Source organism: Sphaeramia orbicularis, chromosome 15 (genome assembly GCF_902148855.1).
Source record: "Sphaeramia orbicularis chromosome 15, fSphaOr1.1, whole genome shotgun sequence".
Lineage (NCBI taxonomy): Eukaryota > Metazoa > Chordata > Actinopteri > Kurtiformes > Apogonidae > Sphaeramia > Sphaeramia orbicularis.
The window spans coordinates 45,854,361-45,926,449 of NC_043971.1; the positions used below are offsets into that span (position 1 = coordinate 45,854,361).

At 37.9% G+C, this 72,089-nt stretch overlaps 3 protein-coding genes and 1 long non-coding RNA gene across 6 annotated transcripts in view; 1 reads left to right on the forward strand and 3 right to left on the reverse strand.

Moving 5' to 3' along the window:
* Positions 1-15,297: 15,297 nt before the first annotated feature.
* LOC115433770 (mas-related G-protein coupled receptor member X4-like) lies at positions 15,298-17,820 on the reverse strand. The gene is made up of 3 exons (XM_030155262.1): positions 17,683-17,820; positions 16,108-16,289; positions 15,298-16,015 (listed from the first exon to the last, which is right to left on the reverse strand). Exons 1-3 carry the CDS (start codon positions 17,809-17,811, stop codon positions 15,508-15,510), a joined length of 819 nt encoding a protein of 272 aa, XP_030011122.1. The 5' UTR covers positions 17,812-17,820; the 3' UTR covers positions 15,298-15,507.
* A 1,863-nt stretch (positions 17,821-19,683) lies between these two features.
* On the reverse strand, positions 19,684-32,643 carry LOC115433769 (high-affinity choline transporter 1-like). 2 transcript variants are annotated; one of them, XM_030155261.1, is made up of 8 exons: positions 32,427-32,643; positions 30,750-30,863; positions 29,057-29,212; positions 28,260-28,348; positions 27,892-28,035; positions 27,362-27,515; positions 26,965-27,182; positions 19,684-21,323 (listed from the first exon to the last, which is right to left on the reverse strand). In XM_030155261.1, the coding sequence occupies exons 1-8, from the start codon at positions 32,608-32,610 to the stop codon at positions 20,760-20,762; spliced, it is 1,623 nt and encodes a 540-aa protein (XP_030011121.1). In that variant the 5' UTR covers positions 32,611-32,643; the 3' UTR covers positions 19,684-20,759. The 2 variants fall into 2 exon arrangements, with proteins under 2 accessions (XP_030011121.1, XP_030011120.1); XM_030155260.1 differs by having other exon boundaries at positions 28,260-28,408.
* LOC115433771 (uncharacterized) lies at positions 21,120-39,727 on the forward strand. Its single transcript, XR_003937419.1, has 3 exons — positions 21,120-21,249; positions 32,479-32,758; positions 39,668-39,727. It is a non-coding gene; the product is annotated as an uncharacterized LOC115433771 (long non-coding RNA).
* A 17,479-nt stretch (positions 39,728-57,206) lies between these two features.
* arfgef3 (ARFGEF family member 3) overlaps positions 57,207-72,089 on the reverse strand; it is an 86,715-nt gene continuing 71,832 nt past the window's right edge. The window contains exons 34-42 of one of the 2 annotated variants that reach the window (XM_030155311.1): positions 69,692-69,823; positions 69,472-69,602; positions 67,984-67,992; positions 65,381-65,599; positions 65,090-65,261; positions 64,726-64,827; positions 63,960-64,339; positions 61,329-61,809; positions 57,207-60,122 (exon numbers count right to left, since the gene is read on the reverse strand). In XM_030155311.1, the coding sequence (XP_030011171.1) occupies positions 59,931-60,122; positions 61,329-61,809; positions 63,960-64,339; positions 64,726-64,827; positions 65,090-65,261; positions 65,381-65,599; positions 67,984-67,992; positions 69,472-69,602; positions 69,692-69,823 (1,818 nt within the window). In that variant the 3' untranslated portion in view covers positions 57,207-59,930. The remainder of the gene's footprint in view (positions 60,123-61,328; positions 61,810-63,959; positions 64,340-64,725; positions 64,828-65,089; positions 65,262-65,380; positions 65,600-67,983; positions 67,993-69,471; positions 69,603-69,691; positions 69,824-72,089) is intronic. The other variant, XM_030155312.1, reaches the window with a different exon arrangement.

Below are 72,089 nucleotides of genomic sequence, written 5' to 3' on the forward strand. Positions count from 1 at the left end.
TAAAGACCCAGTGTTACTTCTGTGGCAGTTCCCAAATTAATTTTCTCTCTGTTTGACCATTTAAATGGTGTTTTGTAACCATTTATTGAAATATTATCCTCTGTATTTCCATCAGCTCCTGTTTGATTTTACAATTGGTTTTAGGGTTAAACTCTTCACTTATAAAGTGCATCTAGGTCAGAAGCGATTTCTCAAAGACTGCAAGGGAAGCTCCGCTTCCCCTAAAATTACAAAAATTAAATGGTCATATATGTACGGTTGTGTTGATATTTCATTGACTTCAAATGTGTTAGAACACGTTCATCTCAAAGACAAGTTCATTCAGAATCAGCTTTACCACAAATCAATGGACTCGATGTTGTTCACTTCTCATACATTCCCAATGTGCTGTCTACGATCATACGATCTATCGTCAATGCATTTGCCCGTAGACGCTCAGCGTCCATGCACTTCAATGGGACTTCATGGAACAGTTTTTTTCATTGCCTTAAAACTGGACGGTAATTGGATAAATGCCACGATGTTGTCCTGCCCCCGGACGCTTAGTGTCTCTGGGGGTGAATGAAGCTGTGGGTGGACCTCGGCCAGGCTGGATGCTGAGATTCCATGTGCCGATTGGAGGATCAGTTGAAAGGTTGAATCCCATTTGATTGACAGCTATTTTGAGATATACTCCTTCACTTGACAGAGTTCAGTTTAATACCGTCGCACATTCTGCTTGTGAAATCGAGAGAGAAACCACTATGAAATTACTTTATTCATTTCTTGTACTGTAAATAAAACACACTCATTGTACTTCCTTTTTTCAATTTAACATAATTTCAATGTTTTTTTGTTTCAGTTACATAATTTAATCATTTCTTGTTTTGAGTTTAATATTGTTTTGTAGATAGTTAAATCAATCATACTGTTGGCTAGCAGTGGCGGCACCAGGATTTTAAAAATGGGGGGGGCAGACAAAAAGATTTAGCACATGATGTGAAATTAATGCTTTGTGCTTTAGCGGCTGCAATACATATATATATATATATATATATATATATATGTATACACACACACATACATACACATATATATATGTATATATATATATATATATATATATATATATATATATATATATATATATATACAGAGCTTGTATAGAAAACACTGGATTTCTGCTGGGTGAGGAGAGTAAAACTGTTACAGCCACGGTGCTGCTATAGCAGCTTCTTATAACTTCTTGGAGGTTACCTCTGTGAAACAAGTCCTGAGCTGGTGTATGAAGACACAGTGTAAGCCTGGTAATTGTAAGCTGTCACCACACAACTGATAAGCGGCACCCACAAGCAGACAGCAGTGGGGCTTTGGACAGTGACCAGCTGGCCTTTGAGAGAACCCTCTATAGATGCGTGTATTGGGGGGTGGGGGGGGTGGGGGGGACTGTCTGCCTGGTTGTATTATAAGTGTATCAAAATGTGTTATGTACGCATTCATTGACGGATTTTTCATATTTCTTCATTGCCCAAATTTTCCCAAAGATTTGCCCAAATCTGTGTGGGGGAGGGGCAACTAGGGGGGCAAAGGTTGTGACTGTGACATTTGCCCCCCCATGTCCCCCCTTGGTGCCGCCCCTGTTGGCTAGGTCAGAGTGAACTAGCTATCAAGTCCTGTATTCGAATGAGGACTTACAAGGTAACAGGGGAAAACTATGATTTCTTGATTTTTCTAAAAGATATGGAACTGGACAGTGCAATGCCTCAGCTGTACAAACTGTTGTCACTAGTGGCAACAATTGGAGCTGCATCGGCAGGTGTGGAAAGGAGCTTCACTTGTTTAAAAAGGCTCAAGTCCTACACCCACAACACAATGGGCCAAAGCTGTCTAAGCAGCCTAGCTCTGCTGCCCATTGAGAGGACACTGGTCAAGTCCCTGGAAAAGACGCCTACTTGGTGCAATAAGATCACTGACCATTTTCTTAAAAAGGAATGGAAGGCCGAATTTATGTTTAAATAATTTGACAATTTTTTTGATGTAAGCCGACAATGACCTTCCCCTCTGTTATGGAAATGTTCAACTGATAACCCACACACAAAGAGGCGGAGAGAAAGTTAGAGTTAAAATAAATAAATGCATTTATTGAGAAGTCAGTCACAGAGAAACTCTGTAAGTGAAGTCTGATTAAACAAGAGAAAACTAAAGATTATATAGAACCAAATCCAACCCCCTCAAACTATGATGTCATTCCTTACGTACATCGTACCACCCCATACTACTCCTTCTCTGCTCCGTGAAGAGGTCATGATGACCTCTCCACTCTAACCTTGCTTGGATCCAATCTGGAGTGCAGGCGCCATCCTCTATCTACACATTCAGACATTTAGGTGTTTGGGTTTTAACTCAAGGCAAGAACTCCGTTCCTGGGTTGGGGGTGTTACAGAGTGGTAAACATCACACATAATGAATAATGACTCAGCATTAAAAGAAGATGTACTAACAGTATAAAATATAAAGAGTATAAAACATAAAAAGTAAATTTTTCCACCACACCCTCTCTGAAAGACGAGCAGCCGCCACTGTAGGTCAAGCTCTGGGCAGTAAGGCAGAGTTATTCACTTCTTGTGAGCTAGCGCTTATTTGATCCCCAGGCTGTCTTAATAATTTACCTACCAGAGGGGGGCATTTCTGGTCTATTTTTACAACAGCTAACCTTTTGCCCTTTTCCTATTTTCATGCAAACTTCCCTCATCTGGTTGTCTAACCACAGGCTATACATCTGATGAGTCACTTCTAACTAAGTATTTAAATATGTTGTACTACTTGCTCTCTGTGTCAGTCAGCCGCAGTATTTCCTGTGGTCTTATTTTGCATTTCCGCCACAATAAATATGTTAACATATCAGTACACCAGCTAACGACACTATCATTTGCCCTTTTCCCTTCACCTTAGATTAGATTAGATAGAACTTTACTGATCCCTTGGGCAGAACCCTCTGCAAATTAAGGTTCCAGTAGCACCACAACACAGAATGTATACATATTATTACATTATTATTCATATTATAACATAATATTACAATACAAAAAGGAAAGAAATTTGTAAAATAGTAATATTAACAACAATAAAAACAATAGTAATGATAAACAGGCAATTACACATTTGGAAAGTGCTAGTGTAAATAAATATTTTCACTCTACAATAAACATTTCCAATGTTTCCTGTGTTCTTACGATCTTCTTGCAAATGTTTAGGTCGAAGATCCAGGGAAAGAGGTAAAATCAGACTTGTCTGTCCTCTTTCATATGGAGGACAAGAACCATGTGAGGTAAGGTTCCTGTCTGGAGAAATGAACAGGACCAGGGTTATGATTCTGATGATGTAAAAATGCATCAAAACAAATAATCAGTCAAACCTACCACTGATCAAAAATGACAGTCAGATACGACTGTATTTTCCAGTTTTGGATTTGGATTGAGCAGCAGATGCAGACACTCCTCTGATGAGAACAGGGTAACAGGGGAATTCCAAATATGAAACTTGAAGTAAAGATCCCCTACACCAGTGACTCCCAACCTTTTTTGGCTCATGACCCCATTTTAACATCACAAATTTCTGGTGACCCCAGACCCCCTTTTTTTTGCTAAAATTAATTTGTTTTTGATCATGTAATACTATGTTGCAAATAAACATTAATTTTAGACAACATTTAATGTATATTATTATGGACAGAGGTAGAAAAGCCAGGTTGAGATTACTGCACAAAGTGAGAATTTTATTTTCCTTGGTCAGGATATGTACAGTCATTCGAGTTTGTATTTACAAGGCTGCAAAATAATACTGAACAAAAATAACTCAATCTATGAATTATGAAAGAGCTGCAGCATCTTAAACCGGCCACAATGAACATTTGAAAGATAAACAGTACCACAGCGCTCCAGTTTCAGCTTCAGAGTTTGTCATGTCCTTTATGTATTGTGATTGTCTCTGTCAACTCACCATATATTTTTTTCCTCTTTTAACAGTTTTTTATTAAAGTTTTCAATGCACACATACAGTCACAAACAATGTTTCTGTAGAAAATAAGATACATACATTGTTTAAGTGAGGACAACTATAAGGAGAATATGCCCTTTCCCCACCCACCCAACCACCCCTTCTTACCCTCCCAATTATCCCCCTATTACTACCAAGTTCGAATCTACAAGGAGGACTTAATTCTCTTAATTATGGAAAGATTACAAAAGAGGTGCCCAAAATATGACATAATAATCACAGATAAGAAAATAGAAGGGCAACCATAATAAGCAAGGAGGGAAAAAAAAGAAAGAAAAAAAGGGAAGACATAAAGGTTTCAAAAACAAACAACCCCCCCCCCCAAAAAAAAAAAAAAAAAAAAACGGGGGGGGGGGGGGGGGGGGGCTCGCCATTCACTTATTCATCCTTATTCAGTGGTTCTTGTAAACTCTCATGATATTCTAAGAAGGGAGTCCAGGTCTTTCTAAATTTTTGCAAGGAACCTTTAAGAGTAAATCTTATTTTCTCAAGTTTAAGGAAGTACATAGAGTCTCTAATCCATCTAGTAAAGTTTGGAGATGCTTGTTTCTTCCAGGAGAGGAGAATGAGACGTCTTGCAATTAAGGATGAAAATGCTATGATCACAGCAGCTTCACTCTCAAGAGGGCAGGTTTCAGGTCTGAGTCTGAATAAAGCAGTCATGGGATTAGGCAACATGTTTTTTTTTAAACACTGTTGAATAAGCACCAAAAATGTTGGCCCAAAAAGTACTGAGTTTAGGACAGGACCAGAACATATGTAAATAATCAGCTGGTTGGCCTTTACAGCGAGGGGAAGATGGGTCTACATTTGAGAAATTTTTTGCCAGCCTTGCCTTAGTCAAGTGTACCCTTAAGACAATTTTAAGTTGTATCAAGCTGTGCCTGGCACAAAGGGAAGAGGTGTTAATTAAATTAAGAGTTGCCTCCCACTGGTCATCTGTCATCTCCACACCTAGATCATTCTCCCAGAGTCTCCTAACTTCTTGGGGTGTGTGAGGGGCAATATCACATATTGTGTTATAGAGAGTAGAAATTAAACCTCTGCAATATGGAGAAAGTGAGGGAATATGGTCAAGTTCATTGTGTGCTGGAAATTTAGGGAAGGCGGGAATATTTTTCTGTACAAAATGCCTGACTTGGAGATATGGAAAAAATTGAGTTTTCGGTAAATCAAATATCTGGGAAAGCTGAGCAAAGGACCCAAATCTTCCATCTACATAAAGGTTAGAAACAGAGCAAATGCCCTTTGAAAACCAAATTCCAAAGATAGAGTCAGAAAGAGAGGGTGGAAAATTATAATTGTTGTTAATGGGGGAGTGCTCTGATGTTTTTTGTAACTTGAAGTGTCTCCTAAATTGCGACCAGATTCTAATAGAATGATTGACCACTGGATTGGAACAAAATTGTGCTTGAGGGGGGGGCGGATGAGGCTCCAAGTACAGAGCCCAAATTATATGGACTACAAGAGCGTTCCATTTGCACCCAGCTCTCACATTTACCCGGTAAGTCTTTCTCAATCCAATGAAGCATTGCTTTAATATTAAAAGCCCAATAATAATAGATAAAATTGGGGAGGGCAAGTCCAGCAAGTTTTTTGGGTCTTTGAAGTGCTCTTTTTTGAATTCTGTGTGGACTACCATTCCAGATAAATGATAAAATGCTCCTCTCCAGTGAGTTGAAAAAAGTTTTCTTTATCAGAATAGGAATATTTTGAAAGAGATACAAAAATTTTGGTAACACAATCACTTTAATTAGATTAATTCGGCCAGCTATGGATAGTGGGAGATTTGACCATCTATCCATGTCTTTTTTACATTTCTCAAATAAAATACTGAAGTTCTTGGTAAAAAGGCTTGAAAAAGTTGATGTAATCTCAACCCCAAGGTATTTGAATCCTTTTTTGACAACCCTGAACGGGAAATTTGACAGAGGTATTAAAGAGGCTGATTGGTTAAGAGGGAGCATTTCACTTTTATCAAAGTTGATTTTATAGCCGGAGAGCTTTCCAAATTGAGTTAGGATGTTGAGAATGGTGGGAACAGATTTTAATGGCTCAGAGATATATAAAAGAATGTCATCTGCATATAAGGATATTTTATGTGTGAGGCCACCTCAATCTATGCCTTGAAAGTCCTCAGATTGTCTAAGAGCGATGGCTAAAGGTTCAACAGCAACTGCAAAGAGTAAAGGGGAAAGATTACAGCCTTGGCATGTGCCTCTGCCGAGAAGGAAATATTCAGATTGTATCCCGTTAGTAATTACAGTGGAAAGCGGTTGAAAATACAGGAGTTTTATCCTGGAGGTAAAAGAATCTTCAAATCCAAATCTTTTTAATGTCATAAATAAATATTGCCACTCCACTCCACAATCAAATGCTTTTTCAGCGTCAAGAGCAATTACCATTTCTGGTAAGTGTGATGGAGAGGAATAAATAATGTTAAACAGTCTTCTAAGATTTGAACTTGACTGCCTATTCTGGATAAAGCCTGTTTGATCTGCTGAAATTATTTGTGGGATAACCTTCTCTAGTCTTGCAGCAAGAACCTTGGATAAAATTTTGTAGTCCACATTCAGTAGAGAGATAGGGCAATAGGAAGTGCACTGGTGAGGATCTTTCTCACCTTTTAGCAAAAGTGTTATTGCAGCTTGACTCAAAGTCTGTGGGAGAAATCCAGATGACAAGGATTCATTGAACATGTTTTGGAGCAAGGGGAACAGCATGAGACCAAATTTTTAAATAAAATTCAGATATATAGCCATCTGGGCCAGGTGTTTTGTTACATTTTAGAGATCTGATTGCTTCCAAAATCTCTGCGTCTCGGATTTCACCGTTCAATGAAGAGTTTTGCACTGCAGTGACTGAAGGAAGGGTAAGGTTATCAAAAAAGTTGTTGAGATGCGTGAGGTTATAGTCACATTCTGAGCTGTATAAGTTACTGTAATACAGTTTGAAAGTGTTATTTATTTCTTTATGGTCCGTAATTGTTTCACCTGCTTTACTGTTAATTTTAGTGATAAGGCGAGAGGATTGAGCTTGACGACCTAGTAGCTTACTGGCCTTGTCACCTGAGTCATAAATATTGGATTGGGTTTTTAGAAGTAAATATGTGGCTTTATCTGTGGAAAGTAAGTCATGTTCTGTTTGCCTTTCTTTAAATAGTGTTGGGCATGGCGAAGATGAGTACTGGCTGTCAATTTCATCAATTAATTTTGAAATCACATCAAGTTTGGAGTTCCTCGCTTTTTTGGCTCTGGAGGCATATTCAATTATTTGTCCATGAAGATAGGCTTTAAGGGTCTCCCATAGTGTTGCATGAGAAATTTCTGGGGAGGTGTTGGTTTCAAGAAAGAAAGAAATTTGAGAGGAGAGATGGTTAACAAAATCTTTATCAGCAATGAGAAATGGGTTAAATCTCCAGTTACGAGACGGCCTGTAGCAGTTTGGCACCTGTATACAAAATGAAACAGCTCCATGATCTGATATGGAGATGCTGTGATATGTGCAAGAGTTAACATTCCCAAGTAATCTGTTGTCTAGAAGAAAATAGTCAATTCGCGTGTATGTGTGATGGACATTAGAGAAGAATGAAAATGCTTTTTTACTGCTGAATTTAAATCTCCAAACATCTGAAACACGATTCTGAAGAATTAAATCATTGATGACTTTCGCAGATTTAGTGAGAGATTGGGCTCTGGTTGATGACCTGTCCAGCACCGTGTGGAGAGCACAGTTAAAATCACCTCCAATTATCAAGTTGTGATTATTTTTATCGGGTATTGTGGAGAATAGTTTGGTAAAAAAAATTACAGTCGTCATAGTTTGGGGTGTAAACACTGACTAAAGTAACAAGACTGGCAAATAACTGGCCCAAAACAATGACAAATCTACCATGTACATCTGAAATGACCTCTTTAACTTGAAATGGAATATTTTTACGTATGAGAATAGCTGTTCCCCTGGCTTTGGCATTGAACTGTGAGTGGAATACTTGAGCCACCCAGCTTTTTTTTAAGGTAGTTAACATGGTTGTTTTTGAGGTGTGTTTCCTGTAGGAAAACTATGTCTGAATTTAACTGCTGAAGGTAGGACCATATTTTTTTGTCTTTTCAGCCAGGTATTCATACCTTTAACATTTAAAGAGACAAAATTTACAGTGCAATTAGAGTTATGGTTTGATGCAATCGCCATGTCCTAGCAGTTATGGGGGTGAGTTATGCAGATGACGGAGGCCATTGGGGGCGGAGGGGTGGAAGAAGAAAGAAAAAAGGAAGGGAGGAAGAAGAAGAAAAACAAAAAAAAATAAATAAATAAAAAAGGAACGTAAGTTAAAACTAATGGTGATAAGCTGAGAAAGAACTTGGTAAGTACTGGGGGATCGAAAAGTGCCCTTAACTAACAGTTTAAGAGCAGCTAACTTTCATTAGAACTCTGTTATTACGTAAATATAAAAATAAAGTGCTGTATTTAGCACAGGACTCTGTGCAAGAATACTGTACAGCCATACTAATAACTAGGGTAACAATAAGGTGAATGCATTAACTTCAGTAATTGAATATATACAACCAGTTTAAAGAAGTCATAACAAAGCATACAAGCTTCAACATCTCACAGGAATAGCTTTGAAGTCTCTGAAGTGACTTTAACATCTCACAGGAGCAGCTTCAACTTCTCGCATGAACATTTCAAGCTAAACTGAACGTCTTGTGAGGGTAGCTTGCAAAGCCGTCAGTAAATACCTTAAAGTCTAGCTGTCCTGGAAAAGTTTTCAGTCAGTAATTCCTGAAGAGGATTGAGCAGGAGATGCGTTGGGCTGGTTGTTTTGAAGAAAGGTAGAAATCTCTATGGGAGATGCAAAGGAGTGTTTCTGGCTGTTCTTGTCAGTAATCTGGAGTTTAGCAGGGAAAAGCATCCTGTACACCAGGGGTGTCAAACTCATTTTAGTTCAGGGGCCACATTCACCCCAATATGATCTCAAGTGGGCCGGACCAGTAAAATAATACCAGTGAAATAAGTAAAACTACATTGTTTCCTTAAAAATCTGAATAACAAGAATTTGAAATGTCTTAAGAAAAACAAGTGCAGTTTAACAATATTCTGCATCAGTTTATCATTTACACATGCACATTACAACTTACATTACAATTACAAATACACAAAACATTTAGCAACAGGTATAATATTGATGAAATTGCATTTACTTTTCTCAAGACATTTCATATTGTTCATATTTCTTCAGGTTATTCACATTTTTTGTAAAAGGATAGTTTGTAAATGTAAACATGTTCATGTAATTTTACTTTTTTACACTAAAACAAAGATAACATCTGCAGTTGTCATTATTTATAGGTTATTATGACAGTATTTTTCTGGTCTGACCCATTTGAGATCTAATTGGTTTATACGTGTATGTATGGAACCTGAAATAACATGATTTTTACACTATTGATTAATATCTTCAGTGTAATTTTTGCATTTTACAAATTCACCCTACGGGCCAGATTGGACCCTTTGGCGGGCCAATCTGGCCCGCAAATTTGACACCTGCGCTGTACACGAATCCGGCATTTCTCAGCTGTAATTTGACCGCAGAATACGCCGATCTTCTCTTGGACACCTCGGCACTGTAATCCGGGTAGATGTGTATTTCAGACCCACGGAAGGAAAGCGATCCAGCCTCCCTGGCCAACTTCAGGATACGTTCCTTGGTTTGATAGTGGTGGATCCGCGTGATGAGGGACTGGGGAGGACCGTCCTGTTTCACACGGCCGTTGGAAACTCTGTGCGCCCTGCCAACTGTCGTCGGAGTTGAAAAAGCTCCCGCACCGAAAGTTTCTTTCAGGAATATCTCACTGAAGGCAGATGGCTGCGAGCCCTCAACTTTTTCAGGTAAGCCGGTTATGCGGATGTTATTGCGACTGGACCTGTTTTCAAGATCATCCGTCTTGAGTTTGAGAGCGGTGTTTTCATTAGACAGTGTTAAGCAGGTCGATTCAAGAGTTGCTAGCCTGGTCTCCATGTCATTTAAGGCTCTTTCCATGTGTTGAATTGTCTGGTCATGTCGGTCGATAGTAGCTCGGTCAGCAGAGTTGGTCAGACAGCTTGGCAATGATGTGGGCCTCCATTGATGTGAGAAGTCTCTCCATATCTGCCAAGGTTAGCGGCGTGTTGTTAGCCGCATTAGCATGTTACTCGGCTTGGCTAGCTTGAGACCAGTCGTTTTGGCTGTTCTCTGCAGATTGTTCGACTGTAGGTTGGTTTGGTTTTATGGATGGGTTCCCCATGTTTGCAAGAGTTATGGACCTTTCGAAATTAGTTATTTCTGGTAATAAAGCACTTTTAACTCAAAAGTTAGTCAGAATTTCAACAGAGCTCTCCCGGCGTGTGACCTACTCCGACATTGGCCTAACCCGGAAGTCTTTCCACAGTCATCATATATTTTTTTATTAGCAAGTTTTTTTTTTTTTTTTTTTAATCAATTACTTGAAATTTCAGGCAACCCCATTTGAATTCCAGGCGACCCCACATGGGGTTCTGACCCCAAGGTTGAAAAACACTGCCCTATACTCTTATAGGGTGAACATGCAAAATATTAAAAATGAATAGGAAAAGTAGAAGTGCACGTGCATTATGCATGAATTATGAGAACCTTTGTCAAGATTTTTTCTTGAGTGTTTTTATTCCTCCTTAGGCATGAAAAAAAAATTGCGATTGAGGTTTTTTTTTTTTTTTTTTTTTTCAGTTACAAAAGTGTAGGTACAAAAATGTCCATGCATTTAATTTTTGAATTGAAGAAACGTGTTTAAAACCCAGTATCAGAAAGTGAGATAAAAACAATGAAATTCAAACATTTTAATCCTGCTAATTCAGTGTTTTTCAAGCTTGGGATCGGGACCCCACGGGGGGTCGCCTGGAATTCAAATGGGGTCGCCTGAAGTTTCTACTAATTGATTAAAAAAAAAAAAAATTAGAAAAAATATGTTGGAATGATTCAATATATGTGTCATTATAATTAAAACACCACACACTTTTCCTTATAAAAATTTAAAAAGGTGCAATAAATATATTATATAGCCTAAATGTAGTCTAAAATTAATGTTTATTTGTGACATAGTATAACAAACTATTACATGATTGAAAACAAATTTTAGCAAAAAAATGTCTCCATTTTGAATGTCTGGGGTCGCCATTAATATGTGATGTTAAAATGGGGTCACAAGCCAAAAAATGTTGGGAACCACTGTGCTAATCTGATGTTTTCTCACATTTTAACATATTCTAATGCTAGTTGTTACTCACTTCATGTAGATGATATGAAAAACAAAAAACTTTTTGTCTTACAAATAACAATTGATTTACACTCAAACATGTTAGTGCAGATCAAGTTTATCAAGAACAGCAAAGTTACAGTAATAATATGATTGTCATTATATGGGATGGTGCATAGGCATCCACTGTGTTGGCTGATATGGAACTAAAACAACAAAACCCATGAATATACAAGAGAACAGCTGTAGAATAGCTGTCCACTGTAGTGACCACTGTGCATGAAAGGGTTAAAATACAAATTAATGTGAAAGTTACACCTATAAAACAAATCTAGTCAGCACTCAGACATTTTCATTCAACAGTTTATATTTATATCTTTTTTACAGATGATTTGAACAAAATTAATTACAGCAACTTTAAATTATATTTGCATTGCAATGAAAGTACCTGCAAAATACAGCATGTACAGTAACACATCTAACATGTGCCATACATTTATAATATATCATTACTGACCACCCCAAGACAGCAATTTTAAAAAGCTTTGGATACCAAGGTTATAATAGTTTTAGATTTTTCATTATAGTTTAGTTTTATTTAGTTTTGATTTTTTTCTCTAATTCAGGTAGTTTTAATTAGTTTTCATTATTTTCTAAATGCTTAGTTTTAGTTTAGTTTTAGTTTCTTTATATCTTTTATCTTCTTCACTGTTGAATTCAAATAAATCCGAGACAGGACTCTGCTGTTTTCTCCCTATTTTAGTCTCCATGTTTCCAGGTAGAGTGGGGAGGGGGAGACGCCTAAATGACAAGTGACAAGAAGTGAAGGACCGTTAAATATCATATAGTGCCAGCAGGTAAAATTGCTTGAGGGAAATAAATCGGTTTTATATCAATCTGACATTGACAAAGATGAAACGAAGGGAATTTTATCCAGAATTTTAATACGTTTAGTTAGTTTTGTAAGCACACAATACAGTTTCAATTAGTTATCATTTTTTCTTTTAATTATAGTTTTTATTTATTTCAGTTAACAGAAATGTTTTTACAATTCTAGTTTTCGTCATTTCATTAGTTTTTGTTAACGATAATAACCTTGTGGGATACACATACTGTACACTTTAATATTACACAAAAATCAATATAGAAAGATTAGAGTTATAGACTTATGTCCTGCATTTCTACCTCTAATTTTGTCTCTCGGTTCCATTGTGCCCTATGGCACTGATCTGTAGAAAACAAAAGGAAAGGCAGCCAATGGGGAAAAACAATGCCTTAATACCATCTGAATTGTGTATCAACTACATATATCACACGTGATACAAGCCATTAACAGCTGCCAACTATAAAATAGATGTTCCCGAAAAATTTTAATAAAGAGGCAAAAATCACTACAGTCTGGTCATGTTGAAGCTGCGGAGAAATCTTCAACTCTTAGATTTGACAGTTTTACAACACCACAGTTGTATTACAGTCAGTGGAGAGAGACAAGTCATATTTTGATACTGTTTGAATCATTTACACATATATCATATCATCACCATATCACCAGGTTTACGGGTTTGCCCTGTAGCTCCTCAGCTGGCGTGCTCAGAAAGTCAGTCATACCCTACTGATAGCATTGTTTCAAGAATGCAATCTTGTGTCTTGAAAAGATGTACTGAGAGCTTACTTTTGACCAGAGATGAGGAGATTGATGACATAGGTCTGAATGTGTTTATCTTATATGTGCATGTTCAGTTGACTTTCATCACATGGCCCAAGTCCTTTACTGCATGTCATCTCCTTGCTCTGTCCCCATTTTTCCTGTCTGTTTCCTCTGGACTTTCTTGTTTGGGCCAAAAAATATTTTGGGAGGGAGGGAGGGAGGGAGGGAGGGAGGAAGGAAGGAAGGAAGGAAGGAAGGAAGGAAGGAAGGAAGACAGACAGACAGACAGACAGACAGACAGACAGACAGACAGACAGACAGACAGAAAGAAAGAAAGAAAATGGAAACATGCTGTGGACATTTAGTTACATGTGTGGACAGACAGACCTGATTATAACATCTTTGCAGGGATAAGTGTAATATGTAAATGCAGGTCATAATGTACTGGTTTTTTGAATTGGCATTAATTGCACAGTTGATGAACTTTGTGATTCTAACTAGTGTTACATTTATTACATTTTCTATTGATCTGCTGTTGTCAAGAATTCCTCGAGATGAATCTGATGTGGTCTTTCATTTTTAGGATGTCTTCTGATAACAGTAATGCAGGTTTGTGTGTTCACATGGGTAGCAAGTCTTCAAGTCTACAAGCATTGTAGAGATGGAAAAGAGGCAGAAGACCAGCATAGGCAACAGTGCACTGTGTACAAAAGAAGCACTCCTTGGAAGTGTCTGCAGTGCAGTGGTGGCCTTTGTTTACAGCTGGGAGGGACTGCTTAATGGAGTTCAACCAGGTTTTAAAAAAAACCGCTGGACTGATTTAGAGACCCAAAACAAAAAACTAATGGGCCAAAATTCAAGTACTTGTTGAACATGCTAAATCTTTTATTGATGGAACATTCTCAGTGCCTTATTCAATAAAAACCTGTAAAAATTCAGTTCCATTTTGTCTGTTTATTGGAAGTCAAAATATAGCAGGGATTAAAGTTCTCTGTCACCACGACGGATTTCCATCAAATGGAAAAACTGAGGGGGGTAAAAAGTCATATTGAAGTAACTTCACCACGTGTTTTGCGGAGTCCAGTCGGCACCGCGATCCTGTCCTGGGTCTGCAGGTGTTTAACACAGGTAAAGGCACAGGGGGCTGACAGGTTTAACAGTGATGATAATAAGATGACTTCTTTATTTTTATGTCGGGAGGAGAGATTGATGACTATTTATGTTTGGAAGGAAACGCTGCTCATTCTGAGCCTCAGAAACACATGGACAAGTTCAGCTTTACGGAAGTTCAGCCTCCAGACGCTAACTTTAATTTAGTGCTAACAAGTAGCTTTCATTATGAAAGAACCACAGCGAAAAGGGAAGAAGACAGAACTGATCTACATGGACCTTCATGTTTGGGTTAATAGCTTATCTCCTCTTGCTGGTATATGACTAGTGTGTGTGTTTGTGTGTATGTGCCCTTCCCGTCCGTGCGGCTGTGCGTGCCGTGGCCTTACGCGGTTACGCGCCCGACTGCATAAGTGCTTTATTTTGACCCGTTTAGCATCTTATTTCTATCTGTGTGGTACAGTACAAAGATAAAATTGAATGAATGAGTATGGTATTTGCAAAGCCACTGTATTTTAAATACCCTCAGAGAGTATCTGTAACGGAATATAATTTCTGTTTCAGTTGACGTAATTTCTTCCAATCAAAAGAGAACACGATATTGGCGGGAGGGGGTTGTGGACGCAGGTTTGACGACATACAGATTATTTTGGCTGGCATATACGACATCATGGACACGTTTGTAGAGGAAGGTGCTGAAGTGGTAACTATTGAGAGATGCGTGAAAAATAGATGGAGGTGGGCATGGCTTGATGAGAAGGGAGACGATGGAACTCCAATTAGATCATGGTGCAAAAAAATGAAGCAGCCTGGTGCGTGCATGTGCGTTGTTTGCCACAAGAAAATTCTGTATGGTTCCAATGGTAAAAAAAAAAGTCCTGATCCTCCATCAATCTGAGAAGCTGAAGATTAGTTGGTTAGGGTTACATTTACACAGACATTTTCCCCAAAATTCATGTGCTGTTGGAGTTATATTTTAGGAGTTCCTAAATTGTTAAATAAAAAGTTTTTCACTCATTTTTTGCAGTAAGGTTTTCTTCTAGTTATTTTCACTTGCTTCAAAAGTTTTTATACCCTGTAAAATTAACCAGAGAGCACCAAAATTGGCCTGAAGCTTTAAAAATTTTCTGGGGGAGGACCCCCCACCAATACCACTCATGACATTTTCTCTATCCATGTTACTAATCTTCTACACCTGTACACTCTCCCATTCAGTGTGTTTTACAGTATTGCCAAATTTGACTATATAAACTTGTATGCTATAGTAGTATTGTATTGCATCATTTTTAAAAGTGGCCAATGATTTTGACCAGAAGAAAATTTTCAGTCAGACGAAAAATTTGTGCTTTAATCCCTGAAATATAGTCACCCTACTGTTACACATAAAATAACATTGAAAAATTAGAGGACAGCTGTTTTTTGTCCTACACTTCTCCCTCTAATTTTCTACAATGCCGTCTCACTTGTGTTATTCTCATTCTCATCCATTTTACAACAGAGAGAGACCAACAGTTTGTCCAGAAACCCTCTCCTGATGAAAACATACAGAATAACATTTGCAAGAGGACTCAAAGAAATACATATGAAAATGATAATTGTTATCTTCATGCTAATTATTTCCTCTACAAAATGCCTAATAATAAAAGGAGTGAATAGCATTGAGTAAGTAAGAATGGGTAACACCAATGTTCCAATGATTCGTCGTTTTTCAACAGAGTTGAGGTGAATGGCTGCAGATAGGGCTCGAACTGCCCCAACCAAGAAGAAGATGAAACAGGGAAAGGGAAGGAGGTGGAAGGTGGCACTCATTATTACAGCGATCCCCTCTTCATAAAGAAAAAACATTGGAACAGCTAAGACAACAGAAAGGAGCCAGACCACAACACAAACCACTGCATTAATCTTGACGGATCGGCTGAAACGGTACCACAATGGATGGGCGATGGCTAAATATCTGTAACACAACCCAAACATATGTAATATTAACATATATAATAATGGTTAACACACATGGAAGTATCTACACACAGACTGACAGATACCTACCGTTCAAAGGCAACACAAACCATGAAGTTGATACTGGTCATTTCAGCATACCAGTAAATCATCAGACAGACAAGGACTATCTCTTGTTTTGGATCTGCAGTTACAATGACCAGGCAGCAGAGCTGAATGACATCAGAGATGAAGAGATTGATGACATAGGTCTGAATGTTTTTATCTTGCACCTACAAGATAACAAGTGTATGCTTAATCAGTTTACTTTCCCACCCATGTTTCTGTCATCAATTGTTTTGGATCAATTGTACTGGACCAGCAAAGCAATCCTGCTGAAATATAATACAATGCATGGGTTTTTTTTTTCTTCAGAGCAACTTTTGTTCTTTTGAGAAAATGGAAAAATCTTCATCATCTTTCATGTTTGTTTCTATTGTACTACCTCTTTTAGGTAAAAAAATGCATATCTATCTATATATATATATACATACATATACACACATGTGTGTGTATGTATGTATGTGTGTATATATATATATATATATATATATATATATATATATATATATATACACACACACATATATACATATACACACACACACACACACACATATATATATATATATATACACACACACGTGTGTGTATGTATATGTATATATATGTATATACACACATATTAGGGATGCACCGATACCACTTTTTTCCCAGACCGAGTACGAGTACTTACATTTGAGTACTTGCCGATATCGAATACCGATACGAGTACTTAATAATCCCATTCCAGTTCTTAGTTCCTTTTGTAAATGTGCTTTATTGTCGTTGTCATTAGTCTGACTGGAAAAAAGTGCTGCAACTGACATTTAATGTGTTGGAATGATAGTTTCTCAATTAATCCACCAGGGGGCGCTGCTCTTAATTAGCCATACTGAACAAATACTACGAAGAAGAGTAAAGTTTTTGAGAAGAAGAAGAAAGTCAGAAATAATAAACATGGAGACGACAAAGGATGTGATTAATGTGATACTGGTATTGCAGCGTTTTCACTGTTACGGTTCAACAGCTTAGCTTCAGCAGGTAGAGAAAAGACAAATGAGTAATAAGTTTCGTTTTCACTTCTGCTGGCGGCACCGCTCTGTACACCCGCTGGTATTCTCATTCTGTTTACGCATCTGCGAGCACCTGGTAAACAGATGGAATGTACGCAGAGGACGGACAGAACGCTGCATCCGTATCTGTCTGTGCCTTTAACGTTACTGTCACAGTCAGCGTTACTTTTATCACCGTCATTTATTTTGTAAAATCTCCACACTCTTCACACTCCACACACATTATTCCACCTGCTGCACTGAACTGTGAATGTCAAACGGCCATAAGTGGTATCGGTAAGCATTTGTATCGGATGTCTTTTACGAGTACCAGTACACACACTGAGTATCAGAGCCGATGCCGATACTCGTATTGGTATCAGTGCATCCCTAATATCTGTATATATGGAAATGGAAACATACTGTAGACATTTAGTTACAAGGTGTGGACAGACAGACAGACCTGATTATATATATATATATACTTGCATTGGTAAGTGTAATATCTAAATATAGGTCATAATGTACTCACCAGAAAGTACAAGGCCATGACAGTTAGAGGAAGACTGATGCTGATGATGATCCATATCACTATATTCTGGATGTAATAATAATTGATTTCATCTTCATAGTATCTTGAAATTTTGTGATCGGTGCTCATATTTTCTACGGTGTCACTGATGTTTCGATCTTCCATTCTTCAGCGAAAGACCTGGGCACAAGAGTTCATGCGGTTTAGCCTACATTTAGCTAAAGTGACTTCCATCTATTGTTGACTGTTTCTAGTTTTTACATTAAATTTACATTTACACTAATTCATAATTATAATTATAATTATATATTACACCTATTTATAATTATATTTACATTGATTATATTGATATCAAGCTTTTAGTTTTGATATCTAATTAAAGATGAAATCAGCAGCTTTTTGCCTGCAGGTGACAGCAGATCACATGTCTGTGTGGCCTGTCCATCCCAAGGGGCAGCAGGCCAAAAGTAAGCCCTTTGTTGAAAACTGCACTCCTTGGTAGAGGAGGGGCAGGACCTGGCTTCACCTTTCAGGCAACACCTAACACAGCTGAAAATAAAGAAATTTATCAAATTTAATCCCTGGCCACTTCATACTTGACCATGTACTAATGCAGAGGCTGCAACGATCTCAAACTCAACCAGCCTGTTACGTAATCCTACAGTTTTTACACCCTCAGTACATCTTTTCAAGGCACAAGATTGCATTCTTGAAAGGATGTTAATGAGCATCTGGCTTCTGAGCACAAAAGCTGAAGAGCTACAGAGCAAAATCACCTTCCAGCAGTCATTGAAACTACCTCCCTCTGGCATTGGGGGCAACTGATTCATAGTAGGTGAAAATCCTGAAAAGAAACTTGACAAATGTATACCCAGATGTACATGGTAAGACTTCTCAGTATACTGTTTGAGTAAATAATACACTGCATCCCTTAAAGTCATCCTTTTCTTCTTCTGCTGTCTAGCTGTTTGGTTGGAGTTTGTATAATCAATGCATTAGCACCAGCTTCTCTGCTGGAGTTTGGGTCTGAGTTCACTATTTGCACATTGATCTTTCAGGACATGCAGAAAATACATAACTTTTTACATTATTCATTCTTCTTGCTTTTTTTTTTCTTTTTTTGGGTCATTTTCAGTTTGTCTACTTGTCTGTCTTGCATGGTTAAATTGAAAAAAACAAACAAAATATTTATATACAGTATACGTTTACCAACAGTACTTTACACTCAGTGTATGCATATTCATTTTACAGGCGCAGTTTTAAATGAACACCTACCTTTGAATGCACCTTCTGCTGATGTTTTGTCTCCTGCAACTGACCAGTCGACTGTCAATATGAAGCATGCAAAGATCCCAGAATATATGTGTCTGTTGAAAAGATAAGTAAGGACAAAAATAAATGCCATGGGAAAGGTTCTGTGGGGTGACTATACTGACTTGTAGCATTTCATACATCCTGGGAGGGTTGACTATACCCTATTTGGTCATCTGTATATGCTGTGTTTTTTATTGAAACATTATAAATCCCCTGCTGGAATTCTGGCCCTTATTATAATTCTGTCCCAAAAGACCTCTCTCATCATGTCTCCACTTCAAAGTTTGATATTCTTGAAAAAAAAAAAAAAAAAGAAGTTGTTTAAGCACATAGCCATGGCCAAAAAAAGTGATTTTGTTTTCCAAGTGTTGCTGATTCTGTGTAATTGTGTCTGACGGACACAAAATAGAAATGTTAAGCATTTTAGACATTTCAAAGACTTTTATTGGAAAATCACATTTATGCAGGCTGTCAGTTTATGCCATGACTGGTTGACTGACCTACATTATCTTCACTGTAATTCTTTCAAAGAATTTGTGTTGGGCGCATGCGCACGCAATGACCAGCAGTGAGAGCTTGGCGTTTTGTGGTTGTCATTTTTCGATGTATGTTTGTTGTAACGCCAAAAGCAATCACTATGTCTGCAAAACAAAATTTACCCACGGGTATAAATAAAGTAGCCTTGAACTTTGAAACATATCTATCAGCTAATACTGTATATCTACCGTCAATGTACCAGAAAGTACACATCCACAATAATGCTGTGTAACTTCTAAGTGACAATATTGTTACAGGGCTACTGTATTATGACAGTAAAAAACATATTCTTCACTTCAATGCCAACTACTGTTAGTAATAATGCCCCTTGTTAATAAGATATATTGCATTTATTCCCACAATTGTTCTTTTTATTCTATTATACTAATGCTTTTTTGCTCTCAGCCAATGTCATCTTTTATGGTTCAATTCCCATTTGTTTTATTGCTTTTTAAAATCCATCCATGTCAGTGAGTGTTGTAGAGTTAACATACTGAATGCTGTGTGGTTTCCAACCGGACACTGCTGTTACAGATAAGGTCTTTGTGGACAAAGTTGATAAATGTTATTATAGAACGCTTTGCTGATAACTCGTCCAGCCAGCCACAGTCTCCTCCCAAAAATTATGTCAGAAGGAAATTTTACATTGATCACTCTTAAAACGTAAAATTATCCAATACAAACACACCAAGTGCGATTAACCAAATTTTATTTTAAATGACCAAAATCAAAAATAATAGTGTAAATCAACAAAAGGTGTGAGGTGTTATCATCAGTATGAATGTGAGGTGTTGCATGAGTGTAGCTGTAAGTGTGGGATGTATGTGAAAGGAAGAGAGTCAAAGCTAATCACCATGTGAGAAACACATAGAAAGAACAAAGGAAAAATAGTTTTGGACTGTGTGGCAACATAGCCAAAATAAACAGGTAGAGAGAGAAATCAAAAGCCCACCATTATAGATACATCCAAGGTAATTGCTAGAGACACCGTACCTTCAGATCCTAGAGCTACAGTAACTAGATGGACAACATGAAAATGAAAAAGGCTGGGCCATGAAAAGATGCATAAATTGCTCCTTTAGTACTTAATTCCATTGCATCTTTTCATCATAAGATTGATACAATCTAATCATGTATTGTGTTTGGTATCATTACATAATGTCTTGTTAAAATAAACTTAAAATTGATGCAATGTTGCAATGATATATTCGTGTAGATGACTGTTTTTAACCTGTTGACTCCAGCATTGGATCTGTGACTCCTCCATTCTCACACACAGTAAGTTGCAGTGAATGTGAGTTGTAGTTTTCTATGCAGTTGCTGCCACCTGCTGGTACTTGTGTTTGGAGCACACGTTTTACTTTAAACACATCCCACTTCTCTGATATCACTCCCTTTTCAAAGAGCACAGAACTCAGGTAGGACACCAACAATATGGTGGCAAAGGAGACCAGCATGCAAATAGTCCTGAAAGGAGAATACTGAATGTAAACTCCATCTTCAAGGGTGCATCCTGGAAAATGGATGGCAGGTGTAAGACTTAACAAAGGCTCTCCACATAATAGTCTTAAAACTAACCCCACTAGAAAACCTACTGTGGAACCATATCCATTACATATACTGAAGAAGAGCACGCAGACCAGCTGTGGGAACATCAGGATGTAGGCCACTTCTCCTCCCAGGACCCAGAAAGCCATGACTCCGGTGTGCAGGAAGGTGAGTGAAGTTCCGGCAAGTCCAAACATAACCACAGAAATGCGAATCACCCAGCGGATCTCATTCTCTGACGCCTACAACAAAGATACATGCTGTGAATGAATGAAGTCAGTACTGCCAGGCGGTTTGTATTTCACAGTTACTCAGATCAATTCAAATTCTACGGAAGCATATTGCATTCACACAAAAAATTAAATTCGGCTCTTTTACAGAATGAATGAGATAATTATCTCGTAATTAGGAGAAAAAAATAAGTTTAAAAAAAATCGGCGCTGTTTTTCTGAATTAATGAGATACTGTTTTCTGAAAAACATTAAATTTGGCTCTGTTTTTCTGAATTTACGAGATACTGTTTTCTGAAAAAAAAATTTTTGCTCTGTTTTTATGAGTGTATGAGATACTGTTTCCTGGAAAAAAAAAAAAAATTTGCTGTTTTTCTGAGTTTATGAGATACTGTTTCCTGGAAAAAAATAAATTTGCTCTGTTTTTCTGAATTTATTTGTCAGACCTGATGGAAAGCATTACTCAGAACTAGATCCGTGGAGGAGCAGCTTGGTGTACTGGTCCCCCCCCCCCCCAGCTTTCCATCAGGTCCAGGTGGAAAGCTATCGGGGTGGGGTGGTGGTGGTGGTGGGGGTGGACGGACCGGTACACCCAGCCGCTTCTCCACGGATCTAGTTGTGAGTAATGCTTTCTATCAGGTCTGACAAATAAATTAAAACACATTTGCACTCTTCTGCTGTTTATATTTTCTTTAATGCTGGCGAATGTGATTTTATTTGACTTCATTAATGCCAACTCCCATTACCGCGTTGTGTCCTGTCAGGAAGCCGGGCTACAGGCTCCGAGCGCCAGCTCCTGGCCGGCTTGCACACCGGTGAGCTTGGAGGGCTTGATACATGTGCGAAGCGGGGCTTGGAGGTCAGAGCACAGCTTGGTTCTGAGTTCTGTAAACGAAACTAGTTCCATGATCTGTAAACGGAACCGGTTACGAGAACAGAAAAAACTTCACGCTCCCCTGAAGGCTTTTCTTCAGCAGATCAGGTAGAAGGAGCTCCTGCCTGGATCAGGGACCACTGTCTCACTGACACAGATAAACAGAGCTATTTTAATTTTTTTCAGGAAACAGTATCTCATAAACTCAGAAAAACAGCCAATTTTTTTTTTTTTTTTTTTTTCAGAAAGCAGTATCTCGTAAATTCAGAAAAACAGAGCAAATTTTTTTTTTCAAAAAGCAGTATCTCATAAACTCAGAAAAACAGAGCAAATTATTATTATTATTTTTTTTTTTTTTTTCAGAAAACAGTATCTCGTAAATTCAGAAAAACAGAGCGGAATTTAATGTTTTTCAGAAAACAGTATCTCATTAATTCAGAAAAACAGCGCCAATTTTTTTTTTCTTATTTTTTCTTGAAATTACAAGATAATTATCTCATTAATTCAGAAAAAAAGAGCCAAATTTAATTTTTTGTGTGAATGCAATACGCTTCCATAAAATTCTGCATGAACTTTGACATTTTGTTCCATCTCCACAAATTTTCTGCAAATTTGACCAATCAGTGTAGGTTCCCTCAGACCTCACCTGATTTCATAAATCACAGTCTATCAGGGCCTATTGATTTAATAAAGTGGTTGCTACATATACTCATCAACAATTCATAAAATAAATACCAGTAAAAAAAAGAATACTGCAGATGACAAAAACTTTCTTCTCCGCAGCAACATTGTTGCATCCTACGGAAGCGTATTGCATTCACAAAAAAAAAAATATTTCGGCTCTGTTTTTCTGAATTAATGAGATAATTATCTCATAATTACGAGAAAAAATAAGTTAGAAAAAAAAATCAGCGCTGTTTTTCTGAGTTTATGAGATACTGTTTCCTGAAAAAAAAAAAAAAAAAAAAGCTCTGTTTTTCTGAGTTTATGAGATACTGTTTCCTGAAAAAAACAAAAAGCTCTGTTTTTCTGAGTTTACGAGATACTGTTTTCCAGAAGAAAAAAAAAAAAGCTCTGTTTTTCTGAGTTTACGAGATACTGTTTTCCGGAAAAAAAAAAAAAAAAGCTCTGTTTTTCTGAGTTTACGAGATACTGTTTTCCGGAAAAAAAAAAAAAAAAAAAGCTCTGTTTTTCTGAGTTTACGAGATACTGTTTTCTGAAAAAAATAAAATGTGGCTCTGTTTCTCTGTCAGTGGGACAGTGGTCCCTGGTCCAGGCAGGAGCTCCTTCTATCTGTGCTGCTGAAAGCCTCTCGGGGGAGCGTGAAGTTGTTTCCGTTCTCGTAACCGGTTCCGATTACGGCTCATGGAACTAGTTTCATTCACAGAAATCAGAACCAAGCCCCGCTTCGTGCACGGATCAAGCCCTTCAACCACACCGACGCTCGGAGCCTGTAACCCTGCTTCCTGACAGGGCACGACCGCGGTGATGGGAGTTGGCATTAATGAAGTCAAATAAAATGACATTCACCAGCATTAAAGAAAATATACACAGCAGAAGAGTGCAAATGTGGATTCATTTATTTGTCAGACCTGATGGAAAGCATTAGTCAGAACTAGATCCATGGAGGAGCGGCTTGGTGAACCGGTTCGTCCCCCCCCAATAACTTTCCATCAGGTCCAGGCGGACAGCTATCCGCTCCCCGGTGTGTAAGCCGGACTGGAGCGGGTGGACGGAGCAGCTAAACTCGACAGAACAGCGGCGCTCGGAGCCTGTAGCCCGGCACCACGACGCGGTGATGGGAGTTGGCATGAATGAAGTCAAATAAAATGACATTCACCATGATTAAAGAAAATATGCATCTTGGTGTCCCGGTTCACCCCCCCACCCCCGGACAGCTTTCCATCAGGTCCAGGTGGAAAGCTATGGGGGTGGGGGGTGAACCGGGACACCAAGACGCTCCTCCACAGATCTAGTTCTGACTAATGCGTTCCATCAGGTCCGACAGATAAATGAATCCACATTTGCACTCTTCTGTTGTTTCTATTTTCTTTAATGCTGGTGAATGTCATTTTATTTGACTTCATTAATGCCAGGACCTGGAGTACGCTGCTGACGCCATCCTGCTCAGCACATCCTACAGTCAGCTGACAGATGCTCTGGGCAGATACAGTGAAAAGGCACAGAAGCTTGGCCTCCAAGTGAACTGGACAAAAACCAAGCTCATGCATGTCGGTGATGGGCCGGATCCACCTCCCCTGCAGCTTGGTAATGACATTGTAGAACTTGTCAAGAGCTTTGTGTATCTGGGGTGGTGACAGACAACGGGGACCTAAAACCAGAGATTACCCGCAGAAGGGCCCTGGCAGCATCAGCTCTGCAGTCTCTCTGGAAACCACTGCGGCGGCACCAGACCATCTCACGCAGGACGAAGCTCCGGATCTACAACTCTGCCGTCCTCTCCATCCTGCTCTATGGCTCGGAAACACGGCCCTTAAACCAGACTCTGGCTGCCAGAATAGATGGCTTTGATAGCAGGGCTCTCAGAACCAGAAAACATCAGGTGGACCCTGCGGGTTTCCAATCAGGTGCTTGGAGCCCGCACACGCCAACCCAAAGCATCCAGCCTGGCCGCGCAACGTCGCATCCGCTGGTTCGGTCATGTCCTCCGCCTCCCTCCTGACCATCCAACAAGAGCCATCCTTCAGTTTGACCCAAAGGCCGCAGACTGGAAACGACTACAAGGCAAGTCCCGCACCCAATGGCTCGACGTCATTGCAGGTGACCTCCAACAACATGGAGTTACCATGGAGGACGCAGAGCAGCTGGAGCAAGACCACCAGCAATGGACAACACTGGTTCACCTGGTCGGCCCAATGCACCGGGACGGGACACCCACCCCATGGCAGGAGTCCTAGTAGTGGTAGTAGTCATTAATGCCAACTCCCATCACCGCGTCGTGGTGCCGGGCTACAGGCTCCGAGCGCCGCTGTTCTGTCGAGCTGAGCTGCTCCGTCCACCCGCTCCAGTCCGGCTTACACACCGGGGAGCGGATAGCTGTCCGCCTGGACCTGATGGAAAGTTATTGGGGGGGAACGAACCGGTTCACCAAGCCGCTCCTCTATGGATCTAGTTCTGACTAATGCTTTCCATCAGGTCTGACAAATAAATGAATCCACATGTGCACTCTTCTGCTGTGTATATTTTCTTTAATGCTGGTGAATGTCATTTTATTTGACTTCATTAATGCCAACTCCCATCACCGCGGTCGTGCCCTGTCAGGAAGCAGGGCTACAGGCTCTGAGCGCCGGTGTGGTTGAAGGGCTTGATCCGTGCACAAAGCGGGGCATGGTTCTGATTTCTGTGAATGAAACTAGTTCCATGATCCGTAATCGGAACCGGTTACGAGAACGGAAACAACTTCACGCTCCCCCGAGAGGCTTTCAGCAGCACAGATAGAAGGAGCTCCTGCCTGGACCAGGGACCACTGTCCCACTGACAGAGAAACACAGACACATTTTATTTTTTTCAGAAAACAGTATCTCGTAAACTCAGAAAAACAGAGCTTTTTTTTTTTTTTTTTTCCGGAAAACAGTATCTCGTAAACTCAGAAAAACCTAGCTTTTTTTTTTTTTTTTGGAAAACAGTATCTCGTAAACTCAGAAAAACAGAGCTTTTTTTTTCGGAAAACAGTATCTCGTAAACTCAGAAAAACAGAGCTTTTTTTTTTTTTCTTTCAGGAAACAGTATCTCATAAACTCAGAAAAACAGAGCTTTTTTTTTTTTTCAGGAAACAGTATCTCATAAACTCAGAAAAACAGCGCCGATTTTTTTTTTTAACTTATTTTTTCTCGTAATTATGAGATAATTATCTCATTAATTCAGAAAAACAGAGCCGAAATATTTTTTTTTTTGTGAATGCAATACGCTTCCGTAGCATCCTTTCCACAGATACAATGGAAAGGACACTTAAAGATTTGTCTGTTAATTCACATTTATTTGGATATTGATGTTAACAGTACAGTTGTTGAAGACATGTTCAGTTATATTGTATTGGCACTCCTCTTTCCTGGTAAACTGCTGTTGTAATCTCAGGAATCTTCTGTCATTGCATTTTGGACAACAACAACATTACACAGATAATTCACATTTCTACCTATAATGCCAGTCACCTGATTTATATTACCTACAGTCAGTGTTTGTTCAGTTCTCAGCACAAAAAATCTGAAAACTGCAAATGGACCACACAGAGCATCTTTGTTCCACTCGGAGTTTCTTCCTTATTAGGCCCTTTCCCACTTCGGGAACTTTTGCAGGAACTTTTGTATTACCCTGAACTTTCAAAGTTCCTGGTGCGTTTCCACAAATTTCCCAACTTTCCCCCGGCCCCGAATTTACCCCGAAGAAGTTCCTCGTAGGGAGGTAGTACTTTCCAGATTACCAGGAACTTTAAGGGGCGGGGCTGTGTGCTGCAGAACACTGAGTGGTGTACTAGACTAGCAGCGTTTCTGCATTCTGTTCACTGCAAATATTTACATTTCAGTGTACCTGCTTCCTCTTCTATCTTCCTCCTTTTTCCTGTCCATCTCATTCTACCATTTGTCTGCACTTTGCTCACCCAGTGAATCAAAACTCACAAAAACAATATCTGACACTGTTGTTATGCAGTCACAGGTGAGCATTTTTTTTACCGTGACTTTGAATGTGGATCAACAAATCAGTTTGAAGACATGGACATTCCATGGGTGATGCTAGAGTATACCCTTGCCTTCACTATACCTGTGTCCTCAGGATCTTCTTGTAGATGTTTGATGAGAAGATGGAAGCAGCAGACAAAAGGGCAGAGTCAGTTGATGACATCACAGCAGCAGCCACAGCTCCGATGCCAAAGACAGAGATATATGATGGGGTTAAGTGTTGCAGGGAGAGCGGTAAAATCAGACCCGTCTGTCCTCGTTCATATGGAGGAGGAGAACCATATGAGGTCAGGTTCCAGTCTGGAGAAATGAACAGGAACAGGGTTGTGATTCTGATGATGTAATGGTGCATAAAAAAAAGAAAGTGTCAGACTAATCACTGATAAAAAACTGTACATGGTGTACAAATGTATTATCCACTTATGGATAGAAATAAAGTTTTACAAATAAGTTCAAATGCATTTAACTTGACTTCATACCAGTTGATGCAGCTACTGCCCCAATGAGAACAGGAGGAATTCCAAATGTGGGAATGAGAAATGCTGCAGCATAACATCGAAGTTTGGCCGTGGTTGAGGAAGAAGCTGATAGTGTCCTTTGGTGGAAGTCCTGGAAACCCAGATCCCCTACACTCTGATAGGGTGAACACAGAAAATACTGAAAAATTAATATGAAAAGTAAAAGTGTAGGTGTATTTTTTTGAAATACAAACGTTCAGGCAGCTCCATAAGTATTTGCACAGTCATTTCTAATCCACTGTGGTGGCGTAAAGAAAACTGCAAAAAAATTATACAATGTGCGTTACTGTCCAAATACTTATGGACCTGACTGAAGTTTTATCCAACAGGTCAGCTCTTTGGTGAGATTTTATAAAATACTCCCATATAAAGGAGTCCTCTGAGGTTCCTCAGTTCTTTTAATATGTTCACTTTGCAGTTGGATTCATAGAATTTATAGCCAAAGTATAGATTTATAGTATAAAGATGCCAACAATGTTTCATGACCATACCAGTAGTAAGAAAATATCGATCCACTTCCAGATATTGTCTGCAGTCAGACTACCAACCCATGGAGCCTGAAAGGTGTGGTTAAAAGAGGTGGTGGTGATGTCAACGGAAGTTGGACTCATGAGGAGGAAAGGGACACACACCCACTAAGGGAAGACAGGGAGAAGATCAGGTGGTTATGTTTAAGTACTCTATTCTACTACTACTCCTCTAACTATTCTAGTGGAGAAATAATTAAGATAAACAGAGTGCATCACCGTTCGTCCGAGATAATCCTACTGGCATTTTGTTACAAAAATGTCCTTGTTTTAACTTGTGTAAACCCAAACCTGAAGGTCTAGTGTGGCTCATGTGTGGCTGGCAGACATACCGAGGTGATAAAAATAAGGACAAGTTGGATGATGTCTGTGTAGGCCACTGAGTAGAGACCTCCCAGCAGGGTGTAGATGATGGCCACAGCTGCAGAGATCCAGATGCACACAGCATAGGATAAATCCAAAATCACACTCATTGTTACACCTGCGAAACACACAACGCAATACTGTATTTATACGAAGGAAACTGTATGAATTTACACTAAATACATGAATATAACTTCAATGAAATGCTATTTGTAATTCTTTTTGTCAATCAGTTTTACTTTTAAAATTTACAAAGGACATTCTCCATGGTCTATTACAGCGGCAAAAAACTGATAAATGCCTTAAAGCTACTGTGTCTCATGATGCAGTACGAACTATGTAAAGACCCCAGAACCAAGTTTTCTAAGCTAGTGGGGAAAAAAAGACAAAAGTTGCTATGGGCAATAAGGCATGAGCAGAAAAATGGGAAACTTAATGATAAGATCTTGATAAACTGGTTGCAATGTGTGTAGCAAGCACATTGTTGTGTGCTGTTTTGCTGCAGTACCACATCCCTGGAGGCATTGGTGATGTTTCCATTTCTCTTTATGGTTTCAAAACTTAATGTCCATTGTTTACCGTCAACTTTTTCAGATTATGATGCATTAAGATCTGTTTCTATGTATGGGCAAGATATGTTCCTTCTTAATTTGACAATTTGTAAAATATTATAAGATGTTAATATGAACAATGGCAGTTGGAGCATATTAATCTTGCACTTTACAAGGAAAAACTCACATTATCATGCTAATTCATAACCACTTACCTAAACTTATTAGTGTTGATGTCACCCAAATGATTTCTGACATCAATGGTGCTATAGACAGAAGTCCACTCAGTCCATTTCCATACTTAATCTGAAAAGGGTCCATCATGGTCACATACTTTCTGTCTCTCATTGGCTCTGCAAAGAAAAGTCCACCTTGGATGGATAGACACACAATTGATATCACTGAATCACCACAGTTTAAATGTGATACATTTGGATGTATTGACTATTATTATGATTATGTAGTATGTGTATCTATGTATATGTAGTATTGTATTGACATCTATCAACAACAGCAGGAAGTCTTCTATCAGAATGCAACCACAGCTACCAAAACCACCAAAAGAAATGTATGCTGTGTTCCTACAGTCTGTATCACTCACTGAACAAGAAAAGCACTCAGAGAGCGCAGACCTCCACCAAGACAGATCTGTGTCCCCCCCGATCACCACCAAAATTTAATCATTTTTTCCTTGTGCCAGTGCCAACATTTCCTGAAAATTTCATGAAAATCCGTCCATAACTTTTTGAGTTATCTTGCTAACAAACAAACAAACACGCAAACATACAAAGCAAAGTGATCACAATACCTCCTGGTGGAGGTAATAAAGCTTGATGCTCACTGTTTTCACATATCTGTATTATGGTATCATCAGGTTTTCTCCTTCATGCACAATCTCAGACATTTGATCAAAGTAAAATATTACATGTTCACACGCATAAGCAAATAATTTATATCATAGCTCTGTTAGCCCTGTTTGTTAAATGGAAAAAACTGAAATCTTTGAAATAACACCAGAGCTCATCTTTTTCTAAACACTCTTTACCTTTAAGGTCATTTTTTTAATATCGTAAAGTTGAAATATAATATGTAGCTCCTTTACAGGGGTAGACATGAGTCCTGCTGTTACCGTTTATGTTAGTTGCACAATTAATGGGAAACCATATTAGACCAACTGTGACTCAGAGAAAAGAAACTCAATATTTATCAGGTTTCATAATTTGATAAAAGTTCACAACTGGTCTCTTTTTTTGCATACTGTTAAGCTAAATATGGCACTGAGGAAAGAACTACAAAAGACAAAATGTAGTGTCCAATCAGCATTAAGGTGAACGTTAAGGTGGTAGATTTTGATGCTTGGGTTAAGTTTTGAAATTAGCACAGAGTATGTAACTTTTCCACATTAAAATGTCTAAAGTTGACAAGGCCTACTTTCTACACTTTGTTGGGCTGTGTGTTCACATTTTTCTGGCACACAGGAGGTACTCTGCTGGTATATACCTGCCATTGGGTGAATTTTCAGCCAGGATTCATCATTAGTTGTTTTCAAATTTCAGCTGGACTGGTTTTGTTATTGAAATCCCAAAAATGTCATCACTTTTATTTGCTGGAGGGGGCAGACTTATACTGTAGAGGGAGTGGTCTATGTAGGATGTTAACATATGTTAATAGCCCTAAGTGTCAGGGTCTGTTTGTCCTCAAACTGCCTAGGGAGAGGCACAGTAACATTGTGTGTGCTCTTCAGTGCAGAAAGGAGTGCACCGATCCAAGGCTTAAAAAGCAAATAGTCACTATGGCCCTGATACCTGATGACTTGTAACAGCCTATTAATAAAGTGTTTAAAACCAATTAAGTAATATACTAATAAATAATTTGTAAATCTGTACAAAATAGATACACATATCTTACCAAGAACGAAGGCCACTGTTGCTGCTACTGGCATCACAGCCCAGAAGAGTCCTAAATCTGGGTTGTACACCGTCTCAGCTGTGCCAATGATGAAGGTCCCACCCACCCAGGTTGCTGCATGGTGGACACACTGCTTTAGTGTCACATTTTCAAACTTATGAACTTTATGAAGTCCATAAAATAGTTAAAAAGCCACTGGTCAAACAAGAAGACAGCAGGGTGTAAACATCCATGCAAATGTATTTTGAGTAAATAATTTTTGAATTCATAATTCTGCTGCATCACTTGCAACTGTTCCAAGCTGGGAGTTTTTTTTACCAGGACTTTGCATTTAATACACATATTAAATGTGTGACAGTGTGATGCATCAACCACCTCTCCTCCTCCTGTCTCTCCATGTTCACTTGCTTTGTGTCTTCCCTTTCCTACATTTTTGGCTGTTTCCTCTCTGTCCTCTCTCTTCCTATTCCTTTCTCCAGGTATATCTGGATCTAGAGCTGTTTGTTCCAAGTATGTGGTTCTGGACTCCAACCTGACCAGTGTCTGACTGTGTAGTCCAGCATCTGTGTTGTTTTTGGGTCTTCCTCTATGCTTTCTTTTGTTCTTCCTCTCTTCAGTCACCCTAATCAGTCCATTCAGATGGCTGACCACTGGTTCTGTTGGATGTTTTTCCTTCCCACTGTCACCCTGGGCTTCCTCTGTTTCCTCAATGTATTTCAAAGCCTTGACCTGACTTAATGAAGTGCCTTGAAATAATCATGCGTAATGATTAGCTAATACTGTACTATTTCTTTTTCTTTTTTTTTTACCTGCTCTCCAATTCTCCAATCCTTTTGCCTGTTCTGAATAACTATTTGGTCATTGTTTGCTGCCTGACTACTTTAAATAAAGCCACTTAACTACCTTTCCCTTTTAAGAAACCACATGTAATCATGAGCCAGGCCTATCTTAAAACTCCCATTTTGATAGTGTTAAAAAAGAAAAAAGGAATGCACCTGCTGCAAATTACTATATGCAATATAATTTGAGGAACAGCAAAGAGTCCATTCCCATACCATACTTCAGGGTTACAGCCAGAAAAAAAAATAAATTAAAAAATGAACATAAGTGGTCATATGTCTCCCAAATTAAATAAAATGAAAATTGTACACATTTTCAAAAGATATGATTGTGATTGCTTTAATTTTTATGATGATTATTATTAGTAGTAGTGCATAGAACTTTTTACATGTTACAAAGTCCTTCATAGGACAAAAAACAGTGACAGAATCATACTAGTTGATTGTCCTGTGAAGAACTGATGAAGATATAGTTGGCCCTAGGGCTCCGTAAATGGGACCTCACTGCTCCTAATGTGTGCTATGTTAATGCTAATGCTAATGCTAGGTACTGTACAAATGGGTAAAATACAGAAACTGAGTTTCCCTAAATAATAAAGCAAGTTAATATTTTGAGTTGTTTTTAGCATCAGTGTTATAAATAATATTATTACACTTAATGTAGCTCTCCTCAGTAGGCATTATGTCTCACAATACCATATCGTAAAAAAAAAAAAAAAAAAAAATGTATGAAAGCCGTCCGGTGAACATGGAATAGTTCAAATGCTATTCTGGCAGACGGTCCTGTGGGTGTAATCAAAGCGGTATCCTCTGCAGCACTGCAGTCAAATGCACTCACCGGTTGTTGTGAAGATGCCGACTACTAAACTGATCCTCCTGTCTCCCAGCAGGGCCATGTCGGCATGATGTGCCTGCGTCCTGTTTTCATCCCGTTTGGATTTGATGGAGGCCCAGATGCCGATGCCGAGTACCAAGAGGTAGAAAATAATTGTAGCTATGAGTCCCGGGACGTTCAGAGCCATGGCCTGTGAGACTGGTGCAGAATACAGACGAACGACAGCTGCAGGCGCACTGTGCAACACGTTCGACTTGAATAACTTGACGGAGTGGAGGGAGTGGCTGACATTAATAAGGGCTAAGGTTACACCTTCATACATCCTAAAACCATAGGTGAGGAATGCAGCTGAAGAAATGAAAGACAATTATCACCATGTCTTCAGTATTACTTATGGCATAATGACAGTAACAAGTATTGAAACAGAAAAAAAGAATGATAATGTAAACCAGGGGTTTCCAACCTTTTTTGGCTCATGACCCCATTTTAACATCACTATTTTCTGGCGACTCCAGACATTCAAAACGAAGATTTTTTTTTTTTTTTTTTTTTCTCAAATTAATTTGTTTTTGATCGTGTTTACTGTTGCAAATAAAGCCAGGTGTAGATTACTGCACAAAGTGAGAATTTTATTTTCCTTGGTCAGAATATATGTACACTCATTCGAGTTTGTATTTAAAAGGCTGCAAATTAATACTGAATGAGCAATAACTCAAACTATGAATTACGAAAGAGCTGCAGCTTCTTAAACCAGCCACAATGAACATTTGAAAGATAAACAGCTCCACTGTGCTTCAGTTTCAGCTTCAGAGTTTGTCATGTCTTTTATATGTTGTGATTGTCTCTCTCAACTCACCATATGTTTTTATTTGTATTTTATTTTATTTTTTATTAATTACTTGAAATTTCAGGCAACCCCATTTGGTTGAGACTCCAAGATTGAAAAACACTGCCGTAAACAAAACAAAAAAGGAATATACTGAACATTATCTTAGATCTGCCTGTCAGGACCAAAAATAGGTCACAGAGGTGTTTTTATGTGAATTTCATGGGAAATAAAGATGGGAGGTGACAAGATAACATGATGCAAGTGGCATAAAAGACACAACTAAATAAAAATGACATACACTGGACAAAAATAATGTAAAAGATGCAAGAAGATTAAAAACTATGTGAACAATGAAACAACATGTCACCAACGTTGCACTTAACTGTAGGAGAAAATGTGATTCAACAAGTAAATGAAGCTAATTTATTGGGTGTAATTGTGGATGGCACATTGTCATGGAATGGTCAAATAAATAATATACAGCAAAAAATGGGTCGGAGTATAGGAATAATTAGACACTGTAAGAAATTTATTCCTCAATGGTTGACCAAGCTATTAGTTCAGTCATTAGTATTATCTCATATGGATTATGCCTTGTTTGGTCAAATACTAATGAAAATAATTTACACAAATTGCAAGTTGCACAGGATAAAGCGGCACAAATTGTTTTGGGTTGCCCTTACAGAACTAATAGAACCACAATGCACAATAGTTTGACATGGTTAACTGTAAAATCTAGATTGAAAAATTCTTTATTATCATTTATTCATAACATTATCGCAACACAAACTCCACAAATTATTCACAGAAAACTGTCATTTTTTGCTGATCAACATAATTATCATACAAGACAAACCACTGAAACACGGTGTGCTCTGCCTTTAGGCAGATCAAATCAGTTACAGAGAACTGTTTTTTATCAGGCCATGGTTGCATGGAATAGATTGCCAGGGTTTTTGTTGTTGGAAAATAATAGAAAATGTTTTCAAAAGAAATATAATAAATAAAACTTTTTTTGTTGACACAACAGGCATGAAATGGAATGAGCATTGCTAATATTGAAAGATGTTTCATGATTTGTATCAGAAAGCTATTGTTTAGTGTAGGAGTACAAATGTATAGCATTTACTTTGTTTGTCTCATTTGTATCAGACAGCTATTATTTGGTGAAGGAGTACAAATGTATAGTACTTATTTTGTTTGTTTATTTATTTTAATTGCATTGGGCTGTTGTATATGTCCTGTTTTTGTGTGTGTGTGTGTGTGTGTGTGTGTGTGTGTGTGTGTGTGTGTGTGTGTGTGTGTGTGTGTGTGCGTGAATGGTGTAAGATTAATGTGAAAATTTAAAATTGTAATGTAATGTAGAGGAGACCCCAGGAAGAATAGCAACTGAATCATCAGTTGCTAATGGGGATCTTAATAAATGAAATGAAATGAAATGAAATATGAACATTAAATAAAAGATGCAGCGAGAAGGAAATGACATAAAAGACACAGTAGAAAAGTGAACAAGATGAAAATGAGGTAAAAACAGGCAACTACAAAAATAAGAAATATAAGAAATAACAGAAATAAAAGACATAACATAACAACATTACATTGAATGACTCAACAATACAATAATGTGCATTTAGTTTAAAATCTGGGTCTCAAGCTGAAAAAATTGTGGAGCAGCTTACACACACACACACGCACACACATCTATAAAGATATATGTGTTTGTGTGTAAGCTGCTCCACAACTTTTTCAGCTCTATCTATCTATCTATCTATCTATCTATCTATCTATCTATCTATCTATCTATCTATCTATCTATCTATCTATCTATCTATCTATCTATCTATCTCTCTCTCTCTCTCTCTCTCTCTCTATATATATATATATATATATATATATATATATATATATATATACATTTTAACATCTACTACTGCTTTCAACCTTTTGACTACTCCCTTAGGGGTTCACCACAGCAAATCATCTGACACTTTGACAAGAAAAATGTTAGAAATGTTAGCAGCATTCAGTTCACAAGTCACAGCTTTAGCCAGGGTATTGTATAGTTGAGTAAAACAAGGAAAACATCATTTTAATAGGCTTCAGTGAATTCCAGAGTTTGGAAACATCTGGTTTACTTTGAAGGATAAGTTGACTTTAAAATTAGGGAGGCTCCATCTAAATCATGGAGGCAGTCTGTTGGAGAAGGTGCACCACTGTCTGTCCAATGTGTGGTGGAAAGGGTGCTCATCATTGTCCATGATGGATATCGGTTTCCTTAGTGTCCTCCTCTCCACCACCGTCTCAAAAACAGTCCAGTCTCAGACCTATTGCCGAGCTGGCCTCCTTGATAATTTTATCAAGTCTGTTGGTGTCGCTGGCTCTGATACTGCTGCCCCAACAAATAGCCGCAAAGAATATGGTGCTGACCACAACAAACTAGTAGAATATCTCCAACATCTTGTTGCATACGTCAAAGGATCTTGGCTTCCTCAAAAAGTAGAGTCTGCCCATCCCCTTCTTGTATGCAGCCTTGGTGTTGGATTTCTAGTCCCATCTGTTGCTGATCACCAACCCCAGGTATTTGTCCTCCTCCAAGGATCTAGAAATGTTTTCACCTGTAGCCTCAGCTGGGCTAAAACCAGTCACTCCAGGACCTTCATGGCATGAGAGGTGAGAGCTACTGGTCTGTAGTCAGCCATGTGAGATGAAGTTGATTTCTTGGAGACAGGAACCAGGCAGGACATCTTCTACAGCATGGGTGCTCTCTCCAGACTCAGGCTCAGGTTGTACAGTTGTTTCAGTACAGAAGACCGTGGCTGGCACAGGTCCTCAAGATCCTAGGGGAGATGCCATCAGGACCTGCAGCCTTCTCCTGGTGAAGTCTCTCCAGCTGTCTCCTAACCTGGTCGGTAGTCACTATTATGTGGGGGAGAGTGCTGTTATCTTCAGTGGAGGAGGGGGAGAGGTGCTGCTTATAAGATTGAAGGGGGAGGGGTTGAAGCATTAGAGACAGTGTGGGTGTGTAGGAGTCAGGGGGTGTTGGGGGTGTGACAGAAGGTGACAGAAGTAAGAAGATAATTTAGTCGGAGTTGTTTTTGTGTTTTCCATTTTTATTCTGCCTGGATGCTTTGTTTTGATATAAAACAAGTACATATAATAAAAATTGGATTATTTTAATAGATACATCAGAAGATAGTCAAACCTATAAAATTAACTGAAAATTTTCATTCCAACATTGAACATTATAATGACCTCTTTTACCAGGGCTGGTTGTAGCCTGTCATATTAGGGTGGGCTGGCTGAAATAACAGGTGGGCAACTTGGCTGGTACGTACAGATGATAGTGAAGCTGAATAGTGGCCTGAAGGCTGAGAATTTGACTTGCAGTCCTGACATCACTGAAAAGAAGTGGTTTGGGGGTTTATTTAAATGTGCAGTGTGTAGGAATTATGTTCTAAGTAATTGTAAACTGGCCTTGACTGTCACCAGACATTAAGGAATCATGTTCATTTCAAATACTAATATCACTGACAGTAGTAGTCCAGCCAGAATATTTGCATTTGAAAAGCTCAGTGTCAGCTCTGAAATGACGTTTATGTTGACACTGTGTGTTTTGGTCTGAGGCTCCGCCCATCACCTGTCTGCCAATCACGGAGTCAGTCACCTATGTTCATCCAGGTTGCCAGTTCCCACTGAGCTGCAGCTGGAACATCTCTGATCATAAATGTCTGACGTTAATAAACCTAAAAGGCCTCTTATTATTCCCAAATACGTCGTGACAAAGTGAGGAACAAAACAAAGATATGTATAGAAGATGATTTTGAAACATGGAGACGACTGAAAGAGGAGAAGGATTTGAAGATCGACGCCGGCTCTGCCTTAGTCTGACCACCGGTAAGAGCCACTGAGAGCCAGGGTCGCGGCCTCTTCACCCGGTCCTTTCTCCCGGGGCCGGGCATCACTCTCTTCTCCTGGCCCTGGTGAAGAGACTACTGGTCTGGGACTGGTGAACAGACCGGGTGTAGGACTTGTCTCTTACCATGGTAGCCCCTTGTAGTTCAGTGTTTTCTGTGGAAGTGACCTCTTCATGTAGTGGTGTGTAATCTGAAAGGGGGGGGGGTTCGGTAGTTTGACGTCTGTGGTTTGGGTCGGGGGGGGTTCGGTAGTTCGGCGTCCGTGGTTCAGTGGAGGGGTAAAGCGATCGTGCGGCTTGTAGTAAAAGTGAAACCTAATGCTCATTTACCTTTTCCCTATCTCCTGAATCTTCGCAAACTTTCATTAGAGTGTGCAGGAGATTTGTCCTGGCCTATTATATATTAGACTTATGTAGAATAAGTCTGGTGATGATTTTTTTGTATGAAATTTATGCTGTGGTGGCAAGGATTAGTGGAAATGCTAGTAGTAGACGCTCATGCTGGATCTGGCAACCCCTAGCCTGGGGGGAGGCGGAGAGGATACCACGCTCTCCAGTATTTTGGATGTGATTGCAGTACCAGTTTTGGCCACAATCCTACATACAGCAGCTTTAAGTATAAGAATCACTTTATTGATCCCCAAAGACAAATTCAGTTGTCAGGCAGCTCATCTGTGTTCATTTACTTTTTAATATAAAATAAAAATGATTTTAAAAGTCATTCATTCATATTTCTTTCCATTGGATGAGCTTGAAAAATAAAAGAATGAATACTAAATACCAATAAGATAAATTATTCTCACTGTGGCCAGAATTTATACAAAAACAAGGCAGTCTACTCTTGTTCAAGCTCAGTCTGAGAAGTGGCACAATAGAACAACTGCACAAACAACTTAAACTTGACCAAAAGTAAAAATAAAATAACACAATTATATTTTTTTATAATTCATGAACCATGAGTCTCATTCAAATTCAATCTGAAAAGTGACAAATGACAAAGAAAAACAATAAATCTTTCTTTTTCCATCTAAAACCCTGAACTTTGGACTCAAATGTCAGTGGAATGAACCACCATGACAAAATTATCATAATAATTAATATAATTCATTGACAGAGATAATTTACCCCTCACTCAGTTTTTGTCCCCTCCTTGGGTGACAATTGAGAGACCGTGTGTGTGTGTGTTTTACTGGCATTGTGTTGTCCAATGTGTGTGTGTTTTTTTGTTTTACTGGTGGTGTATTGCCCGATGCGTGTGTTTTATTGGCGTTGCTTTCGTCAGTGTGTGCGTACATAAGGTGATGAGATGGCTGCTGCCCCGGGCCGGCTGCTGTGCAGGAGCCCAGAGATGGTGCTCAACCCAAAAGCATGTCAAAAGGTCACAGATACAGTGAAATTCCGATCCAAATTGCGGTATTAAACAGAAACCCCGACAGGTGCAGCAGAGACATCAATACCTGCAGCAGAGACCAAGGAGGGTCGTTTATTTCCCCGCAGCTCAGAAACACATGACAGTGAGCTGCCGTTTGAGCAAATGAAGTGCTTAGGGAATGCAAAACAACGACAACCAATCACTGATGGAATAGGGCGGGCTGTTGGCTGCCCACCCAATTGCAAATAAGACCCAATAGTAATGCAGTCTGTTATATTTTTTTTATTGGATTAAGGTTTTCCCTTAACTTTCAATTGGATGGGCAAGACGGACATTTGGGTGGGCTGAGCCCACCCCGGCCAATGCAGACGGCCAGTGTCCTGTCGAGCCACCCTACCGGTCGAGTTGAGCTACCTAGCGCTACTGAGCATGCGCACACATGCACATGACTCCCAAGCATTTTCACTGTTTAAATGCCTATCGATATAAGCTACCCCATCCAGAAGTGGAATTGACTTCGACGCTGGCGCTGTTAGTGAGTAGTATTTTGAAAGTACATTACTTTTATAGTGCCGTTTCACAAGTAACCATGTATGCAATTAATAACGTGCACGAAAGATTGACGTACAATATTGACGTTACATGATAATAGCGTAAGGAAGTTGATATTAGCACATATTAGCGTTAAGTACGTTGGGTCACCTGGGTATTAATGGCATTTAGATTATTAAATGGTGGCCTACCATTTGAGTGGCAAAATCTATGTTAACTATTCCTGTGACTACCCACACTTGTGTGAATTAAGTTATGATTCCATACATGCAACGAGTGAGCTAGGTTTGGAAAACAAAAGAAATTCCTTACTGGAGAAATTCCTACGTACCTTGTTCCCTTGTCAGATGAAATTTCCAGTGGAAGATAGGTGGATTTGTCCTGTCAGTGTAGACGCTCACTGGATTTTAGTGGTCAGTGGCTTTCTTAAATTTTCTTCAAACCTATTTCTGGCATGTATTGTGTATATATGCATTTCGGTTGACCTGATGCAACAGAAGTCTATTTTCATAAAAGGATTTGCTACATACATATGTCATAGTGTGATGGAATAACATGAATCCACTAAACATTTATAGATTGTCAACATGTCAGAGAGGACACTTCTACTGGTCAATCCACTGGGTAACGAAGACAAGTATGAACACAAAATCCTACAAAACTGGAGGTAATGGCTTTTGAAAGTTTGAACTTTAATAACATAGGTCAAATGTTTAGATGAAAGTGCAAAGTTTGAAGCTCTTGTTTTGATTTTTTTTTTATTTATTATGTATTGGAGACAGACATTCAGCATATAATAATAAGACTTACATTGTACATACACAAAAGACAACAAACTGAAAGTGTCACATCAGAGCTCTTGGTCTTTCTTATGTGATGAGAATGTGTCTCATGTATTGCATATGTTTGTTATGCTATTTAAACAATAATTAGGAACTTCTTGAGGATGGCAGGGTGTGAGGTCCATCGACATAAATGGAGTGTAAAAACTGTTAACCACAACCACCAGCAAGACAGCAGTAGCTGTGGGATTTTGGTGTTAAAGGTAAATATTTTAATCAAGAGTGTTTGTAGTTAAGTTTTTGCTCTTTGTTAGCCAGTCATGTGTAACTGAATGCCTAAAATGCCATTTTGCAGTTTGCAGAGGACTTTCTTAGCCGTGGAGACATCGAGACCACCCAGACCCATCCTGCTGACGTTTCAAAGGCTCGATGGGATGTAGCATGTGCCCTCCTAGAGGTTGGAGGTCTATAACAAAGAAATCAACCATCATGAAGCCATCCTCTCTCTCTCTGTCTCTCTAAAAAAATTTATTTATCAAATAAAGCTGTGTTTATGTCCTCCTCTCTGTTTCTGTAAATTGGCTTGAGAGTTTGGTTTAAACCAGTGGGAGCTTTATTTAATAGCTGTTATAAGCCTGTATAAATAAGTTACCTGTAGTGGGAGCTTTATTTGATATAAGTTATAAGCCTGTCGAAATGAGTTTCCTTTACCTACATTCATATAAATAAGTAAATAATGGTGTTTTTAGGAGCTGTATTTAATAGATGTCATAAAAGCCTGTCAAAATGAGCATCCTTTACCCATATTCATACGAATAAGTAAATAATGGTGTTTTTCTACAGTAGAAACAATTTTTCATTTTCAAATAGACGTGTTGAAACGTAAGGTAGCATGTTTCGACGGGGTAGCGTCAATCGATAGACGTCGCTGTCGAAGTAAGCTACCGGTAGCTTACTTCGACGGAGCAGCTCAACTCGACAGAACACCGGCCTCACTTTTGACAATGAGGGGTTCCCTAGACCTATCTCCTTGCTGCTTCTTGCTCTCCTACTGGTAGCAATGTCCTCTCACCTCATCTGTGTCTCTCTGATCTGCCCCCAAGACCATGCACTGACCCTGAAAGACCTGAAAAATGTAGGTCAACATTAATATCCAAATTTGACAGCTCAACACCAATTTGACCTTGAAAATGAAGGACAAGATCAACATCCAAATAATTTGCCCAAGAGGTTCCCAAGTCGCACCTAAATACCAAAGATGAAGGAGGTCTAACAATTTGGTGGAGGATAATCAGTAATTGACATCGATGGACAAACAGACAGATAGACACACAGATGGACGCCACAGAGTATGACAATATCCCTGCAGCCAGTGGTTGGCTGAGGAGTAGAAAGTGACAGCAATACTTAGGTATCTAAAGAAGAATAAAAGTCTAAAATACTTCAGTACTTTTTATGTGCAAATTGCCCTCACACTTAGATCATTAAGATTCTTATGGCAATGAGGATAAAGGAGTAATGATAAGTGTTTTTCTTGGCTAGGGGCACTTTATAGCAGCAGCCTGATGGTATCGGCTGGAAAGATTTGTGTACTTGTGTACTGGAATCTGCTGATAATAGATTGGGCCTCACCATTTCCCTGAGTGGCATTGGCTTTATGGTAGAATAGACATATGTGAAACACTGTGGATATTTTCTTTTTGACTGCCATCAGACTTTCAGCAAATAAGGTGACATTGGAGGACAATGGCTGATGTTTACCTTGTACATCAACAAGCTCCCTATTTGATTACTCAAAGATGATTTCTTGGTAGTCTGGTCCAGGCAAGGCCAGGCAAGAGTCCCTCAACACCCCCAAAGGGACAGACTAGTGTGTGCAGCACCACATTGTCATTAATAGGTGGAAATGAAAACAAGCTGTAGCGTGTAAGTACATTCACTGCCTTGGTGTTTGACTTACACCTTATACATAAATCAATGTGCCGTTTAGACACATTGTTTATTTACAGTGTATTTAAATGCATTCTGCACTGATGAATAGCTTGGCTTTTTTTCATGTTGTGTCATTTCTAATTGACTCATGGATATGATTTTAGGTGCTTACAGAGTACAGAGGATCTGCAAAAGTGTCAGATGGTGACAGCATTACTCATCAGTAGTTCATTTAATTCAGGTTCACTGAGTTTAACTTAAGTTTAGCCTGGTAATGGTCACCTCACCACCAGTTAGCCACAAAAGCACCTTAAGATAAAGTAAGTAAACAACAAATAGAGTTTGATGAAAAACAGGAAGAAAACTCCAAGGCACTCACTTTAAGCATTAAAATGCCTTTATTCTCATTGTATGGTCATGTGTAGACCTAAAAACGTTTTGAGTTTTTTGAACAACTTGTCTGTCTTGTATCTCTAATGTGGTGGAACAGCTTTTGGGTCATTCTCTCATCTTGAAAAATGTGGTGAGCTTAACCTGAATAGGTGGTGTCCACGACTTGATTTGTGCTATGCTAAAACAGTGTACTGTATGTCTTTAGTAAATAAATATAATAAATGTACAGTTTTTTAAGATATTAAAATGTTGATCACTCACTGCTGCTAACCTTATATCCTGCATTTTATTCCATTCAATTGCACATTTGAAGAAAAACTTCTATCAGTATGATTTTATCACCATTTTTGATATTACAATACTGGTCAAAGGCTGAGTTTTTACTGGAGGATGTTTTGGGCTAGGATAGTTGTTTGGTGATGATAGCTAACTCCATTACTAAGCTAATGAGTTTTTCCACTTCACACGTAACAGCCTGTTGTTCAACAACATGAAGGAGATCACATTCCAGTTGAGGAGGTACTTCACTTACCAGTTCCAAAACACCTCTGAATTTGAACACTTTAAGCTTTTCCTTTAAGAGTCATATCTGCATTACATTGTATGTATGGAAAAGTCATCGTTTTTTCGCTGAAAATCCTTGAGTTTGTTCCTGAGTTCTTTATTTCTGTGTTCTGCTTCTCACAAAAGCAACATTGTGCAACACTTGCTACTATTAGCTTAGAAATTGGGCTGAAACAACACAAACTTCAATAAGGACAGGAGCATGTGTGAATCTTGAAACAAACTGCTTCAACCACAGCCAATGAGATAATCCGATATTGTGAAAAAAGATAATTGCAGAAATCATAAAATCTCCAATTTATTGTCTCACATATCAAACAGTGACACAAAATTAAATAAAATGCAAAAATCACAACAAAAATAAATACAAATATCATCATTATTACAAAATAATATTGGTCTCTTTCTTACTGACACAGGTTAGATTTGGGAAACGAAATAGGACAAAAGCTACAAAAACATGCTAAAGATGAAAGGATGCAACACTGTGAAGCTCCAAAAATACAATGTAAAGAAATTACAGTTTAACAATCTTAAATGTCTGCCCTGAAAAATATCAAAAAACCTCCTGCATCTGCTTCTGAGGTTTTAGAAGGGCAGCAGTAATCCAGTAGTAGTAGTAGTAGTTTATTATTTCTACTAGTTTTTTCTAATGTGCACTAATGTGTACTAATGTTTTTACAGTTATTATTATTATTATTTGTCTTTCTTTTTTCTTGTAATTCCATTTATATGTGTTGTGCTGCTACTAGAACTTTAATATCCTGAGGGCTCTGCCCAAGGGATCAATAAAGTTCTATCTAATGTAATCTAAACTAATCTAAACTGATCTAATCTAAACTAATCTAATCTCATCTCATCTCATCTAGTAGCAATAATAAATTACAGATGATTTTATCAGTCAGATGGTAGTTGTGATGTTTGTAGTGTTAAAATTTACTTTATAAAAAATTCAGCCTGTTTTTTTTTTTAACTTTATCTAAAAGTTTACCCAACTTTATCCAGTCCTCTCAGAGGTCCAACTTTAGACTATTACTACACATTTTTCATCTCCCTAGGGGCTGATGTTAAGTCAACATGAAACGACCACTGTTTTAGTCAAAAGAATACAATGGTATCCTGTCCTCTCCTCCAACCAGTCCATGACATTTCAGTCAATAACTTCTTCTAGTTCTATCTCCTTATCACTTGGCCTCATCCCGTCTTCTTCCCCTCTGCTTCCAGACTCTGGTCCGGGACTTGGCAGCAGCAGGTCCACATCCTTGGAGCTGCTTGTGCTGGCGGCTCTGGCAATTCTGGTGAGTGTCTGTTCATACGGTGAGGGCAAGTACACCATAAGGAAGACGCCATCAGTTACATCCTGCTCTGAGCTGGAGCTGGGGAGCTGGTTCTGCCCCCTGCTGCGTCGGAGGGAGGACAGCAGCTCACAGTTCCTCTCCGGGTCCTGCAGGTCCTCCAGGGCAATGACATTGGCCAGTCCCAGCTTGCCATTCAGACTTAAGCCCCGTCTGCGCCGCCAGATCAGGAAGCCCAGGATGGTGAGGAAGATGAGGAGGAAGGAAATGGTGGCAATCAGTATGTAGATGATGGATCCTGCACTGAAGATGGCCTCTCCTGAACTCTGGTGACGCTGTGGGTTCGGAGAAAAATAAAGCCAAATGCTCATGAGCAAACACATTCACTTCACTTGTCTTTGACACTTTAATAAATGTTTCATTTGAATGAATTTTGTTTAAGTTTCAAATAAATCTGAATGATTTTCACATTTTATCCCAGCTTTGGAAATCTGTGAGTCTCACAACTGAGACACTAAACAAAAGTTAAAAAGTTTTTTAGTGTGTGTGTGCATGTATAGCATCTCTGCTATGATAAATACAGAAAATTCAGCCAGTTCCTAATTTTACATGTAGTTATAAAACGTTTACCTATGAATTCCATTGTCTTAAAGGTTTAGTATGTAGTTCATGTAAGAGTCTGTTTTGTACTGGAAGCAGTTGTGATGATGTTAGTTCCATAACTCCATTCCTAAACTAATGGTCATCCCCATTGCCTGCATAGTTATTCATAAAAGCTTGCACACTAATTCCTATGTGGAGGACTTGCAAACAACAACAAGAAAGAAAACATAAGACTGAAAGACATTTTCAGAACAAGCACTCAGCATTTGCTGAAAAGTAAACTTGTTAGCCGGTTACTGATGAGCAAAAGAGAGCAATTTTGTAACTGTTACAAAAAGTTGAGCACCACCCTAAACCTGACAAATTCCTTTTTTGAAACATGGAATGCCATTCCCAACACCTATACAAACCTACAAAAGTATGCATCTAGAGTCCTATCCATCTTTGGCTCAACAAACAGGTGTCTGGTGTATGAACTTCATAAAGTCCACATATAGCTCCAGCCTTCAGTCCTGTGGGAAGATCAAGGTCACATCTTACAGCCCTGGCATAGAGAAAATCTGCAGCAATTTTCAGAAACCGAAGTCACATTAAACAGGTCAGAACACTAACCTAAAATAGGCTATTATTATTATTTATTTATTTATTTATTTATTTATTTATTCATTTATTTATTTCAGAAAAAACATTTATTTTAGACCCAAAGCTGATGTATTTTTGTTTGTATGTTCAGGTGTTTCGATTGATTGTTGTACATGACTGAGAAGAAAAACAGAAGGGGATGACAACACACTGAAACAGAGTTTAGTCACAAACAGTCCTAATTTTATGTTTAAGCCACTAAGCAGCTGGTATGTGGTCTATTTATATCAAAGTGGGTTAGTTTTTTTTTAAACAAAATTGTATACAAATGTGGGAAGGACCCAAACATGCAAAGTTCAGTGTTTAATTCATTTTAAAGTAGGCCCACATGCACACTACACTTCTGTTGGGGGTTTCAGTTCTTCACTGAATCTTTTCTCTTCGTCTACAATGACAACTGTGTACAACATAAGATCATGTCATAAAGCAATAATTTCCCTGCTCAACAGAGATATCAAAATTAAAACAGACAAATCTTAAAATTTAACCCTTAAAATGAAAGCCTACAAACTACACAATGTCATCAGTGTTTTCCCTGTGGAAACTAATGTTAAGTGACATCAGTTAACCATGTTAGCTTGAGTATGCTAACTTATGTTATCTCTGTATCGGTGCATATCATACAAACAAAAGGAGACGAGGCTGTGCTGCTGATACTCATACTGAAAACTGATTTGTGTACTGGAACAGGGGAAATATTTTCAGTGTTCAGTATTTTTATTCATTCTTATTATTTGAATGTAGAATATATTAATAGTCTTCACCTCTTGCATTAACATGATGTGAGATTCAGTTAACTTTTTTTAGATGTTAACCTTAAGTGAAAAGTAACATTCATTATTTCCCTTTTTAACTGTACATCAAATATAACACCTAAAGTATTATATCAAAATAAATCAGATTCTGATTATCAGGTTTTGAAATAATTGTGAAATTGTGTAATAAAATATAGTAACATAAGAAATGCTATAAGTTGTTTTTAATAAATTCATAGTTTAGTTGAGGATAATTTCAAAGAAGCAAGTCATCGTCAGTCGTATTGACAAGCGTCCAGAAGAGGGCGCTGCTCCTTCACAAACAGCTGTATAAATCCACACATTAACTACATCAACAGCATGTTCTGTTCCGTTAAAACAAACTATTGACTGAGGATGAAACGGCTGAAGATGAATGGGCGCTGGTGGAGATCACAGCTGAACAGGAGTAGAACACGACGAGGCAAAATATTAGAGGGAAAAGTTTAAATTCAGCAGTGTTAGGGTTTTCTTGTTTCAGAAGTTGTGCAAAGGTCTTTTTTCAATTCAGTCGGTGGATATTTAAACTTTTATATGAGGAGTTTATATTTTGCATTCAGTAAATGTTATTTTTAATAGAGTTAAATTGACCTCTTTGTGTCAGTATAAGTTAAAGTAAAGATTTCTACTGAAACAGCTGATGACGAAGTCTTTGAACACAATAAAATATGCAATAAACCTTTTAGTGCCATCATTTGTGCCTTCTGCAACGTTTGTCTTGTCTTTCCTTATTTATCTATTAATTTACTGTCGAACTGCTGTATTTGTCCTTATTAAAACCAAATCCATTTCTTGAAGTCCATGCTCTAACAAATCAAAACTGAAATAGTTTTTCTTTGCTATAGTGTTATAATAGATCAAGAATAAGAAAGGAAAAATAATTTTTGAGTTGGGAAATTAAAAATGTACAACATTCCAAATCTACATCCCTCTTTATCTCCTATGTCATCGGCACAAAACCAGAAATGACATTACTTTATAAAATGTAAACCCATGTATTTGTGCGCAAATCTGTGTTTTCACATTTCTATTTCCTAAGAAATGTCAACAGAGGAAGCTTTATTGATCTAATTCTGTGATGATTCTAAGAAAGATGAGGGCGGATCAATTTGACTCCTTTTGAAATATAATCTAGAATAATAAAATAAAATAAAACAAAATAAAATAAAAATTCGACGACAAACTGAAATGCTACTACAGGCGTAGATAGACTTGGTAGAACTGACCGGTGATCCGTCAGTGGAGGGCAAGGCCGACGGTCCAGATGACCAGTCCAGAGAGTCCCGACCCGCCGGTCCAAACTTCATCCAGCTGCTCTCCAGCAGAGACCGCATGATGAACGGGTGAACCAGGTGAAGCCCAGCCGGAGCCAGGGGCCACAGGGGCCGTTCAGCGCTCACAGGAGGAGGAGGAGGAAGAGAGGTGTCCGACACGAAGACGATCAGACATGAAGAGTCCACAGTGAGTAAAACGATCAGCCTGAAATACTGATCCTGGAGGCAGGAGGGGAGGGGAGAAATGAGGGCAGCAGACAGTCCGGATGTCCAGCAGAGACAGGTCCTGATGGGAGGAGTTAGAGCAGCTACATGCAGAGGTCAGAATATATGGACAACAGGACATTATCCATCCGTTCGTCCATCCATCCAAATACAATATGATACGAGGGCTGTTCAATAAGTTCATGGCCTCACCCAGAAATACTGGTTGTTATAATGCAGGAAGTTACATTCTTTCGTGATGGGATAGTGATGCTTGAACATCGATGGACCAAGTGCATTGCTGTAAATGGAGATTATGTTGAAAAATAAAATATAAATTATCAGTCTGTGTTGTTCTGTTCTGGGTGAGGCCATGAACTTATTGAACGGCCCTCGTATGTTCAATAGATTTAATTTACACAGTACAATAAACTCATATCTATCTATCTATCTATCTATCTATCTATCTATCTATCTATCTATCTATCTATCTATCTATCTATCTATCTATCTATCTATCTATCTATCTATCTATCTATCCATCCATCCATCCATCCATCCATCCATCCATCCATCCACTAACTCAAGGGGCCACTTGAGAAACCAGAATTGAGTTAGACGGCCAAAAAAACAATAAGTTAAACATCATTTTGCTCAGTATTAATTTTCTTCCATTGTAAAAACCACTGCGTATATAGTTTTATACTGCAATTGTTAATCAGAGGGAGGATACTCTGTTACAATAAAAATCAATCAAGATATGTAATTGTGGAATGGGTCAAATATTGAAGAAATACACAGCTAAAACAATCATTTCAAGATTTTAATCTCACCGATCAATAGTAAAAGGGTGATTTGCAATAAGCAAAATATTTGCAGTTAAATGGTTAACATTTAAACTGGTTTGCGCTTGAGTGTACTTTTCATCATTTTAATATACAATCTCACCTTTAAGACTTTTTAATGTTATTTTGAGATAGCAGCTACACTGTAAAACATGACACCGGACTGAATTAATATTTAGTCAATAAATAATCCCAGCCATGCACTTTACTTAATAAAACAGAATAATGCCGGTGTTAACAAATATGACAATGAATTAAAGATATGTAATGGTGATTGAAAAATCCCCTGTTTCAGTAAAAACAAATTATTATATTTTAATAATTAAATAAAGAAATAGATGTATTTTACTCAATGTAGTGTTTTCAATTAGTATGATTTTTCACTAAATTTGAAATTATATTCCATATGCACATGTAAGACATGATATTTCGATGACTAATAAAAGAAGGGAAATCCTCTAAAAAGATGCAAGATGAAAACAATATAAAAGAAAATAAAAAACACCAAGGTGAAAATACTGCAGAAGAAGTAAGATGAAAATAATATAACAGACATGAGAAGATACAAATGTAAAAGAAAAAAAGATGAAAATTAAGAGAAATAAAATTAAAACGATGTGAAAGATGCAACATGATGAAAAAGATAGAAAAAGACAGTGAACGAACAGTGGAAAACAGAGTCAAACATGATTCTTTGTGTATGTGACAATTTGTTTTATGTGTGTTAAAGATGATGTTGGTCAGTGCCCTGTCAGTTTTAGAAGTGATTCATTCTGACATTACAGGAAAGTGAATTAATCACTTTTGACGGAGGAGTCAGTTAAAATATAGACATTATGTCCACTTTAGGTTCAGACGAGAGATAAAATAGTTTTGTTGGGTCTTCAGCTGAAAATTCATCACTGCTCTGTTCTTTTAAACCTTAGATCTTACTGAATTACTAAGCAACACACAATTTTTCAATTAACTATTAACCTTTAAGCTGTCAAATTGTAGAAAATGAGGACAAATTTCTGACGTAAATTGCTTTTATTGCAACACACATATAGTGGACAAACAGCCGAGATGCCAGAAGCCGGAGCACGACAAATGTACAAAGACCAGGAGGAAACTTTTCAGGCGCTGTTCATCATATCAAAAGCCAATAAATAAATAAATAAAACTTGTACAAATCAGTTACCATATTGGCCGACCCGCTGCCATCACCAGCATTAAATGTCAAGCAAAGAATGCAAGCAAAATGATGTGCAGAAAGTCGGCTTACAACAAAAACCTCTTGCACCGTCACCTGCAGGCTCAAGATTTTTTTTTTTTTTTTTTTACAGGTGTGTCCTTGATAAAAACAGATTTTCAGAACTTTTGTCTGTTGTTATTATTATTCAAAGGGAATCTCAAGTTGTATCTCCGAGTCACTTTCTCTGTATCGTCTATGCTGTTGTGCAATATATTTCACCAAAGTATTGAGGATCGTGTTGCTTTTGCAGATCTTTTTGGAGCTGTTTACATTTGTAGTTTCACTTCTAGGTCAGAGAGGCTCCTACCCTTGTGCAGACTGAGCGTCAACCCTATTCACTATGCAGTATGCTTTTATGTAGTTAGTTCTGGCTTTAATCCTGGCTGAACTTCCTGCACTGTCAAATCCTGCATAGAATCAGCATCATTTGTAGATTCGGGACATGCAGATTGTGTGTCTGCACAAACAACATTAAGTCATGATCACATGTGAAAAAGCTCTGTTCCACTTTTCAGATTTTGAATCAACAAAAAAAGGGCAGTGGGGGCCTCTAAGGAGATTTAAATCAAGTCAGAAATAATCTCAGTACAATTCCTCTGTGTCCACATTATGTTCAGAGTGTATTGTACAGGACGGTCAGAAGCAAAGGTTACAAGTGTATAAGTTTTTAGGGCCAAGAATACTATTTTTCAGAGGGTAGGTCATAATATTTCAAGAAATAAAACAATCATTATCTAACATTATGACAAGAAACTTGTATTGCTCTGTGAAAAATCTTGTAAGTGCAATATGTAAAATTCACATGTGCTTGTGTAGTCACATGAAATTTGTTTTGGAGTCCGGTTTGTTCTGGACATCTGTTGATATTGGTTGACCACATCATGTATGTGTATTACTTTTCTAAAATTTCCACTGCAGATATTTTCCTCCCTCAAATTGGAGGGTTGCCATAGTAACACTATGCAAAGTATTGTGATGAATGAGATGTTCAGGGAAGAGGAAACTTAAAATTTCTGTTTTAGATTGTTTTATGTTTTTTAAATTAAAAGGTAAAAATCCAAACAGCCACTGGCGACCAAAACCATCTACTGATGTAAAATGCTTAACAACTGTTCATTCACTAATCCTATCAATACATGAAAATAATTGGTGTGAAATGCAGTTTGTAATCTTAGCATGGTCATCAGATATGACCCATTTAGATGTTCAGAGGCTCTGTAACGAATGTGGAAACATCATCTTCGACGACACTGATCCATGAGTAAAACCCGTGGAGTTTGATAAATGACAGTGGATGGAGACACTTGTTTTTAAGCTCAGTTATTGATATATTTTGCTGAAAAAGTTTCTGCTGTTTCTGATTTAATAACCCTCAACTTTAATCTGAGCTTTTATGAACATCTGCATGATCAGTAAAATAAATATAGGAAAATAACCCCCCCCCCCCAAAAAAAAAAAAAAAAAAAGAAAAGAAAAACACCAAATACAGAAGATAATATTATAATAAATGGTGATAAATTACTTTGAACTTGGGGAAAAGCCACAAAAGTAGCACTGGGTCTTTATGGATTAAACAAAGTTGAAGCATATTTTCTGGTGACTATATGGTTGTTTAGACTTCAGTTCTATAGTTGGTTTATCAAGCCTACTAGAAAATTTTCTTCACCATTTTAAGACAGTCTGTGTTAGTTTACTTTGGTTATATTGATCCAAAGACAATCCTGGGTCAACCTGTCTTATATGCATGGTTTCACATCACATTTTAACATCTGATCAGCTCACTCAGTAATGAATTCAGTAATGATGGGACTACAAACCGTCCTAGATTTCACATTGTGGTAATGCCATTAAGGCTGTGCCAAGTTAAGTTGAGCCAATGAGTAGAAATGTGCCATAAGCAAAAGACTGTCACTGGTTGCCCACATCCATCCAAGTTCATGTACTGACATAAGGTAAGGTAATACAAATAACAAAACAGCCTGACCAGTAGTGGCATGAGTGGTAACAAAGGGAAACTGTATTTGAGATGAAGTCACATGGTCTATGATGTTATTACGATATTCTTGTAGAACCTTAAATGGGTGCCATTTATACTCAACAAGTGCAAGTACTTTGATTAAAAGTTTGATAGCAAAACTACAACCATGTTTATCACAAAATGTACCTTTGAGATAATAATGGTTGATAGTTTTCTTGTCAAGGAATCAATACACCTGGACAAAGCAACAATGAATGTAAATGTCTGTTCTATACATCCCTGTTGCATATTCTGTCATGTGACCTCCTTCTGTAGAATCTGTGTCAGTTGTCTGGGTCATGTACATTTCTCCGTCAGAGTCACGACTGGACAGCATCACTGTTTGTACGCTGACTCAAAGCTGCTTTGCCTTTTCCTCCTACGCTCCCAGACAGTCAGACAGCTGCTGAACTCGGTCACAAAAAATAATTTCACTCACTGACCAAAGTGGCCGCTCAGTCGGTCTGTTAGACAACAGGCAAAGGTTTCTTGCTACACTTGTTCAGATGCCCCCCCCCCCCCCCCCCGTTTTTTTTTTTTTTTTTTTTTTTTTTTTTTCTTCTTTTTAGATACATGAGCAGCCTGTCTGAGATGTGAATGTAAGTTATTGTAGGTCAGAGCATCTTCAATCTGGTCCGTTAGTCCCTTTAATCCCTTGTGTACAAGAACACTGACCTGTAGAAGATCTCAAACTGAATTAACACTTGATAACAGCACATAAAGAGAAGCTTCCAATTTAACAAATACTTCATCATACAATCTTGCAACATGTAATAAAGGAGGGATTTGAAGCTCCTCTTTAGAGTTGAGTGCATCAAATCAGCTTTAAGTGCAGATGAAGTTGATGATCATTCATGATTTGGTTCTGTCTTAATCTCTGCTCCAATAAGAATAGCTCAAATGTATGTCACAAAAGTGCAGGAAAACTTATTTTTGAGTTTGCATAAGGAACACAAACGCCAAATAATCACCACAGTAAACGACAGAACGCTTCAGCACAAACCAAACCATTGCATGACACATTAGTCCACAGCTTTTTATAGATGTCACAGACTTAACACCAACTAAATCCTTCCCTTTGCTGCTGCTGATCACACTGATGGCTGTCAACATCTGTCCACCCGCAGCTCGTCCTCAACCGGTGGGAATAAGGACAGATGGGAATGGTCAGGGACAAAAGAGCAAGTTTAAGGGGACAGGGAGGTGAGTCTTCCTAAAGCTGGTGGAGGTTGTGCGGAATACACGCGTAAAGCACTGATGAATTTCAATTTTAGTTTTTATGTGATGCATTCATCATCAGTTAAGTCATTATGTGCAGTAAAAGGCTATTTTCTGCTCTGAAGTGAACAGGCGATGCTGCAGTATTAGGGGTTTTGAGTCACTGCAAACTATAGAGAAGTGAAATCCTGTCCCTTCCGTTGTGTCCCATAGGACCTAATTTCAGAAAAGGAATTTGATTGGAGATCAATGGTGAGATAAATAATTTTTGTTCCTGTTTGAATTGTGTCACCATTGGACACACTGATTAATACAGATGTGCTGCTACTTCTTGTTGTTACTGTGGTCAGGCACACCTGGATTAATCAGTGTGTCCAATAATGAAAGACAGGAAATAAAGGAGCTGCCTTAAGTTCAGGAAATAGTGGGGCTGTGCATAGAGCCCATACTCAGAAAACAGTCTGGAATTGGGCCAGCCACTGTGAAATGTGCATGATCTATTCTAAACCGAACCAATCACAAGTGTGTGTGTGTGTGTGTGTGTGTGGGGGGGGGGGGTTTTGCAATGCGTCATACGCACCGACTTCTTGTTGTCACGACCCAAAGTCGGTTCCAAGTCTGCAAAGCTCTTTACAACTGTTGTCAGTTGTTTACTTGATTCAAAAATAAGGTTTGAATTACAGATTACACCCTGTATTCTTAAATTTCTCTGACAAAAGTGTCATGTCCATCTTTTCTGTGATTGGTTTACTCGGCGCCTGTTAGTCCTGCCTTCGTATTTGGATTCAAGCCTGCAATTCCAAACGGATTTCTCATTGAAAAAGAGAGATGGCTGGCTAGGCTAGTCCCATAGGACACAAGTGGAAGGAGCAGGACTTTGATTCTTTATTGTATATCTACTGCAAAAAGAGCAATTTTCTAAAAAGAGTACAGTACATAAATGAACCTTCTCTCTGGATAATAAAAAATAAATCTTGTCAAGAATATTTCCTTTGACAAAAGAAAACTCATCTTAAGAAATTTTACTTATTTTAACCTAATTGTACTAAATAAGATGTTTCAGCTCATACTTGTCTTGATACTTTAACCAGAAATAAGGTAAAACAATGGATCAATGGAACAATTTAATCAAGATGAAGATTTTGCTTCAAAATTCAGGTAAATGAATAAATAAATAAACATTGCACTGATTACTAGGCTGCTGGAAAGTTGGCTAGTTTGCCTGCTTATAAAGGCTTGACAGAGAGGCTCTATTTTCTCCTCCTTTGAAAAGAAAAAAATGTTGGCTAAATAAATAAAATCACAGTGGAGTTAAATTAAAATGTAACGTGTCAGTGTCTGTACTTGTGAGTGTTTTAACCATGTTTTACAGTCAGTCCAGTCTTGAGAAAAATTTGGGAACATCATAAAAATCATTTGCGTTCCTTAACTTTCCTGAAGGAACTTGCTAATTTTACACAATTCATCTAAAAAGAGACATTTTTGCCAAGTCTATTAATCACTTGTTGACATTAGTTATCTCCATTACTGTCCTAATTTTTCTTGGTAGTTCTTCCAGGTTCAACTGGACGGGTATTGCTCTTTGAAAACGTTTGTCTATCATCCAAGAGACTTCTTCAGTTCTAATAACCGGTGGGGGAAATTGGACTTTACTTTGGACTTCAAAAGAGCAAAACCAGTCAAGCTGAACCTAGAACTACCAAGAAGAATGATGACCTAGGCAAATTAGAAACTACAGACATAGTGCTGAGCTAACAACTGTCTTCAGTGATAACAGCCTTTGTACTGACGATGACCATGTAAAGGACTAATATTGGTTTTCAGTGAAAATCCTTATGCTCACTCCCTTGTTTTTCATTGTTGGTTCTCTTCTGCATCTCTACCACAGTAACAGTGACCAGCATGAGCCACAGCTTTGAATTTGACCAATGTACACTCTAAGAGGTCAGCAGATAAACATAAGCTAATCTTATATCCTCCAGAGACCCAGCAATGCATTTTTGTCCTCTGTAGGGGACAAGAGTTTTTTGTTTTTTTTTTTTAAAAAAAGGACATTCAGTACACACACACACACACACACACACACACACACACACACACACACACACATCTGAAAAACTGTTGCATCATGCTGTTTCTAGTCAGGGCAGTTATTTGATGTAAAAAAAAAAAAAAAAAGCCAAAACTTTTACTTTCCTGGGTCTCAGGAGGATATAATGACCTACACATTTTAAGGTAATTTTAATATTTGAACCATGATTTAACTGGGTTTAGCTGTGTTTTTGCAGTGTTGGTATGATGAATGTTCAAGTGTAGATTTTAGTTGCTCTTTGACATGCAAACCTGCAGTTTTAGTTGCAGCTATTTTGGTAGATAGATCAGAGCAGGTGTGCTTTAACACAGATCCAAACCAATGAATGAAAAGATGAAGTTCTCCAGCATGAAGATAAAACACCTTCTGCAGGTCAATGTTTAACCTACATTGTTAATATAAAGTAATTGATACCATTTTTAAGGTTCTGTCTGTGTTCATGACTTGCAGGTTCTGCTGGACTTACACTCACCATAAATGAGTCAGATGAAAAGAAAAACCCTCAGTGGGAGGAAAAGAAAGAAGTGGAAATCTTCTTAGGAGCTCCAGACATTCTCACAGATTAAAGGATTATATTATATGTTATTACTTATTGCCAGAAAGGTGATTCTTTAAAAAATAAAATAAGCTAATAAAAATACAACGGATTTGCACTCACGTATAATAAAAAAAAGCAGCACAATTGTTACATTTGAGAAGCTGAGATGACCAGGGATGGTAAAAATGGACTGATGCATCTATCAAACAAATAACATATTTCTAAAACATCATGATTAATAAACAAACACGGCATGTCTTGAGCACAAAAAAAATCCTTCAAGGAAAAAAAAAAGGTGTAACATGACTTTTAGCCATACTTGTGCTGACAACTGTCACAAACGTTCCACAAAATTGGACCTCCACATCAGCATGTGGAAACATCAGTCAAATGATACGTTGAGATTTGCCAAATCATGCAGTCCCCTTTACATTATTAGGATAAAATGACAATACATACCACTTACCCACCCAGCATTTTAAAATATTTTTGCGAGAAAAATTGGCACAAAAAAGTGAACATGTGGAAAAATTGTGCCAAAAGTCACCATTCGAAGGACATATTTTAAGGCAGGATTTATTAAAATATGTTGAGCAGTTCTTTGATAGTTTTGAAGTGCAAGACAAAGATGCACTTGGTAAAGGTGTTTTACTGTATATACTGTGTCTGATGTGAATGTGCTCTTTGTTAAATTTTGGTAGGAAATGAGGCCCAGAATCTTTGTCTGTCCAGATGATTTGATGTCAAAAACAAAACTTTAGAAAATCACCAAACTGTTTCTTTAATTCACCATCTAAATGCTTCATTTAAGTGAGTAAAAACCATCTCATCCTCTCTCTTACAATCTACTGGTTCTCTTAAAAATGACTGGTTGAACAAAACAGTAAAATGAGAAGATGTCACCTTGGGTTCTGAACAAGTAGCACTAGGAGTAGGATCTAATATGACAAAGGAAAAAAAGGACTGAAGCAATACAATGAAACAATCATTGGCCTCATATGGCCAATACCTAGGTGTTGTATAGTAGGCATGTTTCTATCCAGCTATTTTTATTTGTGGTTTAAAGAATTTGAAAGGGAAAAGAAATGTGGGAAAAATTCTAATCATTTTTAAAACATTTTTACACTTTCAAGAGTTGGAAATAAATGCAATTGAACTGGATTTGGCAAAAAATTGTCTGGGATCACTGAGTACAGCGTAGCATCATGAATTAATGAATGCAACTAACACCAGAAATGCTGTATTAGAGTGAAACAAGAACAAAAACGCCAACGACATATGAAGAGTTGCAGAAAAAAGTTGTTGGCAATGGCTTTGACAAATGGTCACGAGTTGGGAATGACATTCAAGGATTCAGATCAGAGATTTGGTTTTGGAGCAAAAGCTAAAGCAGTTTCAGGTTTAGCTTGTTCGAGTGAAACTGGATGGTTAAAGATGATGTTTACAGTAAAATGAAAGTTAATAGTTTAAAAGTTTTGGCAGTAAAACAAATTATTTGCTTTACTTATATACAATTTATTTGCTGAATTAAGTTTCTGAAACTTACAAACTTTTTATAATTGTTCTTTAGTGTACCTCAGCAGCACAGCTTGTGTCACTGCCAAAACTTTTAAATATGAGTGTATCTGAATGTATTTTAACAGCTTTTAAATTATTACAAGGTTTGTTTGTTTTTTTGTTTTTTTTTTGGTACGCCAGTGGCTGATTTTCCTGGTTAGGGGATCATACATTTATTCTTGGTGCTAAAGTTAAGAGGGGGTTGTCTGCATACTGGCTGCCTGTATTTACCCCAATGAGCCTCTTTGTTTTCTTTTTTTTGTGTAATTTCCATTTCTTCTCTCTCATGTAACTGACTTGATGGATTTAAAGTGGTTTTCATGGTAAGATTAGCTTGTGTAACTGATAATTATGTGAAACCCTGAATATTTTTGCTTTTCTTTTATCATTAAAACATCTGTATCAAGCACAGCTGCTGCATCAGGAGGTAAAGTAGGCAAAGGAAATAGCAAAAAACAGTGTATAGTCATATGACATAGCATGTTTTAAATAATAACTCATTTACATAAATACACATACATACATGACAAGCAAACATATGTGGGTTTTATATGTTAAAGGCATATTACATTTAAATAAATAACTAACAGCTCAACTTGACACTTGGTCCAGAAATTCCAGAAAAAAAGGGCCGTACAGTTAAAGCTGGATATGTCGACATATTCACACACAGTCTGACCTACTGAAGAACACATTCAGAGTGTTCAGCTTTTACACTTTAACGTCCATAACACATCAATTCTCCACCAATTGTCATGCGGCTTCACAGGCTGATCCAGAAGAAATAAATATATAAATTAAAAAAAACAGTCTGATATAGTAGGTGTTGTGATCAGATTTGCATTTGCTGCAACGTGCTTAACTAATTTTAAGATAAATTCTTTAATAAATATTGGTCTCTTTTGGTATGTGTTTGGTGTCATCTTTGGCTCTGCACACTTAAAATAATCAGATATTTTGGATTTTGTATGTTATGGAGAATTTAAATAATCGCTAAGAGGTTACTCCCAGCACTTGCCTCGTTGAATGATGCAGTGCAGAAATATGCGTACACTGATTGTCACATGCCACAGAGGGCACATTCATCTAATATTACAGCAAGTCTCAATGTGGACTGAAATGTTAGGGGTTAAATCCCGTCTCTACACATTTGTGCCTTACTTGTCTCATTTTGGCCATTGTATGAGGTGGTTCAGAGCAAATGGCAACCATCATACCTAGAAAAGAAATCAAATACGTTACACATAATTTTCAACCTATTGTTTGATATGTCTGTTTAAAGCTTTAGAACTTAAGTTCTTAATTTTGGGATTTTAACCAAAATACAGTCAAATATTTGTTTTTGGGCAGATATTAGATCTATAAGGGTTATTATTAATAATTCAAAAACTGACCTTATAAATATCCCTTTACTGCTCGCATTATTAGTTTTTTATTTATTACAAATGATATTTTAACTGGTTAAAACAATGCCCCATACTCTTATTAAAAGGCCAATCAGTGTTTACTCATGTTTTTAAGGATCAGAAATTTGCAAGGACAGTGTACATTCATATGACACTGTACAGTAAAGCACTTGGCACTTTATGTAAAATGTGATGAGAAATAGTAATGATTAAATGTAATTTGGTCTGAATTACTGATAAGAGCAAATCATGTTTGAGTGTTAAATCACAAGGGAAATGTTTGGGGGGGTTTTTTGTTGTTTTTTTTTGTATTTTGGAAAATGAACCAACAAAAAAGAGGCAGAAATGGCACATTGGTTCACACATTACTCATAGCTCCTTCACATATAAATAAACTGTTTCATTCATTTTCACCACATCTTCTCAGCCAACCAAATACTGTCATCTGATGTCCACTATAACAGTACAGCTGTCATTTCTGTTCTTTAAAAAGTGGCAGTCGTTCTGGACTGGAAACCTGATTGGTCCAACATGTGCAGAGATGCAGCTACTTAATACCAGTTTTTCAAAATAAAAAAGCCTAATGCACATTAAATGTATGTAAAATAATGCTATCTTTGGTCTTTCTCTTTAAATATGGTAAATTAAAATTACAATTTAATGAAATGACAATTAAAAATATTTACTTTTAAATAAATGCACATTTTTCTTGTTTTGGAAAGACTAACTAAAACATGGTGCTAATGGAAATGTATCTATGTGAGACATAACTACATCTTCATCAATGTAAGAAAGTCATAAATGTTTCCTCAAAGGCCCAAAATCTTTTGGTAACTAAAGTAACTTTAACAATAGTGGATAGTATCCCTTCAGTCTTTCTGACTCCAGCCACAAGCTGCACTTAGCCAGTGAGCAGCTAATGTTAAATGCTAAAAACGCATACTTAATTGATAGTGAAAGGAGGTTCTACATTATTTCATAACTAGTAAAACCATTACATTAATTTATCGAAATTGCTATTCTAGTTTGTTGGGGTGCCACTAGCTGATGTTAGTTTTCCAAAAAGTGTTTATATAATAAGCAAACGCAATCTTACATAATGCCATATAATAAACTTATTTTGTTACTTAGAAAAACAACAATATGCATAATAAAAATGTGAATACAGAGATAACATTATTTTACTTAATTCCAGAAATTACATCAAAACACTAATAACTAGTAACTGCATGTTTCACGTATGTTGATCAAATCAGTCTTCTGCCATTACCAAACTACACCATCAGAGTCTGCCATTGGCTGCACTGTGACATGTTATCATGATGCCATTTCTCTCCCTTTGCATAATCAAGAAATCACGCTCTTCTTCGGTCTACCTGCATACTGCCTGCTTTATATGCCGAGTTCACTGCTCATTCATCCTTTGCAAAACAACTGTTAGCAGTGTGGCATCACACAATGATATCATAGAGTCGGCCGACGCGGCCCAGCCACTCCCGCAGGGCCTGGCGGACTCGGGTGTCGGTCACATGACAGGAGAGCTGGCTGAGGCAGGGGTAGAGCGCCGGCTGGAGGGCCAGGAAGGATGGGTCTGACAGAAGTAGGACCTGATTCAGGAGCGTTAAGATCATGTTTGTCCACGCCTGCAGGACAAACACAGAAAAGTGAACATGTGTACTCATCTAGTACACACATTAACATAATAGTACACTAACAAGACCTTATCTTCCATCTTTCCTGTCACTGTGTGAACATCACTGAAACTTTTTCTCTGGTTTGGCTGATGTTTATCATGTAAATGGTAGTGGTAAACACAGAGGCTGGGTTCTGTCGACCTATAGTGTTAGCTACTCATTCGTTCAGTTGCAGACATTTTTATCTTATGTTACAGAGACAAGTGAGTGAATTCCATCAGTATGAGCACCTGATACCTATACTGACCAGGTAGGGCTCAACACAGGTTTTGTCCTGTCTTTTATAAAGTTCTGTCACCTTTCCAATCATTGCAGTCTCTCAACATCTTGGTAGCATAGTTGTAGTTTGTAGGCCTGTCACATGTCTCATATTAAATAATATTCAGGTTAAATGTTCTTGTATGAGAAAAACTGATGGCAATGTTACAGCACCTCACCGCCAGATCTGTAGCACATACCTTATTTGTTCCACACACGAAAAAAAAAAAAAAAAAAAAAAAAAAAACACACTTCCCATCATTTTTATTTCTGAGTCATTTACAAATTAGCAAAGAATTTAAATGTTACCTTAGTGTTGATAGCCCTGAAATGTAGGATTCATTTACATGCAAATTCTCACAGCTTTTCTTTTCAATCAAATAGTCTGATATTGCCTAACAGCTAACAGCAGATACCATTAACTAGTGAGATAAATTTAGTTAAAAATAGCTTCTGAGCTATTGTTCAGTAGCTACTGTTAATTAGTTGAGTAAGTTTGAGGGGAAAAAAAGTGATTTTTTAAAAGATTCTGGTGAGAAAACATTCATGTCTGGAACTAATTGACAAAAATGTAGCTAATCCCATTGTCATAAGCATCATCTGTTTGACACAAAGTGTGTATTTTAAGAAAAAAATTTAATCCTCTGTCTTATCACTAGTAAAACCAAAGATAGCAGTAATTAAATGAAGGACATGTCTCTTAATACTGATGAAGTAGTATTTTCCTCATATCTGTAAAACAAATGTAGTTTCCAGAGCATATCTGGTAGTCATGATAGATAATGAATAATACCAGATGGTTATTCTTCATTGATGGGCTATATAATTTCCTTTTGAAATTAAAATGATTAAACTTGTGTGGGCAATAAAATTCATTCACCAAGATGAATACATTACCTGTATCTGAGCCTCGGAGTCCCTCAGTGAGATGCTGTGGGAGCTGATTGTGGATCCGGAACGGGGCCTTTTCTCCTGCCTCAGGATTTCTGGCCCTGCGCTGACCGAGTGCCTCAGTGGTGGGCCTTGCTGGTCCAGTAGTTGCTGTGGCCTCTGGAGGGGCCTCTGTGGCTCTACTGGGCCCCTCCTCTCTGCAGCCACTACTGCTGTCGCCACACGGCCCTGTTCCTTCATGAACAGGTTGACATGACTCTGCTGCGGCTGCTGCTGCTGCTGTTTCCTGCGCTTGTACTCCATCATCAACTTGCTGATGGTTTTGTCTGTGGCAATGGTGTACAGTTTGTTGCCTGCACTTTCCCACCATTCCTTTCTCCTGCCTGGTCCAGCAGTGCCAGGAGCTCCGCCTACAGAGGTTCCTGAGATCCCAGAGTCTTTTGCCTCACCTCCAGTCCTGAAGTGGTGAGGCAGACTACCGGTACAGCTGTAAAGAGAAAGAAAAGCTCACTTATTCAATGTAGATCAACAAGCCCAAACTTATTAGGTTCAGAGAGTAAAACTGAGACACATCTAGTGGTGAAGTTGCAGATTACAACCAAATGACTCACTAACAGCTGGCAAGTATTTGTTTTGTTTGTTGTCCTTTCTGGCTCTTCTTATTAGTTAAGGGGACATTAACTCTGGTCAAACATACTGTAGTAGTTGATGGTAATGCACCTTAACACTGGATACCACCCATTATGAAAAATCTGTTTTGACAGAACAAAGTTAGTCTATTATTCAGACCAGTGTTCAAGCTGTACAGGTTTTAGTTCTTAAGATTGTACAAGTCACTTGTTACAAAACTGACAGTTAAAGATGACTAAAGACAGTGTAATTTCAGCAATCTACTGCAGTCATACTGTGTGACACATTTCTAATAACCTCAGGTACAAGATGTACATAGTGCCTTCAAACAATTAAAATTTTTTAATCAGATTAATCACTGGGTTGCTGTGGATTCATTTCGATTTATCAAGATTAAATATCATTCATTTTTAATCTATATTAATCGCGTTTCATTTTGCATGAGCAAACAGACTCAGGAAAGAAGGGAATATACATATATGCACTTAATGTGTTTGTCGCAAGCTAGGTGATGCGTTAGCTGAAGTGCTAGCAGAATCCTTGACTAACATATGCTTTGCGTTAACGTGGTATTTTAAGATGGAAGTGCTTTGGTGAAAAGCAAACTCCTTCCTGCAGAGTGTGCATAATATGTCATGTCAGTTGACTCTTCCATCTTGTTTTTTTTTTTCGTACTCAAATTTTCCATAGAGAGGATCAAAGTAGTTTTTAGCGTCTTCCATCTTTATCGGTTGGTTCTGCTGCCTGTCACTACTGGATCAGCTGCCCATTTGCTCATGCGCAACGCTAACTCTACTTGGACAAACTGCATGAAATGCGTTGCCAGAGACGTTCTGACTCATTTTGCGTTGCAGATGGGTTAACTGCATTAAAATGTTTAATCAGATTAATCATGATGATGGATTAATCCGTGTTAAAGCTTTAATTTTGACGGCCCTACTGAATTGTACACAGCAACACAAATATAGGAATTTAAAATCAGCAGTGTATCTATAATAGCAAACAAACAATGAAACTAGAATAATAATTACACTGTAAAGAGCAGTGACTTATATGTACAGGAAAAAATCCAATCGAAGAGCCAGAAAATGAAAACCTGGTGACTCAAGAAAAGAGGTCATTGTGAGATGCCATCTTTTTTTTTATTTAACAAAGAAACTTTATGGTTAGTAGTGTAGCCATGTCTGGTTGTTCAGTGTGTCATTTCCTGCTAAATCCCTCTTGATAGTTAAGAAGACATCAGTTGTAGCAGCAAACACACAGAGAAACGATCACTGTAAACCTCTGACACTGACAGATTTTATCCCAGTCTGTCTTTGGTCACAAGACTGTGACAATGGCAGTTATGAACCTGCCTCTTAGTGCAAAATAAGACCTCTGTTTTTATCCATGATCACAACAATGCTTTCTTCACCTTTCAACTGCGAGACCCCAAAATTGCACAGCATGTACTATTGCAATGTATTTTAAGGTGGACACAGTGATGGCCCTCTAAAAGTGAAACCAAAACATCTGGCTCTCCCCCTGGTGGCTGGCTGCAGTGTAGGTCATAAAATTATGTCATTATCCAACAGGATTTTAGCCAAACTAAAAACTCAAATACACATAATCATTCTTTTTCCAAAGGTGATTTTGGACTTTCAAACCATCATCTGTCTAATGATGGATGAGTAATTTGATGTTAGAAAAGCAATTTAGCATAGTCTATGGTCCTTTTTAAAAGGTGAAAGTTAAATATATCTTTCATGACTTTTTACTTATAATCCTGTTTGGTTAAATGCTAACAGTTGTACTGTTTTAAAAACTTCGGCTAAGTAACACATAAAGTGCTAGATATTTTTAGGGTCTTTTGAAGTGTTACAGCTGTAGTTTCAGCTATGCTACAGTAAGGTGGTAGAGGAATAGTTCATAACTGCCTGTTGGGATTAAAACAGTATATCAACTGAATTGTGCAGGAAGAAAATAATCTGGTTAACAAACACAATAACATGTGATGTGGAGCCAGACCTGAATCCTGGGCTGGGTGTGGGTGTGTCTCCTGGTGATGCTGTGCTCACATCTGCTGTGTGACACCTGTACCCACAATCCTCTGAAGGCGTCCCCCTCGCTGAATACCCACCCACCGATGTTGGTGTGGAAGTCTCAGACTGAAAAAGAGGCAGGAAAAAGACATGCTCTCCGGTGCCTCCTCTCAAATGTGTTGTCTCTTCCATTGTGCTCTCCAGGTCGCGGTGCATCTGGATGTAGCTGTTACACAGGTCCATGCATAGTTTGTACAGCCGTTTAACCAGCCAGGCCCAATCTGCACTGCCCAGCGGCTGCACACTCAGTGATGGAATTGAGGCTCGCCACTGGTGACGCTTATCCCGGCCCCGAGGGGGACTGACCTACCAGAGAGTCAGGAATGCAAAGTCAGTCATGCATAATTCATTCATCATCCGTATTACACTAGAAGGTACAAAACTTCAGGGAACCTTCAAATAAACAAGAGGAAAGCACTAATGCAACAGCAAGAAAACAGCAGGAGGTGGACTAATCCTCACAAATCTGTTCTCTTATATCAGCATCATTTTCTGTTGCACTTGAGGTCACCTGGAAGTCACAATTAATTTTGTGGAAGTGCTTAGTTGTAGTAGATGTCACTGCTCATCCAACATGTATTGATTTACTGCAGCTGAATTAATCAACAGTGACGAATGCCTTCCTAAAAAACACACAAAAAAGCTTTGCTTCATTTACTAATATTCTAGTGAACTAGAGTGTTGTATATCACCTGTGCTGTTTCTTCAAAGATATCTTCATCCTCTGAGGAAGCAGACCCGGGATGTGAGGAGTCAGAGCTCCCCTCCTCCTCTTCGTATAGGATCCTCTTCACCTGGACACACCATTTTCTCAGATTAATTTTGTCTTAATTAGTTCTATTACTGATCAAATACATATTCATATTCATTCTGGTCTAAAATTTGTATATCTGTTCTACAAATGTACATAAACCTATGAATATATTGTAGACATTTTATCGTAAATGTTGAAAATATAACCAACAAGCTCTTTTGTCATTTGTTTTTCAAAAATGTAATTGAATTGCTATATATACAATCACAGGTCTTTCACAATAATAAAGTGTTGTTTTCTACCTGCTGTGCCGTCATGCCATCAGCTTGGCTCAGTGTTGCACAGAGCAGTGCCTGGAAGTACAGGTTGAAGCTCATGGCCGACTGACGGTACAGATTTGCCGCTCCACAAACACCAGACACCTTCATCAGCAGGTACTTCAGACCAGGCCTTGTGTCAAAATCCCGTGCTGTCCTGCCCATCAAAACATCAAGTATTATTTCTATTCTCTTATTATGAGCTTGGATACATCTTTTCCTAATGGGACAGATTTAGTTTTCAGTATAGATGTAACACTTTCCTTCTGCAGTTACCTGTACGAGTCCAGCAACAGGTCCAGGATTATGGCCAGGTTAGTCATGGAAATGTAGCGCAGAAAGCCTGCAGTGGGCCGGCTGGGGTCAGAGGTCACTGGAGTGACCTTTTCATGACCTTCAGGCTGCTTGACAAATTCCTCCAGTAGGATGTCATACAGGTTTTGGAGCAGTACCTGATGGGACAGCAGACTGACCACAATGGTTCTGAATGGGATCCTGTATGAGTCAGAGACCAGAGCAGCTGGTTAGGTTTCACTGAAACATGTTTCTACTAGGGCTGTCAAAATTAGCATATTAACGCAGATCACTCTATCATCATGATTAATCTAATTTAAAATTTTAATGCAATTAACCCATCTGCAACGCAGAATGACTCTCAACATCTCTGGCAACGCATTTCGGGCAGTTTGTCCAAGTAGAGTTAACATTGCGCATGTGCAAATGGGCAGTTGATCCGGTAGTGACAGGCAGCAGAACCAACCCATAAAGATGGAAGACACTAAACAGTACGTTGGCCCTCTCGATGGAAAAGTTGAGTACAAAAACAACCCAAGACCGAACAGTTGACCATCATAAAGTATTATGCACAGCCTGTAGGAAGGAGTTTGCTTTTCACCAAAGCACTTCCATCTTAAAAATACCACATTAATGTGAAGCATACGTTAGTCAAGGATTCTGCTAGCACTTCAGGTAACGAGTCACGCAGCTTGCGGCAAAGTGCATATATGTATATTCTCTTCTTTCTTGAGTCTGTTTGCTCATGCAAAATGAAACGCGATTAATATAGATTAAAAATGAATGATATTTAATCTTGATAAATCAAAATTAATCCACAGCAACCCAGTGATTAATCTGATTTTAAAAGTTTACAATTTGACAGCACTAGTTTCTACTAAAATTAAAAGTTTCTGTGTCACAACACTGAGACAGCTATGTGAAATGAAGGATTGTATCATAGATGAACTTAATAGGTAGGTATTAACTTAACCCATAAAGACCCAAACATTGGGGGAGGTATGTTAATGTTAATTTAGGTTTATATGTCTGTTTTACAATGTTTGGTCTTTTTATGTTTAATTTTATTTTATTAATGTGACACCTTTAGTCAAACCTGCAGGCCAAACAATGCCTTACCTGTTTGTTGTTATCAAGCTGTTGTTCATACAATATTAATGAAACCTTTACTCTCTCAACATAAAAGCTCTTCCTATGCACCTTGAAACTCACAATATCCTTCCTTCAAAGTACAGGTGCAAGAATACTGCCCTTAATCAGTTGTAACAACCTGAGGGATCACATCAAGAGGTTTCTGAAAATCATCTCATGACCCCCACTTTGGGAACCCCTGATCTACATGATCAGTAACTAAATATAGGACAATACCTGATTTACACTGAAAAATGCAAAATACAGAGGATAATATTAAAATACATGGTGATAAATCACTTGAGAAAGGTTAAATAGAGAGAAAAATGCATTTGGGAACTGCCACAATAGTAGCACTGGGTATTTATGGGTTAAGTTTGACTCGTTACTGATCGAAAGTTAAAGTGTAATGGAACCTTTTTCAAGTTATACAGTGAAAAAAACAACTACTTGTGTTCAGGTGACATTTTGATAGTAACAGTTCCCTCTTTTTATAAACTATATAGATAAATATTATATTAACAAAACTCATACAAGGTACTGCATCTACACTGAATGAAAGTGTTATTTCTACATTAATAGTTTAAGGTACATTAGGTAAGACTCTAAGATTATTCAACTTTATAGGATACACAGTACTCACAGACTTTAGCAGGACAAACAACACTGAATAAAACAGAAACATGCTCAGTGCTGTAAAGCTGCTGCATAAGCCGTCAACATGCAGTTAGGTCAAAAATGTTGATGTAATTTCCATTAGGGTCATTAGTGTTTTGTAAATGGGTAAACTTCACCAATAAACAAATGACGGGACTGCAATGTATTATCTCCCTTTGCGGTTCTATGGTACTGTGTAAGTCTGTTTCTTCAATGAACAATGGGGCTGGGCAATAAATCACAAACATCTAGAAAAAAATACTAGAGAATTTATATTGATGAAGCTGATAAGATGTGGATACTTTTAGCCGGACAGATCTAACAGCTTTTCCTACACACTAAAAAAATGCTTCGAGACAATGTTATATTCTGTAAATAAATCTCAAAAGGCAATATTTACTTGAGCACAGACGTTTGTACCAAAGTAGTCATGCTGTGAAAACACTTATTTACAAATGCACTGCGTCTGTTCCTGCTGTTTGTGTCACAAATTACAAAACAGATGGAACCTTATGGTGCATTCAGGTGCACCTCATAAATTTGGATGACACTTGATGGTTCTTTAAAACAGTAAAACTTGTATTAATTATAGTCAAATAAACACTTAACCAAAACACACGATTAATACAGCCGTATTAGTAAGTAGAAATTCCTAGGAAGTCTAATAATTGTTCCATTGAGGTGTTTGGTCTATCTGATATTGATTAGTTGATACTGATTTGAAGATTAATTTGAAGGAGACCAAGTATTAAGAGCACAAAAACACAACACACAGAGGGCACAGAAACATGCCTTACCCTATTTTCCTGTTACCAAAGCAGCAGAAGGGCAAACAAAGACAGTTAGTAGAAGTTATATTCACAGTTTTTATGGTGTTGCAATTGTTTTAATCAAGGTTGAAATGCTTTCCTGGACACAGATTGCATTTATGCAGTTTATATTTATATAGGAATCAAAAATAAAATACGGTATCTGTCCTCACACAACTCAAATGATCTCAGATTTACATATTAGATGGTAATTTTGAACTTTAATGGTATAGTTTATGATTACAAAATTATACCACCACACTCATGAAACAAACAATTTTATCTCATGAAAAATAGGAATTGCTGGTCTACCACTGCCACAAAGTAACTAATCGAGTAGGGTTAAATTACTGTTTTGACCAAGGTATCTGGTGGCTTTAAGGAAAAGAAGATGTTTAGATTTCTTTTTTTCACCAATATATCAACACCATTTGCAGTGTTACTACAGTCATGATGACATAGTGTGTTAATGTGAGATGCTAATTACACTTAGCATATTAGCACACAACCAAATGTCAGTGTAGTAGCAGTCAATGAAAACAAACAAAACAGTGTAATAAAGAATCACTCTTGCTAGTCCAACTTAACACTATCAGTGTATTATTTCTCTGAAAACATCATGAGACTGACAACAGCTGAACTTCTCATATTAGATGGAGTGCAGGCTGGATGCTACAGTTGTAGTCAACAGTTTTAGTAGTCAGAAAAATGTTGCTTTCCCAAACCATGCTGCCTCATTTTTTTGTGATTTTACTCCAATGTAAAGGTAAATTTAAGAATAACTATAGGCATTTCATAGGTGTCACTTTGGCCACTACTAGACTTTTGGACACAACTCTGTTGAGTGAAAAAGCGCTATCCCAACAAATGCTAACCATAGCACGCTAACTGATGCAGACATTTTTGCCTTTGAGGTAACATCAAAACTATTTTTTCACAGATGATAATGTTATGTTTGTTATGGTTAGAATGTTTTAAGCATAACATATTATACCTAATTATATCTTTAAATAAGTGACTGCATATTTTACACCATCTAGTTGGCATATCATTTGCCTCATAGCATAATTTCCCAGGTCCTAATTTTGGTCAATTGTGATACTGGCATAACTTTACTCTTCTAACAGTGCTGCATCTTTTCATGCAGATATTACACTTTGGCCAAAAATATGACTTAGGCAATTATACTTGGAGACTACCAAAATAAAGCCTGTATTATAATGTAATGTAGCTGTATCTTAGAAATAAATATAGCAGACTGACAACACATGTTCTGTATCAAGCAAAAGAATAAATACTTTTCATGTGTATATTTGTAAAATAGACAAAACTTGCTACACAAGTTTTTCTGGACATGGTTCCAATGTGTTTTTTGTGATATGGTGATGTAGTTTTAGTTCTGGTTAGAAAATTAGTCCATGTCAGTGATGTATCGCATGTAGACACCACATGCTCTGTTGTGAGTGTATTGTATACCTCTTCTGAGTATGTCCATTGGCCTGTTGATCTGATGGCAGCTCGATGATGAGAACACAGGACTGAGCATGCTCAAATCCCTCCTTGTTGTTGGGGGTCTTCGGTGAGCACTGGGTGTCCAACATAAAAACCTATGAACAAAAAGAGGACACATGAACAGCCCAGTAACACAATCACAATGACCAGTATTGAAGAAATAGTTTTTCTCTGTCCTCCTGACCTGCTGAGCCATGGCCTTGATTCTCCAATACTCTGCCTCTGCTGAGGGCGAGTGTGACGGAGCTGCCACTTTCACCTCACAGGCGTCTCCATTTGAACTGTCTGATCCACTGTGGAAACATGCCAGAAGGTTCTGCAGAGACACAGACAGACAGTGGGGTTAACAGTCAGACAGGACCTGGAACATCAAGAGTGTTATCAGAAGTGGACAGTGTAACTTATTAACCATAATTTCAGTTGTGATGTCTGTCAGGAAAATAAATACATTTTATTCAATAAATAGCGGCTCGGAAAAGGAGACCTGGTCAGCATGCATTAAAGCTGTCTGTTCACATTAAAATCTTATTAATGGAGCAACTTGCACGATACTTAGCAAGTCCAAATGAAGTTTCTGAGATCAGAATGACTCCTGGAAAAAAAATTTAAAATTCTGACAGTATTTTTTAGAGAAAGGTTTAGCGTAGATCTATAGGAGCCAGCCTTTTGAAGCAGCATCTAGGGCCTGTAATTAGTTATAAACTTTCCTCTTGCATTGGCTTCACTTTGCACTATGCACAAAATCTACGCAATTAGTAGCAAAATTACTATGATTACGCACAAATGCTCCTGAAATTATATAATTATAGAACATTAAATTTTATAGACTGACCTGAACATTTTTCTAACTATAATATAATTGGCTGTATTGCCCTACCCTGTACATTGTAGTGTTGAGGGAGGCAGGACACATATATTGAGAATACAAAATATAACGAAGTATATTTCATTACAGTTCATTCTTAATTGGTGGTAAACAGAATATTTCAAGAGGATTAGCTGCAAGACAACAAAAGTACAAACAAATGTTGACTATTAAATTGCACTGTTTTATGTGTGAACTGTGTTTAATGGTTTTCACTCAAACTAGATGCTGTGGGAATGCTCTAGTAAAAATTGACTATATTTTTGTCAGATAAAACATCACAGAACTTTGCATTTTTCATGTATCTGGGTTAAAGCCCTCTGCAAACAGTGTTTATATGCATTTAGAGCCACTCCTAACAGAACTGTGTGACTGATGCATGTAATAATGACATAAGCAAACAAAGTATTTAACACACATTAAGTTATTTAATGATATACAATATAAATTATATAATTTACGTTATCCATGAAATATGAAGAAAGTCATACATACATTCAACTCTTCTTAATCAGAGAAACACATAAAGCTTGTGTGCCAAGTTCAGTGGATTAAAAATGTAGTTTCCATCCTGAGTATTAAACAGGCTATAGGATAGAGGAAATACATTAGATGTGACCCGAATGCATCGCCTTTAAAAGGACAAATCAGCTTTAGTGTGAACCCATCAGAGTTCATGTATTAATATGTTTGACAGCATAAGTTATACATGTTAGAAACAGAAAGCTGCATATCGTACACTGTGAATCGACAAGTGTCTGTGTCCTACAAACACTGCATTTTCACTGGTACTGCTTTTATCAGTGGGCGTGAATATATATGTGGAGAAGGGAGCAACTCTGAGGAGATTTAAAGAGTTTTATGAAATGATGTTTGTAGATGAAAGTGTGAGAACCTCAGCTCCAGTGAAGCCATTGCAGGAATATATTTAACCCTGTAAAGCCTGAACCATTAAATCATTGACACAAAATTCCAGTTCTTTGAAACTGGAGCCTTTACTGGTCCTTCTAAACAACCAAATAAAATGTTTTTCAAATATCAGTTTCCATGTATGAGTTTCAATTTTGTATCGTATTTGATACATCAGGTCTCAATGCTCAAATATTATTATTTCTGAACAAACAAAAACATAATATAGAACAAACATGTCTACCAAATATTTAATTCCTTTTGAAAATTCGCAAAGATCTGCCTCCTTTTTCATTAATGACAATCTTGTAGTGTCACTAGAAAGGCCTTTGGTGAAAGAATTCCTCCCCCTTGGTGGATTATCTGTGTATTACATGTATCTAATTATATGCATCAGGGTTTTCAAGAAAAGAAGTATCACACTGATCATGTAGAGGGCTTCAAAACTCATGTATCAAATATGATACGTTTGGCATTATAGGGTTAAGTGTAATACTGCTGACGGTCCAAAAAACCCAGGCTTCCATAGACTTAAACTGAACTTCTCTCTACAAGTACAGAATCAATTATTTTGGAAAAAAAGTATTACAGTCAATGGCAAGAGACAATGATTTCAATTATGCCATCACTTAAACATATATTTGTCAATTTTAACTCAAGAAAGTCAGAGTTTGTGCAAAACTGCTGACATACCCGACTGTATAAATTCCTAAATGTAAAGACTACACACCCAATAGTTGTCACTATACCCGTCTCTGTCTACGATCTAGAGAGTGAAGATCTCTCTGTAGCATTATTCATTTCTTAA

Excerpts from the sequence above, each read along its gene's own strand:
- LOC115433770 (XM_030155262.1), bottom strand. The coding sequence starts at position 17,811 with ATGAGCACCGATCACAAAATTTCAAGATACTATGAAGATGAAATCAAT. Across the intron at positions 16,290-17,682 it reads TCATGGCCTTGTACTTTCTG|GTGCAAGATAAAAACATTCA; the intron begins GTGAGTACATTA and ends GTTATCTTGTAG. Across the intron at positions 16,016-16,107 it reads GTTTGTGTTGCCTTTGAACG|ATATTTAGCCATCGCCCATC; the intron begins GTAGGTATCTGT and ends GTTGTGTTACAG.
- LOC115433769 (XM_030155260.1), bottom strand. The coding sequence starts at position 32,610 with ATGGCTCTGAACGTCCCGGGACTCATAGCTACAATTATTTTCTACCTC. Across the intron at positions 29,213-30,749 it reads AACAGTGGCCTTCGTTCTTG|GTGGACTTTTCTTTGCAGAG; the intron begins GTAAGATATGTG and ends TATCCATCCAAG. Across the intron at positions 28,409-29,056 it reads ATCAACACTAATAAGTTTAG|GTGTAACAATGAGTGTGATT; the intron begins GTAAGTGGTTAT and ends TGTGTTTCGCAG.